The following is a 66,179-nucleotide window of genomic DNA, read 5'->3' as shown; positions in this document are numbered from 1 at the left end:
AAGGGCTAACTTCCTTAGAAATGGGTAAAAGAGCTACTTCTGACAAAGATGACCTGTAATCTCTCCCTCTCAGTCAGACTACGGATCCGCATGGCTTCTGATCCCCTCCCCGGCCACATAAAGAATACTCATCTCCATTGTTCATTACGGTTGTATGCCATCACTTCTCACCATGCATCTGTTTGCTGCTTAGAATGCCAAACAAGGTGTTGATTAATAGTAACAACTGCATTTCCCCAACCGTGGCACTCCGTTCAGTCATGGGCAGGTTCACAGAACAGAGGGGCCCGCAGACCACACACCCTCCTTCAAAAGTACATCAGCATATTAAAGGCCCCGGGAATCCTGCAAGTGAAGAAACCCACCGACTGGAATCAACCTGGTTTCCAGATTTACTTGACCATGGGCTCATTTTCTGGAGTTCTGGAGTTCTTCTACAGAACTAGGATTCGAGAAAACACACCTTGGAAAATGCAAACTTAAAAAGCTACTATGGCTTGAGCTAACATTTGGAAATTTTTTGGTTTGTGCTTTTAGCTTTTTAATTGCTACTTAACAACAGAGACCCCAACCAATAATTTCCTAAGTATTAACAGTGATACGTAGTACATCCTTATGCTATATTTAGTAACTGTTGTGGAAGCACTGTTATTTCTGCCATGTCGCCCACCCAGCAGCACTCTTAAGCCTTGGCTCTTGTCTGAAGGTTCTTCTCTTGTATTAGTGGGGCTTGGGTCAATCTGAACCCTTGTCAGCTGTCCTCAGGAGCACCAACCATCCTGGAACTATTTTGGGCTGGTGGAATCTGGAGTTGAATCGATGCAACCCGACACCACAGGAAGAGAGGCCCCACTCCTTCAGAAACAGGAGCTGGGCACTGCCAGCTGCCTGGGGCTCCAGGCCCCTGTTCCAAAGGATGACGCCCCTTGCTCTGCAAAACGACAGGATTTTCCACCCAACAGTTTTAAAAGGCCTTGGTATCAACTCTTAATGACCACTTTCATCAATCCAGCTTCATGGCAGGAGGGAAGTCTCATCTCTGCACTCTTGCTTCTGCTGTGACCCTTCTCTCTCCAGCTCCTCAGGCTTTTTCTGTCACCTACTTCCTCACTTGTAAAACTACAAAACCTCTAGTCTCAAGCCACTTCTTCCTTCAAGCAAACATTGCCTTCATAACTCATCAATAATCACTGCCTCCTGACTGGCCATTCCTCTGCTCTGGAGGTCTGGTGTTACCTGACTCTATGCCATTTCACTCCTTACATAATTATCTTAGTTGGCTTTTTAAAGCACGACCATACATAAAACAGCTTTGTATCTACCCAGCACCTGGCTATGAATTGTTCAGTGAATATTTATTTGATGTCAATGTGTCCAGTCACAATTCATTCAAATGATCATGACCATGACACAAGAAGCTCATTATACTTCGCCCAAAGCAACACTCCCAGGCCTTCAGCATTCTACTTACAGCATCACTCATGTTAAAAATTACACAGGGCTTCCCTGGTGGTGCAGTGGTTGAGAGTCCGCCTGCCAATGCAGGGGACGCGGGTTCGTGCCCCGGTCCGGGAAGATCCCACATGCCGCGGAGCGGCTGGGCCCGTGAGCCATGGCTGCTGAGCCTGCGCGTCCGGAGCCTGTGCTCCGTGGTGGGAGAGGCCACAACAATGACAGGCCCGCACACCACAAAAGAAAAGTACACAGCACTTTGCTTTTCAGATTAGTCTCAAAAATAATACTTAAAAGAAGGATTAAAGTCCAAAAGTAAGCTCAGCATGACATGTGAGCAGGTGAAAGGTACTTAATGCCATTAACTTTAAATCGTGGGAATTTAACTCTGATGGGTTACAACATAAGCTAGTACTGTTTAAATCAGGAAATGGGGGGCAAACACAAGCATAATCTTAGTAAATTAAAACTGTCGTGGCCTTACCCTATCTCCTTCATCAGTACGTGGCCTAACCCTATCTCCTTCATCAGTACAAACAGTCCTTTAATAAGAAGAGGCACAATATTCAGGTTACTCAAAAACCAGCAACTCAGCTGTCGACCATCCAGGGATGATGGAAACGGAGTAAACTGGTAAGATGACAGGAGTCTCTGCCAGGGTCATTCATAGTAAAACTTTATTGAACAGAAAACCCAGCAAAGGTTTTCACCTCTGCAAAGCTCCTCTTGGTTTAAAGTAAAGCACGCATTTTAAAAAGCAATTATACATAAGTCTTTCCTAGAAAAGTCCTGCTAAAACATGTCTAGCAATTTCGTTGATTATATAAAGTAGTACACTTAGTGTAATTTAAACATTCCAACAGGAATCAAATCGTACCAGCAGAACCATTTCTGCATCTATGACATCTATGTACAAACACACATGCAGACACACACATCTGGAAAAGTTCCTCAGGCATAGACATGCGACACTAATGCCTTCTACTTACAATGTCTATTAAACTACAACAATATATATTAAAGCTCTTCAGAATAAAGATATGAGAAGCCTTAGGCATTTTTTGTTCATCAATTTGTATCATGGCTTCACGTCTTACTTTCTGCTTTTGCAGAATTGCAAAAGCATGTCATCCTCTTTGTTGATTCTTTTACTAATTCTGTGCTGTTGCCACATCCAGGTAAGGAAATCTAGCCAGAACCAGATGATCCAGTCCACGCCTGCCAAAGCCTCTAGCAGCAAACACCATCAGTTTGCTATGGCTGGGGGACCTTCTGGAAGAAGAGAGGCAAAGAAAGTCTTGAAGACGAGCCAGGCTGTGCTCATAAATGAAGGACTGGTCTGCTCCTCATCCACTACGTCTCTGTCTGGAGGAAGGCGGTTGGGGTCTGCAATTTCAGGATCAGGGTCTTCCTACAGGTAATAAAACACAAGGAGAAAAGAGGACCGTGACAAACACCCAATAATATCAGGAAAGGGCAGAGTGGCTCCCTGGACCCTTGCCCCATAAGCCAAGCCAGGCAGGCAGGACCCCGGGGACGACATCCCCAGCTGGACGGAGCTCCTTCTCCAGCCTCCGTAGCACGACTGTGCTGGAACATTCTCATAGTTTTCAATATTCCTGGCAGCAAGTATCAGATCAAATGAAGTACTGTAACTAGATCTTCAACTATTATTAAACCAGTAATTAAGTTAGCCACTTCATTAAATGTGGATATTTTCCTAATTCTGGCAGTGTCCCGAGTTAAAGAAAACTAAAACTTAAAAAAACGAAAACACAGGATTCTAAAAACAGATTCGAGGGTGACACTTTATATTAAAAAGAATATCCTTTAGGATTATGCATTAAACTGCCTTATAAAAATTCTATTTCTTTTTTTTAATATTTATTTATTTGGCAGTGATGGGTGTTAGTTGCAGCACGCAGGATCTTTGTTGCTGCATGCAGGATATTTTAGTTGCAGCATGTGGGATCTAGTTCCCTGACCGGGGATCGAACCCAGGCCCCCTGTACTGGGAGCCCAGAGTCTTAGCCACTGGAACACCAGGGAAGTCCCTAAAAATTCTATTTCTGTATGTTATTTTCCAGGAAATCTATTCTGTGAGACATGCTTATGTTCCTAATCCTTAATTAGAATAACTCTCCATTAGCAGTTTCCATGGTATAACATATTATTGAGAATGAACACTAAAAATAGTGAGTTTAAAAAAAACATTACATATATATGCCAAAATGCAAATTGCCACATGACCAAAATACCTGATGGATTTTATGACACAATGTTTTAAAAATAGCTAACGCTATAAGAATAAATTTGAAAAAAAATCTTGAAATACTGAGCCTAATAAAATGGTACACCACAAGGTATCTAAAGATTAAGGACTCGAGAGCCCGGTGTTTCACACCGAGATCGCCGGGCTCCAGCAGAAGCTCCATACCTGGAAGTTATTGTTGGGGTCCTGGTTTGCAGCTTCCTGAGGAGGACCATCATTCGGGAAGTTCTGAACTGGCCTCTGTCGAAATGGAAACCACCCGACATGATGCCTTCAAAGGAAGCATATAAAGTCCATCTTAGTGAACATCAGAGTGACATGTACTCAAGAATTTAAGGGTCCTCTCAATGAGATAAGGTCCCCCTTGCTCCCCTCCTCTCATCAGAGCAGACCCTGATTAGAAGCTCGCAGCCAGGCCCATCTACAGAGACATTCCACCACACCAGCCCCTAGACTTTCTCACTGGCCTGTCAGGTTCTTGACAGGCACTATGGAAACTAGGCTTTATTCATTAGCATGTGCCCAGCAACATAAACAGCACCTGACACATAGTATGTGCTCAATAAATACTTCTTCATCTGACCTAAACCTTAAGACACGAAAACCTGAACAGAGGGGGAAGGGGAAATACATACACAGCTGTGACTATATGTAATAACATACTAATAAGACCTAGATTTGGTCACCTACATATATGATTCTAGAGACTATAGAATTTAAAGAATTAACTAAAAGTTGCATCTGAAAAATCCAATTAAACCCAAGTCTTGAAGCAAATATGACAAAGTATAACAATGATTAATACTGGATATGAGTACTTAATGCATTATTCTAAATATTTCTTTTTTAAGATTTTTAAAAACTAAAATAAAAATCCATTTTTCCTATAGAGGAAAAATTTCTTCTGTCAGTTTTCACCACATACAAGGACATATAACTCTAGGCCAGGGTTTCTGAACTTGGGTACTGCTGACACACCGGGCTGGATATTTACTGTGGGGCTGTCCTGGGCACCAGAGGATGTTTAACAGCTACCAACCAGATGCCAGCAGGACCACGCCCCTCGCTGTGACAGTCAAAAACGTCTCCAAACACCACCAAACGTCTCGGGGACGGGGGTAGAGGCAGATGCAAAACTACCCTGGTTGAGAACCACTGCTCTAAGCCATGGAGAAAGCCAAATGCCAGGTCTGTGATGGATCTCTGGCCCTTCAGGACTGTGCCACAGCCATTGCCTGACCTTTATCCTAGAAGGCAGCTGTAGCCTGATAAAAGACAAATATGTTCTTGTTCAACACAAATACAATTTTCCTTTCCATGCCTCAGTATGGCTGTTTTATTGTGGTTCATGAACCTGGCAGGTAACTTAACTAGAGGAAAAGAAGAGAATGTTGTTCCTGTATTAACACAGAATTAGTTGTGTTTTTGGCAATGCGTAACCAAGCCATCAATTCTTTGCATCGAAAACCCTAGAATGACATACTATTTAAATACACCTCCTTAAATATTGACTGAGACTGCTCAAAAAAGAGGAAAATCTGCACTTGGTTTGAGTCACCACATAGTGTAATCTGTAGTAAAGGGAAAAAAGGGAAAGCGAAATCATCTGCTTACAGGTACATAACTACGGTGGCCCCCATGACCATGAGGAATCTGCTCAGAGAAGAGTAGAAGTAGAGGATACTAAGAAAAACGGAAAACGTAGCTGCTGAATAGGTCCAATCCAACCAATCTCGATTTATCTCATCATCTTCTTCCACAATAGGGCCACCCTGTGCATTCATCCGCAAATTCTGATTGGCCCCAGGATTAACCACCACTTGAGGAGCAGCGTTCTGATTGGCGGGCTGGTTTTCAGCTGGAAACTGGTTGTGGATAGGGGCTGGAGCAGGCGCAGAGACCACAGGTATCTCTTGTGCACTTGGCGAGGGGACAAAAGCCCCTGACGCAGCAGTGGCTGCTAAGCTAAAATAAAAATGACAGAGGCAAATACTGTTGAGAGCAAGGCACCATGAAGACTTGTTCTCATAAGTGCGTTTACGCAGGGATCTTTTACTATTAAGAAGGCATACACAAACTTGATTTTTCTTTAACTTAGTGAAGAACTTCTTTACTAATAGTCCTATCTATAAATGTCTTTTCTACTCCTAAGAGAAGGTGCTTGGTAAATTTCATCTGGAATTAAACACCAAGGCCACCATGAAAATATGGTGCAGTAGCAAATTAAGATTTTCATAAAATGCTAAAGATACCACAAATTGAAAAGAAAAAAAGAGGAAATAACATATTCTAAATAAAGTCATCAAACTATGGATCAGTCAGCAAACTATGCATCAATACACAAATCAGTAGTTATCATTTATACTCTATTCCACCCACAGAAAGGACTCTGCAGAGAAGTGATGGAAACACACTCATCCCACCCTTCCTAACTTTATGGGTAAGTTAGGCATTTTTGAGGGATGGGAGTTCCCTCAATTTCTGGGAGCCCTGGCCACACCCAGCACGTGAGGAAAGACTCACTACTGCATGTAGTACTGCCGTGCGTATATCTGCTGGAACCAGGAGAGCTGCAGCCACCCATAGGTTGTGTAGCCTGAGAAACCAGGCCCCAGGCCTTGGAACGCTGGCTGGGCAGCTTCAGGCCTATGAAAGATTTAAAAAAATGCTCTTTTTGAGTTGGTTTAGTATGAATAAATGAAAATTAAGTTTAAATTACAATCAGGAATTCAAAACAAAGAGACCGAAGATTGAGCTTTATGATAGCTACATGTAGATTTCTGGGTGATGCACCTGTGTAACACAGTCACAGAAAGTACTGACAAAGCCCCCCTCCCGTGGTCTGGATCCCGTGGGAAAACAAGAGCCCTCTGTCCAGCACTGGGGTCTCACGGTGTCATCACTATGATGTACAAACAAGCTGGACCTTTTCAGTCGAAGTGGATCCCCACCCTTATTTTAGACTTGCTGAGTCTCACTGAAGGTCTAAACCCCACTATTCATTCTTTAGGGAGCAGCTCTAAAAAGTCACACCTCTCCCAAAGTCTTTTCTGCAGGAAATACTCCTTTCCTCCCAATACCCATTTCTCCCTCACCCCTAGATCCGAACTATACGGGGAGCAGAGTTATGTGTGGCACCACCCATGCACGCTTACTGACCACTTGTGCCTTGTAAGGCCACCGGGCTGTTATCTCACGGGATCCCCAACAACCTTGTGGGGAGGGAGCTCTCCACCCCGCCATTTTACCGAGGGGAGCCCGAGTACAGCTCAGGGAAGACAAAGGATCTGCACGTGGTCACTGAACCTGTAAGCAGTAGGGCTGGAGTTGAGACCTGTTTGACACCAAACTCATGCCTCTATCATCTAGCGCAGCCTGGGGCAGGGTGTGTGTGGGAGTCATCTCTGGTTTTGTGAACTCTACACAGTGAACTTCTTTGGCATCACTTCACAAAATTCAAACTAACAGAACTGCAGAAAGATCAGGAGTTGTTATGTGGTCATCTCTGCTGGTCAACTCCTATCCTTAAACAAACTTATATGCACCAGCTGTCCAATAAATATTTGCTGGACGAAATCAAGTTTTATTATGGTAAAATTCATAGTCAGATATGAGCCTAAATTCTCAAATCGTATAGCCAGAAAAAGGGAAACAGTTTTAAGCGTTTCTATCCAATAATGGATTCAATTATCCACTTTATATGGTAGGTATGGAACTTAACCAAATTCCATACCCAGAGTATTTCTAAAATTGTATTCTAATACAAATAGGTCTTGGTACGACACTGTTTTTGATCATGAACTGACATAATGTCTGGGAATTACTTTTAAATACTTCAGGAAAAAATGGGAAGCAGGAATAGATAAAGCAAGTATGGCAAAACTTTGATCATTATATGGAGGTTCATTATACAGTTCCCTCTACTTTTGTGTATATTTGAAAACCTCCATTAAGAAAAAAAACCAACTCTTCATTCCTCAAACACCTGACTTTATCATCAGATATTAAAAACTACTAGGAAATGATGGGCAGAGGACTCGGGGAGTAACAGAGTTTCAGCTTGTAGTTAATAAACTGTTTTTTCCCATAGGATCTTTCATAGTAAGGTGTTCCAAGAGCTGTGAAATCCGAACATCACAGCATTTAGTCGCTTCTGGCTTCTGCGCTAAAGGAAAGCTCTAATTGCTCCTTTTCTCCTAGCACCACCGACACGTACTTGGCAGAGCATTTCTCAAACAATCCCTTCCCCTTGTGTCACCCACTGTTACGACAGACAAAGCACAACGCCACTCGGCAGAGCAGCTGCACAGCGCTCACAACAGCTGCTTTTCTGCACCAGCACTAATTCCCTACCATGAGGTCAGCGCAATGTGAAGCACACCCACGTAGGAGGAGAAATGCCCAGGTTTTCAGGACATGCATCTCCACTTTTTAGATGTTCCTAAAAGGCTATGTATTAAGAAACGTTAAATACAGAAGAGATCTTTAAAGTGAAGCCCTTATAAAGCAAAATTTTGTCCATTTAAAAATTCTATGACTATATAGTATAAACACAGCTTATTCTTAAGTTGATGCAAATAATGCACATTCATGTTGTACAACCTGCTTCTTTATTACAGCACTCACCTCGAGATATTCTCCCATCCAGAGGGAGAAGGGTTCCGAACAACCTCCCTTTGCCTTAAACCGTCACTTGAGGAATCCCCAGGAGACTGTCCCTGATTAAGACCAGCGGGCTGCTCTATGGATTCAGCAACCTAGATAAGTGTAACATGAACATGAGAACAAAAGGCCTGATGCAACTGTGTGAAATCAAGCTTCAAGGATTCTTTCTCTGTGAATGGCTTATGTCCCCAACCCTGACCTCTGAACTTGACAAAATCAAACAGATGCAATGTTACATGAATATTCTAAAATTTGTTCAACACAGTATCAATACAGATACTAAAAAAAAATCCATATTTTTTCCTAGAGTAGCTATGCTGTAGTTCCACTAAAATCTCCCAATGAAGTTATCATTAGTGAGAAAGCTTCCTGTTAATGCTCTATACATCTTTTTTTTTCTATACATCTTATGGTGTTAAATTTACTAAGAAATTAAATTTGACCAATAAGATTTATAAACACAACCCAGCCAGCAACCTAAAGAATTTCTTACACTATATTCAGATGTTTCAGGATGTACAGTTGTAATGCAAATTTAGAATGTATCACCACATTAGAATATTAATACTGTATATATATATTTAAAATGAATTTATTTATTTTTATGTTTGGCTGCATTGGGTCTTTGTTGCTGCATGCGGGCTTTCTCTAGCTGAGGAAAGCAGGGGCTACTCTTCGTTGCAGTGTGCTGGCTTCTTATTGTCGTGGCTACTCTTGTTGCAGAGCACGGGCTCTAGATGGGAGGGCTTCAGTAGTTGTGGCCCATGGGCTCAGTAGTTGTGGCTCGCGGGCTCTAGAGCGCAGGCTCAGTAGTTGTGGCACATGGGCTTAGTTGCTCTGTGGCATGTGGGATCTTCCCGGACCAGGGATTGAACCCGTGTCCCCTGCATTGGCAGATGGATTCTTAACCACTGTGCCACCAGGGAAGTCCCTTAATACTGTATATTTGAACTAACACTGTGAAATGAAAAATGAGGGATTTTGACCATCTAACATAAGCAAGTCTTAAGAGATCACTTAAGACTGCGGCCTTTTCCTATCCAAACAAATAATCACAATGAAAATTTCCAAAGGAAATATAGTCATTTTTTACTCTTTATAAAAATCAATGTTTCCTTAGAAGAAATTTATTATGTGCTAAATTCATGACTGCCTTTCTAGTTCGGTGATCTGGATACACAGCCACTATAGATCAAATCAAATCCCAGAAAGGAGTGTACTGCAGAACTCCACTTTTCCACTACAACACTAATGGAACAGTCTACTACTATTATAGTGAACTCTCACTTGTACTGATAAGTTTCTTATTCCTGATTCTCACCGGGGAAGAGACAAAATATTATATGATAAAAAGACTTAAGAGTTTTATCCAACTTCCTTTATTTTGACCTTGAGAGTCTGAATGATACGAACTGCTATCATCATGAAAAAGCAGACATACCTTTGCGCTGGCTTCTGGCATTTTGGAAGGACCCTTCACACTGCACACCAGATGCAAAACATGCCGGGTTTCCTGCTGAAAGTAATAAGGAGGTACTTTAGGACCTGAATTCAACCTTGTTAGTGCTCAAAAACATTCAAAAGTTAATATATTTAGTGATACCTTTGGAAGCAAGTCCCTGAGACACTGGTGATCCAACAACAGCTTCCCAGAATAAATTAACCTCTGGTCCTCTGGATGCTTATGGAAAGAAAGAGCAGCACAGATCAGCATTTAGCCCCCTCAAGTTCCCAACACTGAAGAAACTGTTTTATACAAATAATTTAAACGTGTGTTTTTCCCAGCATCATAGGAAAACATTTTTCCAAAGGCTCCATATACAAAACTTTTACTTAGGAAGTACTTAACTTTAAACTGATCTCTAACATGCAAACAAATTTAGGATGGCAAACTACCTCCAGTCCACAAAACCTATGGCAAGCTACCTGACTTCTTAACTCCCAGGGAAATTGCTTTCTGCCACAAAAAGCACAAATCTGGGGCTCCTACAGCAACAAACTTCAAAACTCAAAGTTTGGTCTCAGAGAAAACTCAAAGTCAGCCTTCCCTAAAACCACCTAGCATTGTCCCAAGATAACATGAAGCAATTCTAAACTTAAACCCTCAAAGAGACTTTTTCCAACATACAAATGCAGCTAAAGAGGAGATGGTGTGTGGTAACATTCTACACCACAACCCTATATTTACCATGCTTATTTTAAGGGGGGAAAGTCTAAAATTCACTTGTCCAAGGTCACCTGCTGCTAAAGAGTCAAGATTCCGAACCCTCTACTCCATTCCAGTGATTTTAAAACCACAGTCGTGCCACACACTTTTATACAAATCTCACTTTTAAAATCCATTTTTAATTCCCTTAAAAACTGGACTTAAGGGACTTCCCTGGTGGCACAGTGGTTCAGAATCCACCTGCCAATGCAGGGGACACAGGTTCAAGTCCTGGTCCGGGAAGATCCCACAAGCCGCAGAGCAACTAAGCCCGTGCGCCCCCACTACTGAGCCTGCACTCTAGAGCCTGAGAGCCACAACTACTGAGCCCACGTGCCACAACTACTGAAGCCCGCGTGCCTAGAGCCCGTGGTAGGCAACAAGAGAAGCCACCGCGACGAGAAGCCCACGCACCGCAACGAAGAGTAGCCCCCGCTCGCTGCAACTAGAGAAAGCCTGCGCACAGCAACAAAGACCCAACGCAGCCAAACATAAATAAATAAAATTTAAAACTGGACTTAAATAATGGCTTCAAGTGATACATACCAAAGTCAGTACACCGGAGCTCACCAGCAACTTCTCAATCTACTCTTGCCAAAATAACCAATTATGCAAAATTTGGAACAAAGCTGCTCCTGCCAAGTAGCCCAAGATTATAAAGCAAAAAGCTGTTTAAAACTAACAAAAAATAACTGTACTTATTTATCTGCATAAATCAGGAGTTTTTTTTTTTTTGGACACGGGGCAACTATAACAAACTGCAGAAATATACTGGATGCTGTGTTCATCGTTGTTCTCACTGACTGAACTTCATGTGTAAATGCTATAAACCTGGACTTGTAAACGTTATTGTATAGGTGGGGTCCTGCATTATATTAAAGAGTTTCACACTAGAAAAGGTTTGAAATCCACGGGTGCCCATGATTTGAGGCCTGTTAAAGGCCTGAACCGACACTCTGCGTCTTTATCCAGAGGCCGATTTAAAAATGTATATATTAAGCAAACTACTATTATAAAGTAAGGCTTCTCATATTAGAAAGCAAATGACGCATGTGCTCCAACCAAAATTTTTAAACACAAATATACAGACCTGAGAGACCTTTTATTTACAACTTTGGATCCTCGGACTTAATAGGAGCGATGTTCCTCACCCAAGGAAGCCCTAAAGGAAAGCCCTCCTCCAAAACACTGCCTTTTACCAAATGACGCAACTAGAGGCTACACGTGCTTCGCCAATTTGCGTACCTAATAGCCATTCTTGCAGCAGCACTGCCACCTGTTTCTTGGGAGCAGCTATGGTGAAACTGCAAATAGTGCCAAGGCGAGTGCTAGAGGAATGGGAGCTTATTAAATAAATAAGCACATTTCAAAAGAACGACTCAGAAGGGAAACTCACTACCACGTTCTTGACAATATGAAGCAAAAACAACCTGACCCATAAGCTACAACCTGACACGTTACAACACTTCAGATAAGAAAGAACAATTTCACAATCTTTCCTGTCCTGATGCCCTCTCCTGTTTGATGGAGAATTACAGTTGTGGGCAGTAAAAAACACTGTTGACACTTACATAATATCAGAGTAGAAAGTAAATATAGGAAGGTCCAGCTCATAGCCTCCATCACGTGGTGGGGAGGGAGGGCGGCCCTAAGGGTGATGTTGACAGATAGGTCAACCAAAACAAAGCAAGGAAGTCTCTGTAATTGAGGGACCAGAGTCTTAAAACCCAGACTCCAGGAGATTCCTTCCACCTATTTTCCTTCTAAATCATCTTCTACCGGAAAGTGCCCCGGGCTCCTCCCTACGACTAAGCAAAGGCTGTGGCGTCCAGCTCACAGGGAGGGGAAGCGCCACGTCCTGTTCCTGGGTGTGGGGCCTTAAGTACACGCTGCTTGGGCGCTCACCACGTTTCTCTAGCCACTGGCCGGGCCTTGGCCCCTGCCCTCACCTCTCTGCAACGAGAGGCTACATTCAGAAAACTCACTTCGCAGCACTTACGTTTCCTTATTCCTACCCATCGGATGCAATCCTAACGAGGAACACCCAGTCACTCCGACGTTTTGGGGAAATTGAGGCTTGGAGGATGAAATGACTCACTCAAGGTCAAACTGCTGTTTCAGCGGCTTGGCTAAGGCTGGAAGCCAGATCTAGGGGACTGGGAAGGGGTCTGAAGAGGTATGGCGGGAATGTGACAGCCGTTAGAGTTTGGGGACCTAGGACGCGAGGTGACAAGGGAAGGCGGCCCGTCAGGAAGGCGGGACGATGGCGGCCTAGAACGAGGAAGTGACAGCCTCTGAGCCACGTCAGAGAGCGCCTACGGCGGCAGGGCAGAAAGGGGGAGACCACAGGCCTGGGAGAGGGGACCTGGGGAGCACCAGCGGAAGGCCGGCGAAGCGAGAAGTTACAGGGAAAGGGGAGGAGAACGTGGCATCCCAAGGGGGACGCGAGGAGGGCTGCGAGGATGACAGCCGGGGTTAGGGGAGTGTTGGCAGCTGGAGCCGGAGGCTCCTCTCACCGGGCGCTCGGGGTAGACGCGGCTCAGATGGGCCTTGAGGCGGCTCACGCTCCAGCTGCGGTCGCCGCTCAGCTCCAAGTCGCGGTGGCGCTGGTTGGGGCTCTTCACCAGGAGCGTGACGGGCTCGGGTTCCATGTCGACGGTGCTGTGGGCTCGGCGGCGCTCCCAGATGCCAGGCAGGAAGTGCCGCCGCCGCCACAACCTACACAAAAACGGTTCGCTTCTCTGGAGCGCGCGCGCCCGTCTCGGGGACCTTTTATAGGAACCCCGCGCCCGGACTCTGCGGACAGAACCCTCTGTGGCTGCCACCCATTGGCTGGGGCGGAGAGCACTGCCCTAACGTGGCCCAATCGGCGCCCGGCTCCGTGGGCGGAAGGGCGGGCGGAGCACGTGGGAGCAGGCTGATGCAACCCGCCGCCGTGGCGTCACCCACAGGCGCGGCTGCGGCCCTGGACCCTGGGTTCGGGGGCTGTGCTGGCGTGCGCGCGGCCCACGCGGGGCCCCTCGGCCCTGAGACACTGGCTTGCTCCCCGGCTCGAGTTGCTCACGGCACTTTAGGGAGGGCCGACCCTGCCGACTCTCCGGTTTGGCAGCCTCTGCAAATTGTTTCCTCACAAAGAAGCAGCTCCGCCCTTTTGACACCAGCCGCATTTCCCCTTTCCCTTCCCCGGGTGGCCAGGCCCCCCAGGGGAAGCCTCCCCACCCCCACCCCGGCCTCAGCTCAGAGAACTGCTGGGGGAGCCCCGTTTGCGAGCCCACATGGAAGGGCGCCCCGACAAGCCTTAGAAGGACTAGGAAGAAGGGAGATTCTTCTGGGGTTCAGGATGCAGGAATCCGAGCCAATGTTGCCCCTTCACCTGTGACGTCAGAATTGAACGTTGTACCCCTAACTGTGGGACGTCATCCTAATGAGTGGCAAGCAGGTCACAGTCAAGCTTAAGCTGGGAGACGCTCGAAAAAGGCCTCACTTTATAGGATACTAACACATACTTCCTTGAAATTGGGGCTGAGACACAGAAGGCACGTTTCTCAGTTTTCCTAAAATGTGACCACAGAGGCCTGGCTGAGGTAGACACTCCCTCCCTCTGTAGGAAAAAAAAAGTCTTGAAAAACAAAACTGACATTGTGCTGGCCCGTCCTTGTTCTAATCCTGTTGGGACATCTGTTTTGCCAGGTGTGTCAGGACATTGGCAATTGTACATACAATGTAAACACTATGTAAATAGTTTCCAGAGTGGGGCAAATATAAGGAGGGTAACAGGAGGAACCTGGTGTGGTTGGTGGGTGTAGTACCACAGACTGGGTGGCTTAAAGGACAGAAATGTATTGTCTCACAGCTCTAGAGGCTGGAAGTCTGAGATTGATGCCAAAATATTGGCTCCCTGTACACCGATGCCAAAATGAGATACAGAGACAGAGTCTTGGAGGAGAAAGAAAGGGTGGCTTTATTCTTTGTCAGGCAAAGAGGGAACACAGCAGGCCAGCACCTCAAGAACTGTCCCCCCCCCCCTCCCTGGGGAATAGGGAGAGGTCTCATATTCGGGGCTTGTGGTCAGGGATATTCAATAAGGATCAAGGCGGTAATAGTCTTACATTCTTCTTTCTTCTGCGGAGTTTCTAAAGGGTGGGGTTGCTGACAAGATTAGGGTGTGTGCAGGGTCTCCTAATCTTGAGGAGCTTCTCTGGTCCCTTTAACCTGGCCTCAGGTGGCTTCATGGCTGCTCCCCCCTTGATTAGCAACTGTTCGAATCTGCCCTTTGGAACTCAGGGAAGGTCATGGAGCCTGGAGTCTTGCCTACAAGAAATGCGGGACAAAAAGGCCTCTGTGTCCAGGAGCCCCACAGGGCCCTGCTTGGTTTCAAGATCAAGGTGTCAGGCAGGGTTGGTTCCTTCTGAGGGCTATAGGGGAGAATCTGTTCCATGCTGGCAATCTTTGGCATTCCTTGGTGTGTAGCTGCATCACCCCCATCTCTGCCTTCGTGTTCATAGTGTGCTCCCCCTGTGTGCGTGCCCTCACGTCATTTTCTCTATGCATGCCTGTCTTTGTGTCCCAATTCCCACCCCCCACTTTTTTTTATAAGGACACCAGTCATATTGGATTAGGGTTTTACCCTAATGACCTCAACTTGATCATCTGCAAAGACCCCATTTCCAAATACTGTCACGTACACGTACTAGGGGCTTAGGAATTCATCTTTTTGGAGGACACAGTTCAATCCATAACAATCAGCCTTAATATAACACAGAACACGGGTGGTTTCCTTTTCAGCAGTGTTTGTACTAAGAAGGGAGGTGAAGCGCTTTGGAGATAATTGTCCCCATGCTCAGCTTTCTGTGATTGGTTTTTGTTGGCTGAGAAGGGCTCAGTCCCTTTTCATCCAGGCTGGCTTCATGGGTGTGGCACCTCTGGGGCTCTACTCTCTGTTTAATGCTCTTCTGAAAATTCTTAATAAATTTTGAACAAGAAATCCTGCATTTTCATTTTTCACCAGGTCTCACAAATTATGTAGCTGGTCCTGTTTTTCATACATCAGTATGGAAGAAATGACTGATTACAATCTGATAGTCTTCCAACTAGCTAGAAGCTAACCAGTGGAGCCAGGCCAGATAAAACAAGCAGAAGCCTTAGAGCAGGCAGCCGGGCAGGAGATAACAGCTTCACTGGGTAATTAAGGAGGCCACATAACATGGTTTCCTGTAGCCTGCTGTGACAAGCGTCAGGTCCCCTTAAAACAGCACATCCATTTTCGCTCAGTAGTAAGAAAGTAAAGGGGTGTGCTTTTCCCTAGGGAAAAGGCAATCCAATTTCTGTGATTCCCTCTTGAGTTATCTCTCAACGAGACAACTCCTTGGAAAGGACTTTTGTGATTCTGCCTATAGTACAGAATTGTTCCTCATATACATGGGGGATTGGGTCCAGGACTCCCCCCCGCCACCCCCTCCCCCATAGAAAAATCCTTGGATGCACAAGTCCCTTCTATAAAATGGCGTAGTATTTGCATATAACCAATGCAACATCCTCCCATATACTTTTTGTTTTTTAACTTTTTGGCCGTGCTGCATGGCATGTGCAATCCTAGTTCCCTGACCAGGGATTGAACCTGCGCCCCCTGAAGTGGAAGCGTGGAGTCTTTCTTAACCACTGGACGGCCAGGGAAGTCCCATTCTCCCATCTACTTTAAATCATCTCTAGATTACTTCTATTACTAAATACAATGTAAATGTTATGTAAATAATTGTAAATACAATGTAAACACTATGTAAAGTTTCCAGAGTGGGGCAAATTTAAGTTTTGTTTTTTTGGAACTTTCTGGAATTTTTTTCTTCAGAATATTTTCGGGACAAAAAGGCCTCTGAATACGTGGATGTGGAACCTGTGGATGTAGAGGGCCAACCATATTTATAAAAACATTAAATTCAGGTCAACATGCCAGGAATAGAGAGATAAACACGGAGTGACCCTGTTCTCAGTGATCTTACAAATACAGCGAGCATGATAAGACAGTCAAAAACAGAAATAAAAGACAGCCCAAAAGTCTCATCCATTTCTGAAGGACTTACGATTACACTGCGGAATTACACAGAGGCAGGAGGAGAGGGGGAGACAGAGAAAACTGGCTGGAAGAGATGGAATTCGAGCTGAACTTTGAAGGATGAGAAGGATTTGAATGAAAATAATAATGGCAATTATTGATTATTGATTGATAAGCCCAACAGGGGACCTGTATACACAATTTGTATGGGCAAGTATAGTTCAGTGGTTCAACTGATGGGCCCAGAGCCAGACTGCCTGTTTCTAAGCCAACTTGTGTCACTTATGAGCGTGACCTTAGGCAAGTTACTCAAACTCTCTGTACCTAATTGTCCTCATCTGTAAAATAGGAAGAATAATCGTGTCTTTTTCAGGGGGTTGTTGTGATATTTCAATGATATAGCATCGTTAAAGGTCTTGGGGAAGAGCCAGACACTTAGCAAGTTCTCAATTAATATTAGCCATTAATATTTAGGAAACTGCAAGGAGTCCAGTCCACAGGTTCCCAAGCCTGGCTGTGAAACAGAATCACCTGAGGAACTCTTTTTTTTTTTTTTTTTTTTAAAGTGAAGTCTTACAACACCAAGTATTGACAAAGATACGGAGCAATCAGGACTCTCATACTTGGCTGGTAGGAGTATAAAATTGTACAACTACTGTGGAAATCAGTCTGGCAGTTTTCATAAAGTTAAACATACACCTAACATACAACCCAGCTATTACACTCACAGGGATTTACCCAAAAGAAATTAAAGACTTGTACAAGAATGTTGATGGCAGCTTTATTCGTAGCATCAAACACTGGGAACAGTCGAGGTGTCCATCACCAGGAGACCAGATAAACACTACTGTATATCCATACAATGGAATACTACTCAGTAATAAAAAGAAATGAACTACCATACATGTAGCAACATGGATGAATCTCAAAACCGTGCTGAGTGAAAGAACCAGACAAAAGGAGTACATATTAAATGCTTCCATTCGTATGAAACTCTAGAATAAGCAAAATGAATCTATGGTGACGGAGAACAGATGCATGGTTGCCTGGGGATGGGGTGGCAGAGATGGACTCGGAAGGGGCTGTGCTGAAGTCGGCTGGTGCTGGTTTTCAAGAACCGAATGTGAGCTTGTCTTCCTGACTCTGCTTTCAGTGTCATCACACTGACAACCTGAAATTGGCCATGGTAGGAATATTCACACCACAGAGATCAGGAAACGCAATAAAGCAGAGCCCTTTTCCCCCGGGGAAGCAGTTGTTCACCTCTACTAATACACCACTGGGCATGAAGGAAATTTCTAGGGTAGTGAAAAGTTCTGTCTTGGTAGGGTGTGGGGTAGGCAGGCACAGACATTTTTCAAAATGGATCTAGCTATATACTTAAGATATGTGCATTTCACCACATGGACATTATGCCCGCAACTAAACATGTAAAAACAATAGGATGGGTGTCTGGTCCCATGTCAGGCCTACCAAATGGGACCTGAGGCATCTAAGTCGGTACTGATTCAAGGGCCAGCTTTGGAAACCACTGGTCAAGTGTGGCAGTAAGGACAGAGTTTATTTTAAAATACTAATAATGATGATGTCTGGACTTCTCTGGCAGTCCAGTGGTTAGGACTCCGAGCTCCCAGTGCAGGGGACGTGGGTTTGATCCCTGGTCGGGGAACTGAGATCCCGCATGCCATGCCAAGCAGCCAAAAATAAATAAATAAATAAAATAAAGTAAAATTAAAAGAAATAACAATGATGATGTCAGCAAGAGGTAAGACTGGAAAGAATTCTTGGGACCAGTTCAGGGAAGACTTTGCATGCTCATCCTTGAGAGCTGGCTTTATTTTGCGGGCAATAAGGTTTTTGAGTAGTAGAAGGACGTGATCAGAATCAGTATGGATCCTCATCATTACGAAGGGTTCGAGGGGGAGAGACTTGGGGCCACGAGACCTGAGTGGTTCGTTCAAGAGAAAATGTAGATCAGTGCTAGGATCAAGCAAAAAAGGAAATGTGAAAAAAAAATTGGAAAAAGAAAAAGACATCACAGAAATAAAGCAGGAACGAAGATGGGTTCAGGAACAGAGCTAATGGCTATCGGGGGAGTGCTAACCACGTGCCAGACACACAACTTCAAGAAACTTGCATTTAATCCTCACAGCAACCTTTGAAGTAGAATGCTTTTATTATTGCCATCTCACAGCTGGGGAAACTGAGGCACGGGGAGTTTAAGTAACTCAGCTACAGAGCTAGTAACTATGAAATTTTTTAATTAACTGGTACTGAGGTATAATTTACATATAGTAAAATACATGGATCTTAAATGTACCGTTCAAAGAGTTTTGGTAGGTGTATTCACCTGTGTGAATTCCTATCATTCCAGATACATTCCTATCATTCTAGAGAGTTCCCCAGTGCCCCCTCCCAGCCAACCTGCTCACCCCCCCACCAATCCTGGTCCCAGACATTATTGGTCTGCTTTCTGTCACTCCAGTTTTGTCGGGCCTGTTCTAGAAGTTCATATAAGTGAAACCATACAACATATATTCCTCTGTGCCTCTCAAGAATAGAAAGTCAAGCGGCTCAGGGAAAGAAAGATAGTGAGTTCAAGGAAAATCCATACTCTTTTTTTTTTTTTTTCTTTTTTGGCCGTGCCATGCGACATGTAGGATCTATAGTTCCCCCACCAAGGATAGAACCCATGCCCCCTGCAGTGGAAGTGCAGAGTCTTAATCCCTGGACAGCCAGGGAAGTCTCGGAAAATCCATATTCTTAAATGAGATTTCTGGAAATGTGGAAATGAAAGACTATGGAAATTATAAAACTTGATGGTTAGAAGCACCTCTGTGGTGCTATGTCTCTGCTGTGAACTAATTCATCTTTAAATTCTGAGGGGGGAGAGGGAAGGAGCCGAGACCTGTTTTATTTTGTACTCAGGCTGTGAGGGTCTAAAAGCCTTTGCAGAACCTGAGCAGGCAAAATGTCACTGACACTGCACGTGCTTTATTTCAAGCAATCTGGTGTCTTAGGCCCTGCTGAACTTCTGTACTTTGCTCTTGGAATTCTTGTTTTTACTTGGTTTCTAGAGAGTCTCCCAAATAATTCAAGCTCCAACCAGAAAACTTGCCTTTTATGGTCATTTCTGAAATCCTAATTTGGCCACACACACAAGCCATCTTCTTTAGGCCAGGAAATGGACATCCTGTTCTGTACTCATGAAATCCATCCCATGGTGACCCATGCCCACGCTGAGCCGGAAGCAGCTTTCTTTCCTCACCAGAAGTAGCGTCCACAGTAAATCCTCCCAGACAATGTGGTCAGTGATCAGGAAGTGTTTTTGTTCGATAAAGGAAGGAGGTATCTCGGACTGGGATGCCCAGACTTCGAGTGTGACACCCACTTCCCTGTTACTTTCTGATATCTGTTTCTTAAAAGTGCATGTTACATATATTTTTGTAACCAAAGAGAATGAAAACTGATTTGGCTTTGAGAACCCCAAGTATCTCTTGAATGGGAGACACTGAGGGGTCTGGCCAGTCAAGACTGACCACTGCGGGCACCAGTGGGCCTGGTAGTTAAATTCACGGTGCACTTCTTTTTTTAAAAATAATTTTTTAAAATAGATTTATTTATTTTTATTTATTTATTTTTGGCTGCGTTGGGTCTTCGTTGCTGCTCGCGGGCTTTCTCTTGTTGAGACGAGCGGGGGCTACTCTTCATTGCCGTGCACGTGCTTCTCATTGCGGTGGCTTCTTTTGTTGCGGAGCATGGGCTCTAGGCACGCGGGCTTCAGTAGTTGTGGCTCACGGGCTTAGTTGTTCTGCGGCATGTGGGATCTTCCCGGACCAAGGATCAAACCCATGTCCCCTGTATTGGCAGGCGAATTCTTAACCACTGCGCCACCGGGGAAGTCCATGCATGGTGCACTTCTAAACTCAGCCCTTATAAGGTTTAAAAATGTACCTGGGGTTCATTTCTTGATAAGCTAAACAGTTATCACATGACCCAGCAATTCCATTCCTAGGGTTATATCTAAAGGAATTGAAATCAGGAATTTAAACAATAACTTGTCTATGAATATTCACAGTGGCAACATTCATAATAGCCAAAAGGTAGAAATAACTGAAATGTCCAAGAACTGATGAATGGATAAACAAAATGCGGTCTATCCATGCAATGGAATGTTATTCAGCCATGGAATAATATTGGAAAGGAATGGAAAGGAATGAAGCCATGGAAAGGAATGAAGTACTGATACTTGCTATAACATGGATGAACATTGAAAACATTGTACTAAGTGAAAGAAGGCAGACCCAAAAGGCCACATACTGTATGGTTTTTATTCATATGAAATATCTAGAATAAGCAAATCCATAGAGACATAAAGCAGATTAGTGGTTGCCAGGAGTTAATGGAGGGTGATTGCTTAATGGGTCCATGATTTCCTTTCGGGATGATGGAAATTTTTTGGAGCTAGATAGTGGTGATGGTTGCACAACATTTTGAATGTGCTAATTGTCACTGAATTACACACTTTAAAATAGTTAACATGGTGAATTATATATATATATATACACACATACACACATATATTTGGAGTAGACATTAATTCCTTTTATGTTTTAATTGAAGTATAGTTGATTTACAATGTATATATACCTTGATTTACAAGGTATATAGCAAAATGATTCAGTTATACCTACTATATAAATGTACATATATATGTGTATATATATATTCTTTTTTATCATTTAGTATGATAATCTCCAGGTCCATCTATGTTACTGCAAGTGGCATTATTTCATTCTATTTTATGGCTAAGTAATATTCCATTGTATATGTTCCTTTTTTTTTTAGCCACACTGCACAGCTTGTAGGATCTTAGTTCCCCAACCAGGGATTAAACCCGGGTCCTCAGCAGTGAGAGCGGAGTCCTAACCACTGGACCACCAGGGAGTTCCCCCATTGTATATGTTTGCCACATCTTCTTTATCCATTCATCTGTCGACAGACATTTAGGTTGCTTCCATGTCTTGGCTATTGTAAACAGTGCTATTGATACTACGAGGTGAATTTTATATTATACAGTTGAAAAAATCAGAAGTCCTACTTGGTTCCCTCTTTCCTGTTGAATGCTATCTCACAGCCTTTCCTCCAATGGAGGGAGGAACCCAAATAAAATAACCGCCACCGGACAACAAAAATCCTTCCGATTACCGCAAAGATGACGGGGTAGATGAATGGGTGGTGTCTGCTTGATTCAATAATCTCTCTCACAGAGCACATGCTTGGCTCTTCTCTAGGCTGCAGGCGCAGCCAGCTCCAGGTTTATGACTCTTCTGGCTGCTTGGGTTTGGTTCTAGGGCAAACACCACTCAGGTGAGCCCTGCCCTCCAGGCCTGCATCCTGGGCAGGATCCTGGCTGAACTCTGAGGCCCAGGAAACCTCAAAAGCCCTCACTTTCCCATCACAGGTGCCAGTCCAGCCCTCTTATAAATATTGTGATTGTAGTCCAGCATTTTACTTTAAAAAGAAAAGAAAAAAAACCATACTTATTCATCTTAAGTTTTATAGTACCTTTTCATAAATACAGAATCTTTCCTGTACTCTAAGTAAAATTTTGACTGTGTGTTAGTTTCTTTCTTTTTTCTCTAGCAAAACCCCCAGCTTCCCCAAGCTGGTTTCAGACTAGACCTAGCACTTAGGCAAAGATGCATAAGACTACAGAGATAGCTATAGCAATATAGCAATATTCTTGTCAAAATGGTGGGACTGGGCTTCCCTGGTGGCGCAGTGGTTGAGAGTCTGCCTGCCGATGCAGGGGGCGCGGGTTCATGCCCCGGTCCGGGAAGATCCCACATGCCGCGGAGCAGCTGGGCCTGTGGGCCATGGCCGCTGAGCCTGCGCGTCTGGAGCCTGTGCTCCGCAACGGGAGAGGCCACAACAGTGAGAGGCCCACGTACAGCAAAAAAAAAAAAAAAAAAAATGGTGGGACTTGGTACTTTCCTCCATGAATTTCCTTGCTCAGCCCTCCCATTCAACTCTGGACTTTTCCTTTCCCAGCCCATAACAAACATCTCCACTCATTCCCCTCTTATCTCTGCCTGGTTCCATCAGCTTTCCCTGCCCCAGGCCTACATCAATCACTCAGGTCAGCAAGATTTCACTTGCGGGTCTGGTTCTTTGTAAACAAGCTCTGGCCCCCTCCCCCTGCACCTTGCCCTAATTCCCCAAACCTCCTTATGTTAACCAACCCTACCTTTCTCCAAGACAGGACCCTCGAACATCTCCCGTTGCAGGCAGCCCTGTCTCACCCTCCTCCTCCCCAATGTTGCTTCTAGGCTGGTGTGTATCTTAGCAGCCACTTCTCACCGGAAGGCTTACCTGACTGCAAGTATAATCTCTTGACCTCTAGGGCTCTCTTCCAAGATCACAAGCTTCCCTCCCATCCCTTCCCCATCTTAATAATTCCAGCTTCCAGATCACATTCCCTTTCGTTCAGTTCTACTTACATTTATCTCTGCTCTGCGCTCACTGGCATAATCCATTCTTTTGCCATTCATTCATTCATTCGACAAACATTTATTGAGTTCCTACTCTGTGCTAAGCCCTGTGATGGGTGCTGGGGTGCAAAGATGAGTTGATGTGGTCACAATCAGGGCTGATATGCACTCACGCAGCCATTTCAGCAGTTAAGATATTGAAATACCACCATACCAGCTGGTAAGCATGCCGTGAATACCCTCCAGCTGCCCCGGCCCTGAGACCACCAGGTCTTCCTACTATCCAGTAACTAAAAGTTTCATCCCAACCACCACCTTCATAGAGCTCACAGTCAAATGATAGACACCCTAGATTTTGCTCAAAAATGTTTACCTCCTGGGACTTCCCTGGTGGCGCAGTGGTTAAGAATCCGCCTGCCAATGCAGGGGACACGGGTTGGAGCCCTGGTCTGGGAAGATCCCACATGCCGCGGAGCAACTAAGCCCATGCGCCACAACTACTGAGCCTGCGCTCTAGAGCTTGCGGGGCACAACTACTGAACCCGCGCGGCAACTACTGAAGCCCACGCGCCTACAACCCACGCTCCACAACAAGAGAAGCCACCACAATGAGAAGCCCGTGCACCGCAACGAAGAATAGCCCCTGCTCACCACAACTAGAGAAAGCCTGTGCACAGCAACGAAGACCCGATGCAGCCCAAAATTTAAAAAAATAAAATAAAATAAAGTTTACCTGCTGCGGAATCTCAAACTTTGAAATGCACACATACTGACCACAAACTACCCTGTATTCTTCTCTGTCTCCCTCTCTCCCATTCCCACTGAGCATAATTTTAGTCCTCCTGCTACCAGCCCCTCAAGTCTTCTCAACCCTTGCAGCTCACTTCCGGTGTCTCCATCCATCTTCGAGCTCATGGTCAGCCATTTTCATGTACTTTGGTCATTCTCCTTGAATTCCTCGTGCCTTGGCCTTCCATCCTTCTTGCTTGGCCAGCCCCATCACTGGGGAACATGTCCCTTGCATTCTACACATTTGCTTTCTGACTTGGTGCTCGGGAGACCTGCCAGAGAAAGGCACCAGGGCAGGTGTCCTGAGAATTTTGCACCCTTGGACTAGCAGAGATCAGCTATGCCTTCCCTGCTGCTTGGCAAAGTTTCCGCCACATTTTATTGATTCACCATTACTACCTCTTCATCAATTATTCTCTTCATTGCATCTTAAATCTTTCCCCTCAGACCTATACATACACCCAAGTCTCTCTTTATCACTTCCACCTGTAACAGAGACACGGATTGCTCGATGAATACTCACATGTTCCCCCCAGTTTTCCAGACGCTTGCAGGGAGGTGGTGCCGTGTGACTTCCTTGGCTAATGGACTTTGAGTGGAAGTAACAGGTCACTTCTGAGCTGAAGCATTGGAAAGCCAGGGCATGACCCTCCTACTCTCTTTTCCCTTCCTCAGTGAGTTAGAAGCTACTGGCTGACGTGATAGCCTCCCAAGATGGGAATAGTTTGGATCACTGAGTCCTGAGGTGGAGAAGAGGGCTTACCCAGCACAGGAATATTTGTAGGAGAGAAATCAATCTTTGTCATGTAAGCCACTAACATTTAGTGGGTAATTTATTACTGTAGCAGAGCATACTATGATCCTGACTGATACACCCCCTAAGATAACAACGCTTTCCCTGGAGTCTCCTTTCCCTTGGAGTCTCCTCCAAGTTTCCACCTTATTTTTTCTCCCCTTATTTTCCTTATTTTTCTCTCCATTGCTGGGTTACTGAAGCACAGGTCAATGTGCATGGCTGCTGCTTTCCTTTCCCCTCCAGCAATTATTCCTCAACCTCTGGTACCTGAACCACTACCTTACCAAATTATTCTCTGTAAGGCTCCCAGGGATTCCCAGAACTGCAGTTCAGCAGCGGCTTCACTTCTGCAGTCGGCTGCCATGAGGGTCGACGATTCTATGCTTTTTCGATCTCTTCTCTGGTACCTTCAAAGGCCCTTGGTTACCTGGGTTCTCCTCCTGCCTCACCAATGATCTTTTCTAGGCTGCTTTGCTGGCTGCCTATTCTTCCTCCTACCCCTAAATGTAGCCCTTGCCAAGGTCCAGGCTCCAGCCCTCTCCATTCTCTTTACTTTCTTTCTTGGTGATCTCACCCAAGGTATGACTTCGATTTCCTGTCTTTTAGTGTTGACTCCCAAATCTACGGATGGTCTCTGTTCTTACAGTGTCAGGCTAACAGTGGACACCCTGAGCTCTTCCTGAGCTCCAGGACCACAATTCTGACCACTGGGATGTCTTCATCCTTAAAGTGTCCAAAACCAAACCCACCTAATTGCTCATTTTCTACAGCAGAAAGCCTGTTACCTCACCCTCCATATTACATGGTTTGTTCATTCTTACAGCTGCCCAGGCTCAACTCCTGGGGTCCTGTTCCTCCCACACATACATCCAGGCAATTCCCAGTTCTGGAAGATACTATTCTTCCTCCTCTTTTCCCTGCTCTTCGCCACTCTTAGAGTGTTGAGACTTGCTGACTTGCCTTTGCAATTCCGCACAGCCTCCTCTCTGGGTGCCCTGCCTTTTCCTCCAGCCTCCTTCATCTCCTGTCTGGCCAAGCTTCCTCAGGCTCCCATTGCCCCTTCCCCTTCAGTGGCTCTCCAGCGCCCCTGAGTCTGTCCTGAGCTCCTCAGCCTCTCAGTGGGGGCCTTGCACACTACAACCTTCTCAGTCTTATTCTCCCCGGGTATGCATCCCTCATACACCAGGAAGACTGGTTTATTTCTTGTTCTCCAAACACACCTAGTAAGTTGGTCCTTGCTCAAGGCATCCTGCCACTTGGGTTACCTTCTCCCAATCCCGGCTCCCATCTCTGTCTATAGAATCCTATCAACTGTTCAAACCTATTTTAAATACCATTTTCTCTAGAGAGAGTTTCTTAATTCCCTTGACCTTAGTGTTTGCTCCCTCTTTTGCATCCTTAGAGTGTTTTATTTTGTAACTCTCCTATGAGAAAATGAAAACACTTGTCCTTTCTTGCCACCATCTTTTGTCCGTATGATGTTCTGCTCCTCGGCCTCCCAGCCAGGTGGTTCTTCTTAACGCTCTACCACATGGTATTTTTAGAAATTGAGTTTGTTGTGGCTCCCTTTCAGGAAGGGACGCTCATGTCATGCTTGTGTTTTTAGTCATAAGGTTGACCCTCACTTCAAGTGGCCAATTAACAATGAAGCCGGTGGCTGGGCTTTCCTGGGCCCCGTTTCTGTAAACACTTTTGAAGTGGGCGGTATGTATTTTCTGATACCCTGAGCTATACACATCTACAAGTGAAACCTTGCTGTTTTGCATGTGCTTGGGGGCCTCCCAGCCAGGTGGTTCTTCTGGAACGTTCCAGCTATTCTCTTCCCTGTGAAACCCACCTCTCCCTCCTAGCCACACGAGAGGCTAGGCAGGTGTGTAAAAGGGAATTCAGTCCAAATGGGGCTCTCCATGCTCTAATGAGACCTGGGAGGCGGAGCTCAGAGAGCCTATCTGGTGGAAAACAGGCGCTGCTGTACTTACGTCAAAGCCATGACAAGTCTGGGCAGAAACTGAAAGAGGATGTGAAATCTGGAGGCTGAAATGCCAAGGGGAAAATCAGGAGCTATCTGAGCAGTAGATCCTGGGGGAGATAAATGAGGAGTCCCTTCTGCAGTGGCCGTTGGGGTTGCTGGTGGGGGCTGGGTCCCAGCTCTGATGACCCAGCTCTCTGTGGCTTTCCATGCACAGTGCAAGGGTAGACTACTCACTGATGTGGAGTATCTACTCGTCCAAAAGCAGAGAAAGACACACACACACTGTAGACCAAAATCTCGTACCCTCTCAGGGCCCAATATGCCCAACAATGACTTGGAGGGACTTCAGAGCCTCTGAGCATGCAGTAGGGCAGCAGGAAGTGGTGGGCCAAGTGGGGGGACTGAAGAATGTGTCCTCCCCCCGATGCCTCCCCTCACTTCCACAACTTTGATCAATCACGCGTGGGCCAAACCACAGTCAGCAGCAGGCCAGCTGGCTGGTGACACATGCTTTGGTCCAATTCTCTCATTTCACAGACCGAAGCTCAGAGAGGTTAAGGGGGCATAGCTGAGGTCACAAGCCAGTTTTGGGAGGAGACAGAAACTCAGGTCCAGGTTCCTTGGTGGCCACGCTGTGGCTCTTTCCACTCAATCTCTCTGCCCCTCGGTTTGAGGCAAGATTGAAAATTCTGGGAGACTTTTTAAAAGACTAAAGGGGCTTCCCTGGTGGTCCAGTGATTAAGGCTCTGTGCTCCCACTGCAGCGGTCACGGGTTCGATCCCTGGTTGGGAAACTAAGATCTTGCATGCCGCGCAGCATGGCCACCAAAGAAAAAAAAAGACTGAAGAAAACAGGTTCCCTGTGTGTCTGCAAAGACATGTAAGAGAAGCAGAGGGAAAATAAGTGGCTTCTGTAAATGTCCATGTGGAAATCTGGCAATATGACCTGTAGAACCAGTGGAAGCTCAGCACAAAGTTCAATCCAGGGTTGAAAAAACAACACAGTTTTTTCATAATACTCAGCATAGTTGAAACACAGTGTGTTCCAAAACAAATGAATTCTGTTGACTGAATAAATGTATTTTTATTCGTTTCATTGTTTTTCACCTTACTGTTAACTCAAGGCTTTAAAAAATTTTTTTTAAATTAATTAAATTTATTTTTGGCTGCGTTGGGTCTTTGTTGCTGTGCGTGGGCTTTCTCTAGTTGCGGTAAGCGGGGGCTGCTCTTCATTGTGGTGCATGGGCTTCTCATTGCCGTGGCTTCTTTTGTTGCAGAGCACGGGCTCTAGGCACGCGGGCTTCAGTAGTTGTGACACATGGACTCAGTAGTTGTGGCTCACAGGCTCTAGAGCGCAGGCTCAGTAGTTGTGGCACAGGGGCTTAGTTGCTCTGCGGCATGTGGGATCTTCCCAGACCAGGGCTCGAACCCATGTCCCCTGCATTGGCAGGCGGATTCTTAACCACTGCGCCACCAGGGAAGTCCAAGGCTTTTAAAAATTTATTTATTTATTTTTGCATTGGGTCTTCGTTGCTGTGTGTGCGCTTTTCTCTAATTGTGGAGAGTGGGGGGCTACTCTTCACTGTGGTTCATGGGCTTCTCATTGCAGTGGCTTCTCTTGTTGCGGAGCACGGGCTCTAGGCGCACGGGCTTCAGTAGTTGTGGCACGCAGGCTCAGTAGTTGTAGCTCACAAGCTTAGTTGCTCCGCGGCGTGTGGGATCTTCCCAGATCAGGCATCGAACCCGTGTCCCCCGCATGGGCAGGCGGATTCTTAACCACTGCACCACCAGGGAAGTCCCCAAAGCCTTTGTTTTTTTTAAACAAAGCTATTATCATTGTTCAAAATTTGGTTTCCAACACGGTGACTTTTTTGTTTTTTAATTCCCAAAGGCAAAGCATTCTCTGTTCTTGGATCAGTGACTCCCTGAGGTCAGAAGAGAGAGCACCTGTTTGCCAGGAAATGGTTTTCCATGCGGCTCTAGAAAGGCAAGCATTCCCTGATGGAGCCTTTGCCTTATCTGGAGTTAGAGTTGGTCCAGGTCCACTAAACGGCTCAGAGGCAGCCCCCTCTCCGTCCTTCAGGAGCTCAGCCAGGCGCTCTGGCTCCCTCAGCAAAGGCCTGATGTAATAAAAGGACAGTGGGGCTTATCACAGCCTGGGAACCCAGGGCCTTGGTCTCTGTAGTGGGACGAACACTAAAGTCCTTTGAGTCCCAACCCCAAGAAAGAGACTTTCGCCTTCATGACTAAGTGGGTGCTTCAGTGCACTTGGAGGGGGTCAACCAGACCCAAAGACGCCTGGTTCCTTGGCTACCCCAGTGCAATTGGAAGAAGGCTCAGCCAGTGGAATCCCCCAACAGCTCACCTTTATGCTGCTTGGGTACGTCTGAGCTGAAATGCCCTTTCAGAGAGCCTCACGCACCAGCATTGGACATATCTTAATGTACATTCTGCTCCTGTATCCCAGGTGGTGGTGCAAACACTCTGGGGGGGTTCCATCCACAGTAACCTGAACACACTTACCTGAGCAAGGTTCATCTCCCCCAGGTTCTCTCTCGTCTCTGAGCCCCATCTTACGTTCCCCGCACTGCAGCCCCTCTGCTACTTACTCTGTTTCTATCTCTTACTGGTGGTTCCTCCTCCCTGTCCTTCCCGCCAGCCTTAGGCTGGGTTTGGACCTTTCTGATTCTTTGCCCAATGTTGCCATCTTTACACCCACCTCTCTGCTTCCCCATTCCTGACCCACCAAACCTGCACCCCCAACCAAACCTGAAATTTAACACTCCTGCATGAGACTCCCTAAACCATGCCCCTCCTTTGAAGCTCTTTCCTGACACACCCACCGTCCATACCCCTCCTCCTGGTGTTTTTGTTGGTTCCCTTTCCTTCCCTGTGGGATGAGCTCGGGAAAATGGCAGTGATGCCCACCATGGCCTTTCTCCAACTAGATGAACTCCCTGTTGTATAGAAAAACACAGGGCACAGGGGAAAGTCTAAGCTGTATTTTCCAAATCATGAGTCAGCACCCATTAGTGGATCCCAGACTCATTTTAGTGGATTGCAACCAACATTAAAAGGAGAACAAGAAGTAGAAAGAATAGAAAATACCAAAGTGCATCACTCATAGTAAGGATAAGGATTGTTTTGTGACACTTCAGTTTCACTGTGTTTGTTCCAAACCTCAATGTAAAATAGATTTCTTACTGTGGGTTGCAGTCTGAAAATGTTTGAAAGTCCCGGTCTACCAAAGAACCAACCAAAACACTGAAGACATGCTATTGAAAGCAAAGGAAGTGAGAGGTGGTTAAATAAATTTGCATTGTTATGGAGGCTCAACGAGCCCCTGTATTCCCCCTGTAAGGGCTGTAGGTGGGGTGCCCACTCTCCTGATATTGGAGGGGGGAGGCGTGTTTAGGGGGTGCTCCCAGGAAAGGTCTGTAGAAAAGGCCAAAATTCACACTCAGCACTCTGACTAAAATTTGTATACAAATCAAAGATTGAAATCTTAATTTGTTGTAATCAAGAGCAAAAGAAAACTTAAAAGGAATATGAATCCACCAGAGAGTTTTCTAGACAGCTCCACCTGCTACTTCTCCAGCCCAGAAGAGGACTTGTCTGATGGGAGTGGGGTCCAGCTGAAATTTGGAAATCTACCAGCTTCTTCCATGAGATCATCAGATGCTACCACTTAAAGTGCGTTGGGGCATGTGTCCTGTCCCCGTGGACAGGTGGGCGCCCCCTGCCTCCCGGCTTTGGGCAGGCGCAGCCAAGCCCAGAGTTACTGGCAGTAAAAGGTGAGCACGTTTTCCTGGTTTCCTCGGATCAGGATGACCGGAGGTCTGAGGTCCTGGGACAGCGTCTCCAGCCAGGCCATGTAGAGCGAGCTCGGGCACTTCCCCTTCCTCCCTATGGGCAAGGTGCTGTGGGGCAGGAAGAAGCAGCAGATGGGGAATTACCAAGGGGCCTTCCCCACACGGCCCAGTTCCTGGTTTGCTTTCTGAACAGCGTCTCTGTTTATTGGCCCCTTCAGAGCTCTTTCTTCCCAGCCACCCTAAGAATGACCTGCTGCTCTCCTTGAAAGCATGACCTGAAATGTACCTTCAGCCGCAAAGCATTTCTTTTCTTTTCTTTTTTTGGCCGTGCCCCACAGTTTGTAGCATCTTAGTTCCACGACCAGATATCGAACCTGAGCCCCGGCAGTGAAAGTGCTGAGTCCTAACCACTGGACCGCCAGGGAACTCCCACAACGCATTTCTAAACAAAGCCATGGCCTGCAAGGTCCCCATGATCTGGTCCCCACCAGCCTCCACAACCTCACCTCCCACCACCCGCAACCTCGCTCACACCGCTACAGTCACAGAAGCTTCCTTTCCACTCCTGAAAAAAATGGCAAGCTTGCTCCTGCCCCAGGGCCTTGGCACGTGATGTTCTTTCCACCCAGAAGGCAGTGGCCCCAGCTCTTCACCAGGTTGGCTCCTTTGATTCCCTCAGGTCTTGGCTCAAGGGCACCTCCTCCTCTGATCACCCTCTTCGATAACATCTTCCCATCTCTCTTCATCATGTCACCCTGTTTCATTATCTTCATAGCACTTCACACTCTCAAATCCTATTTTTATTTATTTGCGTGTTGTCTGTCTCCCCCCACTAGATGTATGTCCGCTCACGAGCAGGCTGGGTCTGTCTTATCCGCCTGGGCCTAGAACACAGTCTGACACAGTGAGGCTGTATGCCACTCATCCGACCACTCAGGTCATGCCAGCCTCGCCTCTCCAGCTACACACCTGCCTGTGGCCACAACAAAGTGATATGTTCACGTGTTTCAGCTGAGCGGCCTGGTCCTGCTCCCTGCCCCGTAGGTAAGGCCCTGGGAGCAGGACTCCGTTGTCGCCTGGGGAGGGCCCCTTGTCCGAACTGCAATGCTGCGCAAATAACAACATGCCCTGGGAATGCTCTTCAGCCACATTTTCACGGCTATGTTGGCAAGTGACTTTTCTACCACACTGAGATTCCAAAGACACATGGTGATGCCTGCAGCCGTCCTGCTCTTGGCTCTTGGAGGTGGCAGCATCGCAGCTGCCAGCTGGCGCTACGTGAAGCTGGGGCACCAGCACCTTCCGTGGGACTGCACTTTGTTTTCCCAAAGTACATCCACAGGTACTATTTCATCTGAACCTCAGAACCACCCTGGGGAACAGCTGAGGGAACTGGGCAGCCAGGAGGGTGCTGCGCGACACTGGGCTTCAGAGCCTGGCTCTGGGGTCAGAGAAGCTGTAGGAGTCGTGGCTTTGCCACTCCCTCAGCCACGTGGCTTTGACAAATGGCTCACTGGCCCTGAGCCTCGGTTTTCTCTTCCCCGAAGTGAGAACACACATGCCTCCTTCATGGATGCCTGTAAGCTCTAACAAAAACCCAACTTAGGAAGGGTGCTGCATAACAGTGCTCGCACAGAGTAAGCGCTTCACGGCGTCAGCAGTGCTGTCACCACGCATGACTATTTACCAGCTCGAGATGGCCCGCCAGTGAGTGGCAGAGCTGGGACTTGACCCGAGGTCCTGGGATCTTTCCATCCCAGCGGCCCCTGCTCACTGCAACTCCCACCTCCACTGAGAAGGTGAATTGAGGCCCCTAAACAGCTGTCCCTTATTTAAAATTCCATCCTCAAAGCGTCACTTGCCACAAACACTATCCTCCCTTAAAAAGCAAGGTCCCCAGGATTGGGGAACCCGGTGGGAACAAGGACATTCCATTAAGCCAGTGTCACTTTAGTTAGTAGACTGTGTTTATGTTTGTCTGGTGCCTTTCCAGGGAAAACGGAAGTGGGAATATGGAAAGCAAACTTTCCTGATTTAACAGTTACGCTAAAGGCTGGAAATGCCCTCCCGGAACTTCTACATCATTTTCTGGGACTGAATACAAAAACTTCAAAGACCACGAGGGGACTGGTGGCTGCGTTATCCAGGGCAGGGGACTCCCATAGCTCCTGCTGTGGCCTTTCCCTCCCGGAGCGGACCCTGTGCACCTGTCCATGCTGCTGATTCCCTCGGCAGTCTCCCCCAGTGTCAGCCAATGACACACTCTATTTATGTTCACAGGATGTGTGTGCTGTAAGCTGCTAATCTTTAGAAATAAAGCGGCTCCAGAACAAAGGAGCTTCTTGTTTAGAACTGCATCTCTTAGCCACAAAGAAAGGCAGCCTTGGATCAAACCTAGATGCGGAAATATAACCGTGCTTCAGAATCAGCATCTCAGGCTTCAAAACCCAGTTGCCACTTGACAGCTGTGAGATCCCGGCAGGTGCTGAATTTCTCTGAGACTCAGTTTCCTCATCTCCTAAGTGTGTGCGCTGTGGAGGGGATGGGGGTAAAATAGAACCACTTCATAGAGTTTTGAAAATTAATAAGGCCCAGTGGGTTGGGATTTGGGGATTAGCAGATACAAACTATTATACGTAGAATGGATAAACAACAAGGTCCTACTGTATATAGCACAGGGAGCTATATTCAATATCCTGTGATAGGAAATTCCCTGGCGGTCCAGTGGTTAAGGCTTCGCCTTCCAGCGGAGGGGGTGTGGGTTCGAGCTCTGGTTGGGGAGCTAAGATCCCACACGTCTCATGGCCAAAAAGCAAAACATAAAACAGAAGCAATACTGTAACAAATTCAATAAAGACTTTAAAAATGGTCCACATCAAAAAAAAAAAAACCTTAAAAAAATAGCCTATGATAAACCATAATGGAAAAGAATATGAAAAAGAATGTATATATATATATATATATATATATATGTATAACGTAATCACTTTGCTGTAGAGCAGAAATTAACACAACATCGTAAATCAACTATACTTCAAAATAAATGTTTAAAAATAAAAAAATAAAATAAGGCCCAATGCCTTGAGTGTCATAGAGGCTCAACCGATAAAATGCAATGTCGATTACTATTACTTTGACTACTACTGTTTGGCTTTGAGGAGGGAGCCTTTATAGAAGAAAGAGGGGTCTAGACCCAAAAGTTATGCCAGAAGTAGGCTGTCAGTGTGGTCAAAGTCTGTTGGGCTGGTTACAAGGCGGCTTTACCGGCAGCGCAGGTTAGGCTGAGCTCAAATGCGGGCATTAAGCAGATAAACCGCTGACTATCAGAGGGCAATCGAGCCGGTTCTGCCTCAAAGCTGCTCTAGAATCCAAGCGCGCTGACGTGCTGGAAAATGTGATTTTTGTCATTTCATGGAGGCTTGGGAGGGTTTTTTCATCCTTAGAATTTCTGCAAAATGCAGGCTCCTGGGCCCCACCCCAGGCCCTGATCTGGAAGGAATTGAGGAATTTGCCGTTTTCCACGGTCTCCCGGTGGTTCTGATGAAGGTGACCCTCAGAGCGAACTTTTACGGGCACGTCTCCGGGCTGGAGACTGAGCAGCGCAGCTGCTGTGCCCTCCCAGTGGAGCTGGCTTGACAGCCAGGGCCCCCTTGGGCAACAGCTGCGGCTGCCGCCATGCGCCATGCGGTGGGACGCTGTGTGCAGGCCTCTTCTCTAAGGTGACTGGACTCCTGATTATTTGTATCAGCCAATCCCACAAAGACTGGTGGGTGGGGGATTGGTTTTCCCTATGAGATCCAGGGCATGGAGGAGTGGGAAGGGAGAGGTGCCAGCAGGTAGTCACCTCCTTGGATGAAATTCCTCATCTTACTGCTTGAGAGATGGACTCATTTTAGCAGCGAATAAACTTAGAATCATAGCATGTTAGCGTGAAAAAGAATCTTGGAAATAATTTAGTTTAACTCTTCTCTATAATCAGGGAAACTGAGTCTCAGAGAAGGAGGGTTACCTGTCCAAGGCCACACAGCGTGCCGGCCAATGGCAGAGACAAAACGCAAATCTGTTTTGGAGATGGCACTCAGGAAGAGGTGGTTTGGCACACCCACACCCCCTGGCTGGCACACAACAGGTACCACACCCAGGGAAAGTCGGGGAGCCATTCCAGGATGAAGCCATTGCCACCGTCTTGCCGTCTGACCCAGTCAACGGCCAGGCTAACCTGGCCCTAGAAACATTTTCTGCAAGATGTTAGCCAGAGGCTTGGAGATAAACCCACTTTCCTTATACCACAGTCCCCACATCAAAGGCAACACGAAGCACTTTCTTTGTACAAAAAATGATCTTCCTAAAAGCTCCAGGAAACATGGCTTCATAGAGCCATCTTCGTGGGCAGCCACCTGTGCATTCACAAAGTCCCCCACTGAGAAGGGTCCCAGGCTGGGCTTCATGCTCTGCTATCACTATCTTGACATTCTTAATCACTTTTGAACAAGGAGCCCCACCTTTTCATTGCACGCGGGGCCCTAGAAATCGCGTGCTCCATCTTGATTTCTGGGTACGAACAAACAGGTTCCACAGGCTTCCCTGCTGTCCTGCGGAATCCGGAATCCGCAGGTGGCTCACCCCAGGAAATGTCAGGTACTCCGCTTGGCAAATGCCCACATTGCCTCTTGAGCTGGGCCTTTCCCAGCCATGGTCTGCCACCCTGAGACTCCCTGTGCCACTGTTACCTTCCCCTCATCTTCCACTCAGCCTCAGCCAATACCTGCCCTAGCAAGGCAGCTCCTAACCAGACACAAGCAGCAGCAACGGAAGCTCAAGGAGCTGACAGGCACGGAGACTGGAACAGCCAGGGCTGGGGCCGGGCTCTGCTTCCACTGCCTAGACCTGGCACCAACATCAGTTGGGGGTGGCCGGTGGCCAAGGAGGGCTGGGTGGTTCCCAAACAACTAGGAATCGATTTTCTTCTGGAATGAGCTGGGTCCCCTTTGTCAAGCCAAGTTTGGCAGGAAAAAGCAGTGGATAAGGGAAAAGCGGTGGTGAGGGGAGTCGGTGAGACCCGGGACACTAGGGCCCCAAGACCTCTGCCAGCTGGCGCTCAGGCGAGGGGCATGGGGCAGATGCAGGCCCGGTCACATGCTGAGAACCCACCCGGGCTGTGTTTAAAGGAGCTTGGGGCCCTGCATCCTCACGGGGGAAGGCTTGGGTCCTCAGCCAGTGGCCACCCCTGCAGAGCTGACACATTTGGGCTCGGTGACAGACTTCTCCTTCTGCAGGGCACTACTTACATGATGACCAGAGCGGCATCCTGGGAGTAATCCAGCAGAATCTCGTTCAGCCTCACCTGCCGAAGGGACTGGGCGAGGAAAAGCCACGTGGTCACTTCCCATGTCTGGTGAGTGGTCCCGGCCAAGCCCAGTGGCCTCTTTGAACATCTCAAACCAGGTGTGTGAATTGTTGCCCCTAAATTATTATAGACTCTCCCACCCACAAGAAGGTAAGTGAATGCCAAGCTCACCTCCTGGAGAAGCCCCCTGGGTGTTTCCTTCCTGACTTTATTACCATGACCAGCAGGATCATGGCAGGGAAGAACCCCTCACATGGCTGGGAAAGCTGGGTTCAAATCTCAGCCCTGAGGGTTCCTAGCAGAGAGCCTGAGCAGGTAATTCACCTCCCTGAGCGTCACTGTCCACAGCTGTGCAATGGGTACAACAGTGCCCTCTCCCGGGGAATTTGGGGAGGCCTGAGGGAGATAATCTATGCAAAAGCTCCAGGCCAGGGGAAGCACTTGATCAGGCGGACTTGGAGCAGGGGTGGAGCTGCTCTACCTCTCCCAGAACAGAGTAGGCAAGAGCCTTCTGTGGACACAATGCTTTACTCAGCATTTTCCAAGGATCTGGGCAGCTGTGGGAGGGGCCTCAGGGCTGCTGGGTCAGGGAATTCCCCAAAGCTGGGGTGGGTGCTGGGTTGTGTGGGGCTCCCTCCCACCCCAAGGCCTATCTCCAAATTGTTCAGAAACGACTGACACTCAGGGTCTCATAGTGGACGGACACCCCACGTGAGAGAATGGAAAACCGAGGGGAAGTGAGTTCACATAAATGTCACAAGGTCGGCATTTTGGGTGGAATCATTCTTCGTTGTGGACCTGTCCGGTGGGTTGGAGGATGTTTAGCAGCATCCAGGCCTCTACTCGCTAAATGACAGTAGCAATCCCGTCTGCCCCCCACCGGAGGTGACAGCCAAAAATGTCTCCAGAAGTCACCAGATGTCACACTGCCCCCTCAGAACCACTGACCCAGAGCACACGGGAAGCAGAACTGTGGTCCCCAGGCCCCCAACTGCTCACCCCACCTAAAAATGGCCTTGGCATCCACCACTCTCCTTTAGGCCCTATCAGCGTCCTGAAGATGCTGCCTGGGAAGCGGGGCGGGGTCTACAGCTAAGGGGAGAAGATCAGCCAGCTTTGTTGGCCCACAGGACAAATTGTGCCTTGACCTTCACCACCTGCCTTATGCATCCCTTCCTGCACACATGGAGGAACAGGGGAGGGGAGGGAGAAGGACTCCAGGCAGTCCATTGCCATGGCCAGGGGGCGGTGACTCAAAATGGGCAGGGGGACCAGGCTCCCACGCCAAGGAGGCTCCGAAATCAACCACTGGGTCACCCGTCAGCCCGAGCATGTACGGCTTGAGGACACCTCAGAGGCTTGGGGCAGGGAGAGTAGAATCGAGGGTTGGGGAGGGGGTTAAGGAAGCCCAGGACAGATGGGGCACAGGTGCTGACCCCTGGGAGCCCCTGGACCCCCACCCCACACCAGCAAGGCCCTTCTCTCTCCTGCACCTTGACTCTATTCTTGTTAATCTCCTCATCCGAGATCTTCCAGGGGCAGTCCCGCCTCATCTCCGTGACCGTGGCCTCGTCTTTGAAACCATCATTCAGGCGGAAGGGCGCAATCATGTCCTCAAACCGCTTGGTGCTGGGGACAGAGAGAGCAAGTGAGACCAGGTGAGATGCCCGTTTCCAGGGGAACCAGGTCCTCAGAGGGAGATGGAAGTGGGTGCCACGGGGACATACATTTCAGGCTAAAACCCATTCTGATGCTGCCTTTTACATCAAAGCAGCCTCTGTGTTGAATTCAGCGCTGACGGGTGGGTCTGACTTTCAACAGAACTTCCACAAGTTGTCCACGAAGACCAACCTGTGATCCACTTCCATCCACCTGTCCATCCCCCAGGTATTTACTGAGCACTATTCTGTGCCAGGCTCTGTGCTACACAACAGTGAACAAACCAGACAACATACCCCATCCTCACAGAGCTCACGGTCTGCTGGGCAACAAATAAGCAAATAAATACAGATTGGAAGTATTATGAAGGCACAAACTGAGTACCGGGATGGGGACTAATTGGGCAAGAAGACCTCCCTGGACCCAAGGATGCCTGTCCTTCTGAAACCAGCTATGCATAGGGTAGGGGGTGCTGGAGCAAACAGAACTGAAGGTGCAAAGGCCCTGAGGCAGAAGCACGCTTGGGCTGTTTGAGGAGCAGTGAAGGAGCCCATGAGTCCAGAGCAAGGCAAGTGCAGGGGAGAATGGGATGCCAACCAGTATAAGTCAGGTAAAGGAGAAAGAGCCAGCAAAGGGTACTGAAAGGAGGACCACAGAGGTAGGCGGGAACCAGGAGAGGGTGCCATCTTAGAAGCCAAAAGAAAGACTGTTTCAAGAAGGATCACTGTGTCAAATGCTGCTGAGAGGCAGAGAAAGATGAGGACAGCAGTGGGCTCTGTGGATCTGGTGGTGCGGAGGTCATGGCCGAGGCTAGAGAGAGTGATTTCAGTGGAGCAGTGGGAGGGCAGCCAGACTGGAGTGAGCTGGAGAATGAGGGATGGGGAGGAAGCGGCCACAAAGAGTGTAGCATCACTTTGGAGAAGGTTGGCTGTGCAAGGGAGGAGAGAAATGGTCCAGGAGGTGGAGGCAGATGCAGGGGCAAAGGGGGGCTTAAAGATAATATGTGCTGGATGCGGTCTGCACGCTGGCTTGCGCGATCCTCTCCACTGAGGAAGGTCTTCCCGCATCTCTGTTCACGGCCTTTCTCAAGGCTCTGCTCCTCCACCAGCAGAGACGACCCTATATCCTCCTGTGCATTCTGGCCCCTGTCTGCAGCATTCTGATGGCTCTTGATGTCCTCCCTACACCTAAGCCGGGGTAAACCCTGCAGGGCAGGGCTGCAATTTCCTCATCTCTGCCCCTGCAGCTCAAGCACAGCCCTGAGAGAATGGGAGAGTCAGTATATCCATCACTATTAAATAGTTCCTTTCTTCTCTTCTTGATTTCCTTCCCTCTCCAGGTAAACAAGGGTTAAAGAGGTCAGGACAGACCTTACTTTATTGAGAAGACAGAGTCCTGGAAAACCTCACGTAGACAGATTGAGATAAAGCAATCCTATTGTAAATGTCTTCTTTTAAGAATATAAAATTGAACCATTAGGAGAGTAAATCATCCCTTCTGGCCCCACAATTGAGCCCTGATACAAATTCACACAGGAGTTTGCTTAAAGTCCGCCCACTTGCCATTGCATGGGCAGGCAGGGGGAGTGGTCCCTCAGACCATTCAACATCTTCCCCCCTCCAAGTGCCAGTGGGTTAATATAACATCAGGGGCCGCAGCCGCCATGTTTCTGCCTCAGGGCCTTTGCACCTTCCGTTCTGTTTGCTCCAGCATCCCTCAGCCCCGTGGAGGGGACGTGCCTCTGCCATGGCCCCTGCAGAAGGAGCTACCCTTTAGCATATGATTCTGCCATTCCTGGCCACAGCCAACTGGACCAAAGGTAGCCAAGAAATAGGCCTTCCAGTGGCCTTTACCTTAGCTTGGCAGGAAGGGGTGAGCTGGGCCAGTCACGGTCCCTTTTTTAGGCACTTAAATTAAGCAACACCCAGAGAAGGAAGGAGGCAGCTTGTAGCGGATTGGGACTGCAGGGAAAGTTCGAGACGCAGGAAGAGCTCGGAAGCTACAAGCAGGCAGAAGCCACAAATCTGAAGAAAACCAGTGTAGGTAAAATCAGCCTTTTGTGAATAGCAAGCAGCCTGGGTTCCTGAAGTGTGAAGCTGGAGACTCCCTCAGCCCCCAGGTCTGTGGGGTAGGTGGGGGGGTCCCTGGCAGATGAAACACCGGCTTCTGCTCGAGGGGCAGGATAGCCATGATTTGTACCAGTAAGAGCTTCAAAAACACTTGGTGTGTGATAAAGCATAAATGTGAACATTCTTTGGCCTCCCGCCCAGGTGTGTTTCTGGCAAAGACCACAGCTCTGATATGCAAAGGACCAGCAGGCAGGGGGAAGAGACACAAACAGAAATTAACGGCTGCACACTCGACCCTTCCTCTTTCTTTCCATGAGCCCAGTCTAGGTGGGGGCAGGAAGGACCATGTCCTTGCCCTTGGTTCACCAGAGAGAAAGGGCTGACCCTTCTGCCTGGAACCCCCAGCACAGAAAACTCACTGCTCAGCCTGCGGCTTCTGGTTGATGTCGGGAAGGATGTGAACTTCGTGGAATCCTAGCCGGAACTTGCTCAGCAGAGAAATGATCCTGGGAGATGGAGATTTTTTTTTTTTTTAATGTATTCATTCATTCAATGAGTTTTTATTGAGCTCCTGTGGAGGATATAGCAGCAAGCAAAACAAACCCTGCCCTCGGGGAGTTTACATTCTAACCTGGGAGGAGGGCAGACAATAAATAAATATTGATAAAGCAGGTCAGGTGATGATGAGTGACATGGGAAAGGAATTGTCCTAAGTATCTGGTGGCCACCTCTGGACTAGGGCGCCTCACATTTTAATGTCTGAGCACCTGCTGGGGATTGTGTTACAGGGCAGATTCTGACCCAGCTGGTCTGGGCTGGGACCTGAGATTCTGCATTTCTCACCAGCTCCCAGGTTATGTGAGGCCTGCTGGTTCACCGGCCACACTTTGAGAAGGAAGGGTCTAAGGGACGGGAGGCGAACTGCAGGAAACTCCTCAGGTGGCTGAGGAAACAGATAACACACATGAACTGAGTACAGAACCAGGAGCAGCAAGCCAGATGGCCCTGACTTTGCATCCACAGGGAGGAGACGCCAACTGTGGTTTGCGGCAGTCAGGGAAGGCTTCACAGAGGAGCTGGTGATCTGGCTGGATGGTGAGTGGTGGGTAAGACTTATAGGCCAAAGAGGGTGTCCGCACTGGAATCACCCAAGGAGCCTTCCAAACAGTACCCGTGCCTCGGCCCCAGCCCGCCCATTGCATCAGAATCCCGGGGCAGGACACGTGTTGGTGATGCCCCAGGACTAGGTGGTGGGGAGTGAGCACCCCAGGAGGGGAGTCCAAATGACCAAAGACATGAGGGTGCAGGGCATGGTGTGGAGCACGCTAGGGGACCAAAAGGAGATAAGCCCGACAGAGCAGGCTGGGGCCCAGCTGTGAAGCCACTGCTGGTCCCTGAACTTGGGAGTGAACTTAGGAATGCAGAGCTGTGGGCAAACATCTTGGTGTGCAGTGCTGGTTGGCAGGCCTGGGCAGGGCCTGGGTGGAGGCAGTCATGAGGAAGGCAGAGGACGTGGCCTGGTCAAGAGTCAGCTGGGGGGCAGAGGAGATTTCACACCCTTTGCTTGAAAGACATCCTGTGACCCCACAGTGTTGCAGCCTTGAACTAAACTAAACCTGCTGAACCCAGCTTTCAGTTGGAGCTGGAACAGGAAGCCGAGAGGGCAAAGCAGCCTTCGAGGTGTGTTTATCTTTTGGAGAGCACAGGGAAGTGGATGCTACGTCTCCCAGGCAGTGCTCTCCTCTGCATTGCTGAGAAGGGCCCTCTGGTAGAGAAATTCTCAGTGGGGGGTGAGGACAACGAGATGGGATTGCTGGTCACCCTTAACTCACGCAGTGGGTGATTCGTGGTGGGGATGTGGTCCTGGCACAGGACTAAAGTGGCACAAGCCACGGGGTCCTGACCCTGGGGCGTCATGGCGGGCACTAAAGGCTGGACAGGGTTTTCTCTCTGGTTAATTAACTGCATGATTTGAGGCAAGCCACCCACCCCGTCCTTCCCAGCCCGGCTGCACCCTCCAGCAGTCCTCCATCCTACAACCTTAGACCTCACTTGACCTTGCTCTAAAGAAGCAGGTGCCCAAATCTAGGCACATATGTGCCACCTGCCCACTTCCTGCCACCTCCACACCTGTGTACCTGCCTACTATTTACTTCCTTCTCAGCTTAAGTCAACTCACATTCTTACTTAGATACATCCTGAAAGGAAATTGTCCTCACAATTTAAACAGAAAACCAGCATCTCTTGCCAGAAAGATATGACCAATAAAGCCAGTAAACCAATGTCACTAAATTCTGGTGGATCCCATTTCCTGCCAAGCACTCCAGCCAGGCCTGCTTCCTCTTGTTTAGACAGAGAATCAGCCACAGAATTGGAGAATTAAGTCACTTCTCACCAAGAGATTCTTCAGGATTTTCTGCCCCTTATCCTGGCCACTGAAGTCACCTCTGGTCTCACCACGGGCAGCATACTCAAGCTTGGGGGGACATTGCCCTGAAAGATTCTAAGCTCCGCCTCATTTCTGAGGAGGAGGGGCCTTCTCCATCCTTCATTTCACACAAATCTCCTTGAGGTTTGTGGGTTTAAAATTTAACAGCTCTCCCTGTCATGGCCGGGACTAGGGCATGTGCATCTTATTAAAGGGGGACAGGACACCAAAACCACCTCTGAAATGGAGAGAAACCTGCTCCTGCCCAGAGCTTCCTCACCACAGCTGTGACCTGAGAGGGGCAAGCCCCCGGGGGCAGTGGAGTGGGGGAGGCAGGCTGGGGCAGTGCTGGGGTGACATCTACCGCTCCCGCGCGACCCACACAGTGCCCCCCACTTACGCCTTTCTCTCCTGGTCCAGCCTGTTGATCTGGCCCCCCACGAACACGCGGGTCCTGCATTTATTCCATCTCTTCTTGCGGCGGAGGAGATAGGGGATGAGGAGGGTGAGGCCTGGCAAGGAGGGTCTCGTGAGTCAAGAGGAAAATGCTCTCAGGATCCAGCCCTCTCTGAGTTCCCGCCCCGCTCTGCCACTAGCAAACCGCTTCCCCTCTCTGGACCTCAGTGTACCCACCTCTGTAATGAGTGTGCCAGACTAAACCAGGGGTGAAACGCGGGGCTCTGTGGGCTGGGGTTTATGTGGCCTGCACGATGCTTTTAAACAAGTGAGCTGGCATTTAACAATTGGGATATTTCACACGTAAATCTAGATCGCCGTCACTTATCACTGTGTAATCCACAAATGACTTCACTACTCTGTGTCTCAGTTTCTTCTTGGTAAAGGGGGTTAATAATCGTTCCTACCTGGGGATTGCGCTAGGTTAACCCGTGCAAGCACTTAGTGTCAAGCATACAGTCAGTGCTCATTCAATACTATCTATCACATCCTGTATACAACAGGATATATCTTACTGGAACAGACATTTTCTCTGTATCTAGGACTCAATCAGGGTGGGAACAATAAAGCTGAGAATGACATGCTTTAAGAAAAATGGGAGAGAGTGTTTTTCTTTGGGAAGTGAAGGATATCCCTACAGCTTTCCTGTGCACCAGGCCATCTCTCCCATTTATGTCATGTGCCTGTGACCCCAAGGGCCTGTCCAGTCTGAAGGTTCCACCTCATGTTGACCTCAGCTGCTCCCCTAAGTCTCCCATTTTAAAGTTGAAAAGCATGGGGCCAAGAGAGGGGCCCAGCCAGGCTCCTGTGAGCCCAGGGGCCCCTATTTCCCTTTGCTGGGCTCCAAGGTCCCACCAGAAGCCTTGTCGAGAGTGACCAGGAGGGGCATGCTGAGAGAGTAAGTTATAGAGGGGAGACGGCTCGGGGGGATCCGGCGTCCTGGGGGCGCTGACCTCCATCGTCGAATAGCCAGTAGATGTCGATGGTCTTCTTTCCCTGCTCCGACTGGAAGATGGTGCTGGCCTGCTCTTCCTGCACCAGGCCCTCGGGTTCCACTGCAGGAGCAGAGGGGCAGGTCACGTGGGAGCAGAGCCCATCCAAATACCCGAGTGTGTCTGAAAACAGAGCGAGCTGCCCTGGGAGGTGGGCTTGCCGTCACTGGGGCTGTGCACGTGGTGGCCGGAAGCCCCTGCTGCAGGCATGCACTGGGGGACTGGCCCGGAACACCGCCAATGGGCCCTCCTGATGCCGAGACTCCAGGAGCAGGGACCCGGGATGGGCAGGGCTGGGATGCGCCCCTCCCCTGCTCCCAGCTTCTCTCTCCTGGGATTCTGGTTGGCACTGGGGGGGTTGGGGTCATTCTCTTAACAACTCCACTGTGCCCCTCACAGATGCACACAGGATGCCCCCAGCTCCTGCACTGCAGGTTCCCCTGCCTGCCAGAGAATCGCTGCCCCTCCCGGTTGGAGCCTGGCCAGGGGGGCCTCAGAGGGGTTGGGACTTGGGCTCCAGAGCTCACTGGGTAGGGGTCCCATGATGCCTGGACACTGAATTCTCCAGCAGGGCTGGCAGTCTTTATCCTGCTCCCCGCCCCACCCCCCGACTCCCTGTTGCTTAATCCCAGGGGTCTCAGGCACCACTGTCACAAGCAAAAACCTCCTGCCCTTGCCCAAGTTCCCCGGTGGCCTGTCACTAGCTGTTCCCAGGGTGAGAGCGCCCTGAGCCTCTGAGTGGGTGGGACTGACCCGTGCCGGAGACAGACAGCCTGGCTCCACTGGCTCTGGCTTCCTTGCCATCCTCTGCTGGGTCAAACACGGGGTTAACTGCAAAAAAGGGGGAGCTCTGTTCCCAGGCTCTCCTGCCTGGGGCTCTTCCGGGCTCCCCCTTACCCTGGGAAGAAGGTCCTGACTCTCAGCTTCCACAGATCTGGCCTCTGCCTCCTTTCATGCTTCGGCCCCACCCGGCTTCCTTCTGCTGCTCAGACAGGCTACGCTCCTTCCCACCAGGCCTCAGTGGTGAGTGGCGTGGTGAGTGGTCCCTGGGCCGGGAGCCCTCTTTCCCCAGCCCTCCCCTTCTAGCCACAAGCCCCCTCCTCAGAGAGGCCCTCCTGCCCTCATGCCCTGTGTTGGCCTCCTCAGGACGCCTCCTCAGGACACCTCCTCAGGACGCTGTCGCTGCCTGAAGTGAGTCCTGTGTCCGTGTGTTTCCCGCCTGAATGTCAGCTCCTCAAGGGCAGACTTTGTTTTGCTCCCTGCTGCACGCCCAGCACCTAGAGCAGCCTCGGTCAGGAGTGTGGCCACTGCTCTGTAAATTCTGGTTGCATAAATATTCAGTAAACTACTGCTGGGTGCCAGGCATGCCCTCGGTGACCTGGATGAACAAGACTCAGGCCAGCGTGGGGCGTTCACACCTCCTGGTTCCCTCAGCACTGCCTCCCCGTTTGTCTTCATATGCGTTCCTTCTTTCACACCTCTAAAAATTACTCATTCAGATCTGCCTGTTTACATGTGACTTTACATGTAACACACATCCCTACTCAGTGCCCCAATCCTGGTTTTGGAGACCAAAACACCCAGTTTTCATGGCCTTTCTGGGTGTGTTTTCATACTCTGTTGTCTTTACGTGACCCTCTCTCACCCCTGTTCTCTTTCTTCCTGGCTATTAGATCCTCTTTATCCCACTGGTTACAAAAGTTCTTATCGTGATTCGGGGACCTCTGGGGTCCAGTTCTGGTTCTGGCCCCAGCTGGAAGTAAGACCCTGAGCTCGTCACATCCCCTTTCTGGACCTCAGTTTCTCCATTTAGAAACCTGATGATCTACATCAAAAGCTGACTTTCTAGGAGTCTGTGACTTTTTTTTTACTAATTTCCCCGTCTTCCCTGTACCACTTAAAAAAAGTGTTCTAGAACTTTCTGATATCCTGCTCTGATTTTGATGAGGTGTCAAGAAAGTGGGGTGTGTACTCACTGTACGCCTGCATCACCTTCGAGACGTTGAGCCCCTCACGCATCCTCATGACACACACACTGTAGTTGAAATCAAAAGCGTCGCTGGAAAGAGAGGAGGTGGGGTCAGCCTCCCCTTGGCCCCAGCCCCCAGCAGGCCAGGTGTCTAGAGCTGACCCTGCCTCCCCCCATACCCTTCCTCCTCTCTGGGCCTCAGTCTCCCCATCTGTATAATGTGCAGGCAGGACTGGAAAGGCCCCCAGGACCTCACTAGCTCTACCATCTGTGGCACTATGGATCCTACAGACCCTGTACTTGGGGAAAACTGAGTCAGACCAGTCTTAGGGCCAGGCCCTGTCCTCCTGATACATGCAGCTACTCCTCACAACTCTGCCAGCAGAGGTGGGGATGGGAATTACTCTCTCCATTTGACAGATGCAAAACCTGAGTTTTAGGGAGTAACTTGCCCATGACACACACTAAGGAAGTGGCCAACTGGGATTAGAATTAAATAGCTGAGGCTGGAAACCCTGAGGACAGGTATACACACAAGAATGGCCTCGCTCATGAAGACATCAATAGGTTGTCTATATAAATGTCTACAAGGCTCCTACCTCACAAGTATATTTACTGCCTGGTTGACACAGTGCCCAAGAGCCCAGCACTAGGGCTAATCTAATAGGCTAAGCACTGCCCTCTCTGGACTCCTTTAATTACACATCACTGGGACAGGGGCCTTTCAGGCCCCAGCAATTTGGAGTTTCGGCATGTTGAAGCTGGGGGTTCCTGAAAAGCAGGTATACACCGCCTCCTGTTGTAATTTTGTTAGAGGCAGTGAGATGCACTGCTCAGAGTCATACAGCTGGTTCACAGCAGACCTGGAAGCAGGGCCCAGGTCCCCAACACTCAGCCTCGTGTTCTTTAAATGCTCCTACACACTGCCTCTCTGTACCGCGTCAATGCAGAAAACAACTCAGGTAGGCATTTTCTGGACCTTGCACAGCAAGAGCTGAAGGAGAAAGAGTTTGGAATTAACCCTAAAATCCCTAGGGAGTTTAAACCCCTGGTTCAATCTCCCAAGCTTGTCGCCTCCTCGGAGGCCTGGTTTCAGAGGTACCACCTCACAGCTTGAGAGCTGGCCATCTGCAGGTCTTCTGCAGCCTCCAGGTGGACACAAGATTTTCACCTAAAAACCCACATTTTCATCTTCTCTGAAAAACTAGATCTAGTAACACGGGGCCCACATTTCTGCCTGGGCACGATTAGCTGGAGCCAAATAGCAGCTGTTCTCTCCAGTTTGCCACAATCCCCACTGCTCCCTAATGCCCACTCTGGGCCCACTTCACTGTGTTACCTGCCTATTTCTGCTGATCTTGGTGTCTATGACTCACAGGTCAGAGTGGGGAACCCTCAGACTGTCTTTTTCTTCCTCAGCTTCGAACGAGTGGACTCAGCTTCTTACAGCACCCACTGTTTGCCCCTCTACTTCCCAAGGCCCAGGAAACTCCGAAGGCCCAAATTGAGAGACCACAGGCTCTGCCTCCCTCATGCCCTCACTCACTGCAGGATGCCGATGTAGTCTTCCACTGTGGCCGGGTGAGCCGACTGCCAGTTCTTCTTGAACCCGACCACCAGAATGTTGGGCTTCATCCTCCCGAGACCTGCAGCCTGCCGTGGCGGGGGTGGGAGGGGATGAGGTGAGGAACCAGGCCACAGGCCCCATGGGGCTCTGTTCTGTGACTAGGGTGGGGCTCCATCTCAGCCCCAGCTGTCCTCTCTGCCATGTCATGGGGGCTTAGGAAACACATCTGCCAGTTCAGGGTCCTGTCTGCCTGGACACACCCACGAGAAAGGTGAAGCTACAGCCAGAGCTATTCCCCTGCGGCCTCTCCAAGCCGGGGCCAGCGGCTGGACTGTCCCATAAGTTCTGGATTATCCTAGCTCCAGCTTCTCTAGTAAATTATTTCTTATAACAAGGGACTTGAATTTGGATGTCAAGCTTGGAGTATTCCTGGGTCGTCTAATCCTTACATCTTTTATATTTCTCTTTTTTTTCATGTTAAAATTTTTTTTTACTTTTTGAGGTGAAACTTACATAACAGAAAATCAACCATTTAAAAGTGTATAATTCAGTGGCGCTTAGTATACTTAAAATATTGTGCAATCATAACTCCTACCTACTCTCCAAATATTTTTATAATCCCAAAAGGAGACCGCGTATGCTCTTTTTTCTAACTTTGAGAAATACTGAAAAGGATTCCCCTATGTTGACTCAGAATTAACAACTGTTATTTTATTTATGCATCCCATTACAAATGAAAAAACTGAACAGTAAAATGAATTGCCCGGTGGAATGTTCTAGAACTTGATCTGACCGGTGGTTTCACAGCACTGAGCAGTGTCTGCATATGTAAACATTTATCAAACTATACACTATTTCAGTTTGCTGTGTATAAATTATATCTCAAAAAAACCAAAATCACAAAATGTGTCATCAGCTCCCACAGGCCTCCAAAGCAGTTTCCCCGGGCCCTGGGCACTTTGAGAAAGTGTCCTGAATCAGCACATCTGGAAAGGCAAGAAAGGCGGGACTCCTGTTGCAGCAAAAGGGGCTTCAACTAGCCCTTCACGGCATCCCGCCTTCCAAGTCATCACACCAACTAAGTCCTGTGAGGGAGCCCCGGGCCCACGCACCTGCATGAGAATCTGGACACCGCTGCGGAGGTCCTCAGCGATGACGTCGGAGTAGAAGGCCTTGATCTTCCTCTTGTTCAGCCACTTGGTGTGCCCGTTGGCGATGAGCCGGAGCTCAGGCATCCTCTGTTTGCGGGGTCCCTGTGGGTGACAGGGGCAGGTGACATCAGGGGTGGCCTTCACCCTCTGGCCTGGGACTCAGCCCCTCTCCTGCCCTGGAGGCTGTCCCCTGAGCTCATTGCTGGTTCTCCTTTATGGAATTAGGGGAGGAAAAGCAGAGGAGGAGGGAGGGGGAGGGGTGGAAGGAAGATGGAAGGAGCCGGTGAGAGGCAGGACAGTGTGGGCAAGCCAGGGAGAGGGATGGGGGAGGGAGAGAACCTGTCCTGGGCACCACAGCCCCTCCTGCTGCCCCCGGGGGTGGACCTGGTGCCCAGGGGCTCCTCCAGGAGTACAGCCCCGCCCCCCTGCAGGGGGCACTCACAATGAGCACGTGGCCGCAGACCATCAAGCTGAGATTCCGGGTGAAGGTGCCCACAAAGTCCACCAGGGCCGGGCGGAAGTTGGGGGGCCCCGTGAGCACCAGGCACTGGGGGCTGAGGAGGGGAAGGGAAAAGGGTGTGAGCCGTCAGGACAGAGCTGGGGGTCTGGAGGTGCCCCTGGAGTTCCAAGGGTGGTGGTTGAATCTGTGGATGTGGAACCACGGATACTGAGGGCTAACTATGCTAGGCTTTTTATATAAGGGACTGGGGGTGGGGGTGGGGAGGTGGGGCTGGAACCAATTCCCCGCAGATACTGAGGGACGACTGTATTGCCCTTTGCATTTGTATTGCCCAGAGCATATTCCGCTGTAGAAACTTAGGTACAGAGAAGTCACTAGACTTGCTTGGTCCCCACTGGGCAGCGTCAGCCCTGGTCTCCTGACTGCTGAGCAGTGCTCCTCCACCCTGTTTCCTCTCTGCCAGGGGGCCATGCCCACCATGAGTCTGCCGGTCAGGTGACAGGCCTTGGCCTGGAGCATCCCGGAGCAGGGTCACGGCCAGCCCTGCCTCCCAGGCATCCGCAAGGCTGCACTCACCGATAGTTCTTGATGTGGTCCTCCACCTCGTTGAGACCCACCGAGTAGCTCAGGGCCAGGTTGTAGGAGCCAGCCTGTACCGAGGAGCCCCAGTTCACCTCTGAGGGGCGTGTGCAAGGTTAGAAGTCATGGGAGAAACCAGACATACATATGTTGACCTTCAGGAACCGAGCACCGTGGGAGCAGGTAGACAGCCTGTAGATCTGTTCCTAACGTTTGCACATGCAATATGGCTACACGTTTAAACATTATGCATCAAGCTAACGACTCTACAAGACATTCTCCTCCCTTGACGAAAAGATCTTCACAATGACCTGGAAGGCCGGGTTCTACTTTAGAGCGCTAGGCTTTCCCGGCATTCTGCATCCCACCCCCAGATTGCTGTCACCCTGGGATCCTTGCCTGCATGCGTGTACACATCCCCGCCCACACGTCCAGGCTTGGGCTGGCTGCCCTTCAGTCAGGCAGCCCTCGGTCTGGTGTGCACACCAGTGGGTCGGCCACTCTCAGGAGGATGGACCTGGGCAGGCAATGTCAGGTCCTGCGTGTCCGGGGGTGGGGGGTGGTCTAGTAGTAGAGGTGTGGGCTCTGAGTGGGCACACTCCCGGGGGCTCCTCAACCCGTGGGAAGGGATGAGGCTGGAGCACCAGAGGGGGGGCCCTTGAGAGCACAGCGCCTGAGGCAGGCCCTCTGGCTGAGCTGACAGGCAGGACGGCTTGGCAGCCTCAGGGCGAGAAGGGACGCGTGACCCTCTGGGCAGCCTGCGACTGCACACCTGGCTTCTTGTAGATCACATAGAGCAGGAGGAAGAGGACCACACCGATGGCGATGAGGGCCGCCCACCAGGTGAGAAGGAACATGATGACCACGGAGATGATCGCCCCAAACAGTGCCGCCCACTTGCTGTAGTATCGGAATGAGGGTCTCCACCCTGGGTGGGGGGCACAGGGCAGGACGTACGCTCAGTACTCTGGAGCCTCCTCCTGGGCCAGCATAGCTGGGCAGGGCCTGGGTGGCAATGCCCGCAGTGCCCAGGGCTGGGGTCCCAGTCTGTGCCCGCCCCCCCCACCCTGCTTCCTGGAGCTGGGCTTGGAGGCTCTGGTAGGGCCACACACCTGCCTTGGCTGTCATCCTGCCATGTGAACAGGCTACACCAAGGGGGAGGAGCTTCCTGGAGCTGGGCTTGGAGGCTCTGGTAGGGCCACACACCTGCCTTGGCTGTCATCCTGCCATGTGAACAGGCTACACCAAGGGGGAGGTGTCCAGCTCTGGCTAAATATGGCCACAGGACATCCAATGTCACAGCAGTGCTGGTTTCCGGGGCTCACACAGAGCCGAGGGGGTGAGATGGAGGGGAAGGACATGACTCTGCCTAGCCCCGCACCTGCAGGCCATGCCAGGGCCGCCACTAGTGACAGCCGCTCCACGGCACAACTCCAGGGCACCATGGTCCATGGTCTAGGGAAAAGGTGGCCCCAGGACCAGCCCATCGGCAATTTGGGGCTAAGTAGAAAAAGACTTCCTTGAGACTCTTTACTGCCATCTGCCAGAAAATTTTCATAATAAACATAAAAATCTATAACATCTATGAGTGGCACCCCCTGGAGTTGGGCAACGTGCAACCTGCTGCCACCCCGTCTGTGACTGACGATTCTGTTCCCTCTCTGGGGAGTCAGACTCCTGACTCCCTTAAAACTGGTGTAGGAAGGCACTAGTAAAGTCTCTGCATACTGTAAACAGTGCATGAATCCATGTATAGTGTACATTGTAAGTGCTTGATAAAGGATAGCTGTTATTACTGTTATTATATGAATGGTCCCTTTAATTGATTTCAATTTGAGAGGTGACCTTGGTCTGCCCACCTGCATCCATGCCTTCCACTCCCCGCTCCATACCCCAGCCCCAGGTGCCTCCCCGCATGAAGGGGGAGGGTCTTGCTTACCGGGTGAGTTGGTGATGGAGGCGTGGAAGCAGCTGAAGTTGATGAGGGCATAGGAGCACAGGAAGAAGTTGGAGATGATGGGGGCGATGGTGTTGAGCTCAGCTTCAGGGACCCAAGGGAGAGAGGAAACAGTCTACTGGGCAACTCCACCAAGGAGTCCTTGGTACCCTCCCTCTCAGGATAAGGGGACCCCAAATGGGCCACCGAGGCTCAGTGAGTCTCAACTTTCTCATCTGTGAAATGGGTTCATCATTTTGTGAATCTCAAAGTCCAGCGTTTTGTAAACTGTAAACTGCCGGCTCTAAAGAGGATGGAGAGCAGTGTGAGGGTAGATCCCATCAGGCTACGAGATGGCCAAGAACAGTGGCTATCACACCTCTTTGTGTGACCACAAATTACAGTAAGAAATACATTTTACAGTGTGACCCAAGACACATGTTCTCTATTTTCTGAAACCTTGAGACTGTATCTCAGTTCCACCCACAATGGAAACCCACTCAAGAACCGGCTCCTTCCCTTCCCTGTCTCATGAGCCCCTGCCCTGCTGCAACCCCTGGCATCCCTAGACACACTTTTGCATGTGAATCCTTGTCTCAGGGTCTGCTTCTGTGGATCCCAAAACAAGACAAACAACTCTTATGTGCCAGGCCTTCTGAACATGAGTCCATTGAATTAGCACAAGAGCCTTGCCCCAGAGCATTTGAGATCGTGATCCTCCATCTGAGGTACAGTCAGAACCACCCAGATAAAACGACATCAAACCCGAGGCAGGGGTGGACGGCAGGGTGAGCAGAAAACATCAGGAACATCTGGGAATGCCAGGCCTGACTAGGTGTTTCCATTCCCTGCTTGTGGCCCTGCTGCCTCTTCATCTGGTACAGGATCCAGGAGTATCTAGTATCCAGAAAGGTTCCCTTGAGTGGAAGTGGCTAGACCATTGGGTTATGTCTCATGGCTTGGTGATGCCAGCCTAAGTATCAGAGCAGGGATTCAGCTGTGGCAGGAAGGTGCCCCCCAGGCTGGGGAGGTTCACCAACAGCTGATCCTGACCCCATTCCTGCATAGGGACCAGGGACCAGGGGTCATTGTGCCAAGGCACAGCGATTGCCCTTGCTTGGTAGGGCCACCTCTCTCCTAGCAAGTTCTGCCTCGTTGGCTAAGTAAATCAGGAAGTACTGGGGAGTGTGCACACATGAGTGTGTGCGTATATGAATGCATGTGTATGTGTGTGTGTGTGTTTGTGTGATATACACACATGGTCTCTTCCTGCCCATCTGTGACACACCCTCTATGCATTATTACTCCCATTTTTCAGATGAGGAAACCGAGGCTCTAGGAGGTGATTTTTTCCAAGGTCACACAATTGGCATATGGCAAAGCCAGGATAGAAAGTCAATCTAATTAACTGATTAACTGGAATCTTTCTCCTAAGGCATCCCCTACCTTGGAGCCCAAGAGATCCAGCAGCTCAAGATCTGAGAAATGAGGTTGGTCTAGGTTCTATACCTACAGAGACAGTGATCCAGCTGTTTGTACCAGCTCCCGAGGAGGAATCAGTCAGCTTGTCCTGTGCTCCCAATGTGCTCCTGGGGGCTAGTTCAGACCTGGGGAGGGAGGTCCCAGCTGCCAGCACACAGGAATGCAGAGCCAGGGGAAGCATGTCGGGCCCTGTCCCCATGGCCCTCACGGCTGGCCGGGAGAGGTGGCTGCCCTGCGTACCCTGTGGCCACTCACCAATGATGATGAAGGCCACAGCAATGGCATAGGCCAGCAGGTAGCCACGCACTGGCTCATTGTTCTTGCCATAGCCTTTGCCGAAGAAGCCGATCAGCGGGTACAGCTGGTCTATGCACAGGCACTGTGGGCACAGGACGATGGGCTTACCCCGTGGCCGGGACCTGCCCCATCCCCTCCCCTGTGGCCACCTGGACCCCAGGCCCTGCTTGCTCTCTCCGTGACCTCAGCAGGGCACTTCCTGACCTGGGTCCCGGCTTCTGTCTCTTGAAAGGGGACTGATCTCCTGCCCTCCCCACCTCACCACGAAGACTGAAAGGGCAAAAGGGGCTGATCACATCAGAGGGAAACTGGGAGGGGGGGTTGCAAATGGGGTGCCAGGCTGCACAGAGGGAGTGAGGGGTGGGAAAGGCAGCTGCTCTTCAAAGCTTGGCACAGGAAGGGGCTGCTTCCTGCAAGCGTTTGCTTTACTAGCTCCTTTTCCTTCAGTCTAGACACCAGGTCATATGACTCCTCCAGGCCTTTGTGGCAGTCACCTGGGGCCCCCTGCACCTGGCCTCCTAGACACTCCTGCCCCCTTCCACAGCCTCACCTGGAAAACTTTGGCGGCAGAGACGAGACAGGCCAGGGCTGAGGAGAGGGTGGCCCCAAAGATGCCGGCCGTGATCAGGGGTGCGAAGCCCGACACCATGCTCATGGTCTGCAGGGACATGGGGTTCAGGTCCCCATGGCGAGGGGTGGGGCCCAGAGCCCCCCACCCAGGGCACCCCAGTCCCCGCTGCAGGCAGGGGCTGAGTCTGGGAGCTGCCACCTGAGTCTGCAACCTTCACTGGGGACCCAGTGCCCACCAGGGCAAGAACTGGGCCCAGGCCCCTACCTGAAGCTCTTTTCCCAGGCCTGGGGCCAGCCCCCCAAACCTTGTCTACCCCAGCCCAGTCCAGCCTCCACCCGGCCCTCCCTGCCTCTGGCAGGGCCGCGCGTACCTGGTAGTGGTTGATGAGGCCATAGCGGCAGCTGTGCTGCTGGGAGCACTCGGTAAAGTTCCAGCCGTAGCCACAGGCCAGCCCCTCGCAGGCGCCTGAGCCGGGGGTCACCGTGTCATTCAGGATCCCGGAGGCATCTCGAACCACACAGGAGCCTGAGGAGGAAGGAGGGCGTGGGGAGGCCTCCTTTCCCTCCTCTCCCCTCCCCTCCCCACCCTGAAAACACCAGACGCTTCTGCAGAGGGCGACATGCTGCTGATGGGCCAGCTCTTCCTTTACTTTATGATAATGATGATGATGATGGCGACAATGACTTTAGCTACCATGCAGGAGCACCTCCGATGCGCCAGGCCCTGTGTTAAGGACTTTAAACACTCTGGGGAAACAGGTATTACGACTACTTTTATTGTCATTGCCATTCTACAGAGACACAGGGAGCTTAAGTGACCTGAGGTCACAGGGGCCTCCTTAAAGTGGAGAACCGGATCTCAGGCCCTAAGTGGCTATGACCTGGGCCACGTCCCTTGGCCACCTGCGAGCAGCTCACCCCACGACGTGGCTATTGGGAACAAGAGCATGTGTGAGGATCTCAGTGAGAGGCGAGTGTCAGCAGTCCAGGCCTGGTCCACAGCCCTCCTCTACCATTCAGGCTCTGTGACCTTGGGCAGGTCGCTTAACCTCGCTAAGCCCTTGTTTTCTCCTCCGTCAAGTGGCAGAAATGATAGTGCCCAGATTAAATGCAATAAGGCATGTAAAGGGCTGGGCACGTGGTGATAAGTCAGTTGCTAGAGTCATCTTCCTCCTCCTCCTCCTCATTGTTCTGACCATTATTCCTGGAGTTGGAACATGACTTTTCCTATAGGATTTTCATACCATGGAATCTGTAACCTGAGGTTTGAAGGGACCAGAGGAGCCTGGGGTGATCCCCCATCTCCACCACAAACTACCCCCCAAGGTGCCCCCCAAAATAAAGTTCGAGGCTCCACTTCCTGGGGGTGCCATGTCCTCCCAGCCCAGCCATCCTTGTTAGAGAGCCAGGCGGCACCCTGTGACCCCTCCAGGGTCTGGGTCGGCAGCTTACCAATGGTGGCTGAGATAGCTAGGTAGGAAATGGTGGTCCAGAAAATGGCCATGAGCGTTCCCTTGGGGATGGCTACAGCAGGGTCCTGGAGGAGGGAGGGAGAGAGGGCATCAGGCAGCCCCTGGGCCTCCTCCCAGGCCCTGTCCTTGTCAGGCTGAGGGTGGGGCAGCAAACACTGACCTTGACCCACCAGAACCCCCTTCCCCGGGGCACTGAGAGGAAGGCACCTCGAGATTGAGGACCCACAGAGGGGGACAGGACAGAACCAAGGGGACGGCTGAGACCACATTCAGGGCCCTGGGAGCCCAAGGCAGAGAGAGGAACTCCAAGCAGCCCCAGGCCTGGTCTCCGAGGACACCTGGCTGACGCTTGCTCTGGGGGCTGTGAAGGGTGGGGTGAGGTGGAGGGCTCCCGAGTCAGCCTGCCTGAGGCAAATCCAGGTGATCACTGGGCAGCGTGCATGTCCTCCCATGCTCAGCCCCTCCAGCCTCACAGGGATGCTGGTGAAACCAATTAATCCTTGTCAAGCTCCTAGACCAGGGCCCAGCTCACCAGCTGGGCTCACTGCATGCAGTCACTATCATGCACCAGTTGATTTGTCTGGTTCCACAGCAATCAATATATAGACAAGCCCCAAACTCTCTCCTTCCTCTTCGAGAAAGAACTCTGCTGGTGCTTTCCTGGCAGTAGTAGCAGACCTTCACATCCACGTCATGTGTTTCATTCTTCCAGGCACTTTCTCAAACATAGCTTCCTGAGAAGCGGCTAGTGGCGAAACTGAGGCCAGGGAGCTGTGAGCAAGGCCCAGCTCACTGAGCACCAGCAACTTGGTCCTGACCACGCCGAGGTCTACAGCCTCAGGCCACCCCGGGGGTGCTGATCCTGGGTGGAGTAACGCAGGCTGGGATTTTTATGGCAAGTTTCCCATCCAGGCACAGACCTTAGCTTGGAGGCGAAGGTCACGTCAGCCATAAGAAGTAAATTCGTAAACCTGCCAGCCTTTTCTGGGCCGTTCTGCTCACCGCTCAGCTGGCAGGAAGAATCACAGGTGACAGAGCTTGGAGGGACTATGACGCTGTTCAAATTCACTGGCAAGTCCAAGCAAAGCTGGCCATGATCCAGCTCTCTGCCTCAGACACTCGGAGCCCTGTGCTGGAACCCATGGTCAATCTGTGATGACCAGGCCCTGAACCTGCCCTTAAGGAGCCCTGGCCCAAGTGGAGGAGGTACAGGTGGGATCCTGCCAACACAGGGCAGATGGTGCCCGCCACAGAGAGGATCACAGTGCGCTGGGAGACAAGGTAGGGGAGACACTGCCAGGAATGCTGGAAGGCCTCAGGGTGGAGGGGACAATTTACGTGGCTCTGAAGGCACTGGGGTGGGAAGAAGGGCGCGGCGGGTCAGAGAGAAGTGGGAGCAGAGCTGGAGGGAGGCTGGAGGCTCTGGAGCACCCTGGGCTGCTGAGGTCTCTGCTCTGGGGGCCCTGCAACTATGGGCCAGCCAGCCCTGCCCTGAGTCCCTGGTCCCAAGGCCAACAGACCAGGTCAACCTCCCAGCTCACCTATGGTGGGTAGAATAGTGTCCCCCAAAATTCACATTTATCCAGAACCTCAGAATATGACCTTATTTGGGAATAGCATCTTTGCAAATGTAATTAGCTAAGATGAGGTCATACTGGATTAGGTGGGCCCTAAATCCAATGACTGGTGTCCTTGGAGAGGAGAGGACACACAGAGACACACAGAGGAAAGAAGGCCACGTGAAGACAGAGGTAGAGATTGGAGGGATGAAGCTACAAGCCAAGGAATGGTCAGGATTGTTGGAAACTACCAGAAGCTGGAAGAGGCAAGGAAGGATTCTTCCCTAGAGCCTTCAGAGGGAGCATGGTTCTACTGACACCTTTTTTTGGACTTCTGGCTTCTAGAACTGTGTGAGAATAAATTTCCATTGTCTTCAGCCACCAAGTTTGTGGTAACGTGTTACAGCAGCCACAGGAAATGAATACACCAGGCTTCCATCCTACCCTCATGTCTTGGCATGAAGTCTCAGGGCCCAACTCACAAATCAGGCATATCTGGGTCCACATCTTGCTTATCTCTTCCTGGCTGTGTGCCTTGGAACAAACCCTTTAACCTCTCCGAGCCTCAGTGTCTCTCCCCCGCTATCTGTGAAATAAGAAAGTAGCCTGGCATGTAGCCAGCGCCTGTAAACATAAGCGGTTAGGGGTGGGGACTGTATTGCGACACAACCTGGGACAACACCAGCCTGGCACAGATCCCACGGCAGTCACTAGGAAGTCCCTTGTCTCTGAGCACCCATTCCCCGCATCAGCAAATTGAGTTAATAATGCTTTTCTTGGCCTTAGCACAGGGTGGTTGTGAAGATTAAACCAACATGAGATCATGGTCACGAGACTGCTCTGTAAGCACTAAAAAAGGGTTGGGGGACGTAAAGGATTAATAGTAGCAATGACAACTTTGTCATCACCCCTTTAGGTCTCGACTCACATGTCACCTTCTCAGGAGTCTCTGGTCACCTTGTGTAAATTCACACCATGCTTCTGCACCCCTGACCCAGGGATTGCCTCCCCACTTCTCTGCTTGATTTTTCTCCCCATCGCTCAACCACCGTCAGGCAAACTACAGATTTTACTTATTTATTTGTTGATTGTCTCTCTCACTAGCATGTCAGCTCCATGAGGGCAGGAATTTGTGTCTCTTTTGTTTACTGCTGCATCCACAAGACACTGGCCTCAAAGCAGGTGCTCAAAAAACATTGGTTGAATGATGGAGTTGTTGTGATAAAGTTGAGGTCTCTTTGTTTTAGAAACTTGAATTCCAGATCCTCTGACACCTGTGTGTGGGACCCTGGGCAAGCCCCTAACCCTCTCTAAGCTTGGTTTGCTCGTCTGTAACATGGGAGTGATGATGGTAGAAGCTTACAGCTGTCCCACAGATATTATTTTTAAAGAAGGAGGCACCGTGCTGGCCACATGGTAAAAATGACATTGACCTTGACAACCAGCCTTTAGCACTTCCTCTGGGCTGGGCACTGTTGTAAGCACTTTATGTAAATTAGCACGTTGAATCCTTGCTCCCTGCCCTGGGAAGCCAGGGCTGTGTGAGTCCCAGTTTACAGCAGGGGAAGCTGAGGTCCAGAGAGGTTTTTAAGGGACTTACATAAAGTCCCCATGAACGGGAGCTGCTCTTCGCTGAGGACTTACTGTCCCACTGGATGGGCAAGGGGCCAAATCTAGGAGAAAAGTGTCCCTTTAGGGCTTGAGGGCATTTAAGACAGAAGAAGGTGCCTGCCCCTGCCCCCAGCTCTGAGACAGCTGCCTGAACCTGATGCCTGCACACTGGGCCGGTTGGTAACCTAAGAAGCTTGATAAAGCATCTAGATAAATCCCCAGGCTATGATGATCTATAACGGGGCTGGGAGGGGAACCAGGCCACCTGAGCACAAGCCCGAGCTCTGCAGAGAACTCGGGGCAGGAAGACCAGGCCCCTGCTGGCTGCTCCCCAGAGAAGGGAGAGGAGCCGGGCAAACACAGCCTCCCTCTGATTTCCAGGTCCTGCTAGAGCCACGCTGCAATTTGAGATTGCCTCCAGTGCACAATTCTTAATTCATTTAAGAAAATGCATCAAGGAGCACCTTTCGAGCGGGACTGAGATGGAGGGTGAAGGTCCCCAGCACAAAGCCAGGCTTCTCACTGTTCATCCCCACTTGTGTACCAGCTCCTTTGATAACCTCCCTCTGGCAAAGATTCCGCTGGCTTTCTCGTCTCTCAGAGCCCAGCTTCAGCCCCACCTTCAGCCATAAGTTTTGCTGGAGCCCCTGCCACCTCAGTCTGCACTTCTCCCCCACTTGTGCGCATTGTACTTCTGCTCTAACACTTCCCATTTGCCACATCCCACCACTGTTCACTCAACACACAGGCACCAAGCACCTAGGACGCGTCAGACCCTGAGCTGGGAATAGGGACAGAGAGGTAGGCCCCAGTTCTCCAGATGTGGCGGGGCAGAGACATAAGTGGCCTGACATCACTAAATTAGAGGAACCAAAACTGACAAAAGGGCTGGGAGAGGTGTAAGGATGGAGGCTTTAATTTGCAGGAGGAACAGAACTTTACAAGGTAAAGAAATGAGGATAGCGAGTCCCAGGTAGAGAGCACAGAAGAGGCAAAGGTGTGGAGGGAGGGACAGGGCAACAGGGGCAAAGCAGTAGATCCTCAGGGCTGGGGCAGGGGTCATGGGAACAGCAACAGTTCCCATGGGGCTGGGGCCTCACATGCCGTGCCAAGGAGCCTGCCCGCATCAAGACGATGGAGAGCCCTGGGAGGATGTGCCTGATCCCGTCTGAGTTTTGGAAGGTCAAGCTGGTTCAGTTTTCCCCTTAGGCTGGGAGTCCCAGGATCGAGGGAGGAGACTAGCCCATTTGGGGGTGGCCCTCAAGGCCTAGAGTGCAGTGGTGCCAATCAACAGCCTCAGAATGGAGTGGGATGAATGGGATGGATTTGGGTTGGCTTGGATTGCGTCGCACAGAAGTTTAGAAGCTCTGGCCCTGGGGTCTCAGGGCTCCGCTCAGTGCCCAGTGGGACATCCTGGTAGGATAGGGCCAGGAGGCAGGAGGGCTGGGCGTCTTGCTCACCTTGAGGTCCCCGGAGATGTTGGCTCCCGCCAGGATGCCCGTGGCCGAAGGGAAGAAGATGGAAAACATCCCGAAGAAGCTGCCGTCCACGCCCCGCCAGTCAGGCACCAAGTTCTGGGCAAAAATGTCCGCTGGAAAAACAAGGCCTGAGTCAGGGCCTCCTGGAAGGCCTGGGCACCCTCTCTGGGCCCAGCCGGGCAGGCAGGAGGTTCCCATGGCAGCTCCTGGCTGTGGGGGTTGGGGGTGCCAGCCTCCCCATGTAACCAAGCAGGACCCTACGGGGCCTTCCCAGAATTGACCCCCACCCATGTCCTCTGCCTGCCTTTTGTCTGTAGATAAACTTTAGTCAAAGAATACATTTAATCAGAGAAGTGAGAACATGCAGGAAGAAAACAGTCAAGCAAGACAAAATAATAGTAGCTTAACCATTAAACAAAGTCAAGGACTTTTAGTTCCTCCTCAAGGGCTATAGATAATATTCTGGGCCAGATCCTTTGAGCTGTTTTGCAGCTACTGAAACCCCCACCAGGTGGGAGAAGTTAACTGCGTGCTGCCCACAAGCACGTAGACCCCAGACCAGCTGGAACCAGAAGGCTGATGTTGACTCCCGATTACCTCACCACCAGCCAATCAGAAGAATGTCCACCAGCTGATCACACACCCCACACCCCCCTCCCTCACTCTATCTTTATAAACCTTTCCCTGAAAGCTTTCAGGGAGTTTGGGTCTTTTAAGCACTTGCTGCCCTGGACTCCTTGCTTGACCCTGAAATAAACGCTGCACTTTCCTTCACCACAGCCCAGTGTCAGTAGATGGGCTTTACTGCGCACGGGTAAGCGGACCCACGTTTGGTTCGGTAACACCGGTGCCCACATAATGGGCCAGACTGGTGGGCAGACTGTCCCTGTCCCCAGAGCCACGGGCAGTGGCCCCAACCCGCACATACCCCGGTAGCTGAAGAAGCCTTTGGAGGCCTTGTCCTCAGAGGGGGGGATCAGTGTCCCAACCAGGTAGTTGGCAAAAGAGACCATGATGACGAGGAAGAAGAGCACCTGGGCCTGGGAGGAAGGGAACCTGGAGGTCAGACGGTCTGGCTCCGCCTGTTCAGGGAGCCCCAGCAGAGAAGAGCTTGCCCCAGGTCCCTTACTCTCCCATTCATTCATTCATTCACTCATTCAACACCCATTACTCCACAGGCTCTGTTCTAGGAGCTGGCGACATAGCAAGGCTCCTGTCTTGCTGATAAATAAGGAGGATGAATCTAGAGTAAGAACAGGGGGTGTCCCGGGGACTGGGTTGAGGCTACTTTAGCAGGGTGGCCTGAGAAGGTGTCTTCAAGGGTCCTAAAGGAGGAGGATAATGGAGCAGCAGAATGATGGGGGCATAAGCTTGGTGCATTCAAGGAACAGTGGGGAGGTGGTGGAGCTGGAGGTCAGAGCCAGGGGGCGAGAGGCGGGGCGGCCGGGGCCTGGGCTGTGCTGGTCAAGGCTGCCGGCTGTGGCCCAACATCTCTTCCCTTATTTCATGCTGAACCTCTGACTCGGGGCTTGGGATAGGTTCAGATGAAGACCACGTTTCCCCAGCCCCCCTTACAGTGAGGTGTGGCCATGGACCATGTTCCGGCCAACGGGAAGTGAGCAGAAGGAATATGTACAACTTCCAGGCTGGGACAGAAAAGGAAAGGGGAAGGGGATTCTCTCCTTTCCACCCTCTTTCCCCTTCCTGCTGACTGAGCTGTGGACATGGAGGTGGGGGCTGTCATGGGCCAGGTGGATGAGGGTCACACCCCAGGGGTAGAGAGGCCACAGGATGGAAGGTGCCTGAATACCTGGTCCCCAGGGGCCACACACACACACACCTGGACTGTTCCATGAGAGAGAAATGAACGATTCTGGCTTAAGGCCCCCTTCCTTAGGGTCTGTGTCACAGCAGCAGAACTTAAAGCTCATCTGACACAAACAAGAGGCAGAACCAAGACTGGGACCAGGTCCCGCGATTCCTGCTTCCGCACTCGACCGTGCCCACATCCCTCCCTAACATCCTGTCCTCACCTTGGACTCCCACTCCATGCCAGCCAGGGAGATGGCCAGCAGCACAGTGACGGTGACCACGCCAATGATGCGGATGTCGTTGGTGGGGTCCACGATGGGCGAGCCGTACTCCTGGGGGAGGTGACAGGCTAGGCCGCGTGCTGCCTCTGAACAGCCCACCCCACCCCCCAGGCTCCTCCACCGTGATTTACCTCATTTATGGTTGCCCTCTCATAGGAAAACACAAACTCAAACTCCTCCCCTGCCCACAAGTCCTCCAAAGCAGCTACTACTGCATGGGTCTGGACAATTTGGCCCTAAAGGCAACACGCAATCCTGAAGGAGACTTCTGGGGATGGTCTTTATTTGAAGAGATCATCAGAGTCACCCACAATGATCAGACTGTGGCTTTGGTCCCTAAAGGCCAAATTGGGTAGAGGGGCAGGAAGGCCAGGCCCAGCAGGTGTGGAGGAGAATGTGGCAGGCGGCCGGGGCTCTGTCTGCCCGGGGTCCAGCCCCTACCTCACCTGGAGCAAGTCCTGCACGGTCTCTGCGAAGCCCACAGTGTGCATGGCCACACCCACAGCATTGGCGAAGGCAAAGATGAGGCCGATGGAGCCCCCTAGCTCTGGGCCAAGACTCCGGGAGATGAGGAAGTAGGTGCCACCTATTGGGGACAGAGCCAGGAGCCATGAAACCAGAGGAGTCACCTGGCTGGGGTGGACTTGGGGCAGGCAGAGCTGAGGCTGGGAGGGGGTGAGCATGGGGCCCAGGGGGCTCATGGAGCAGGAGACAACCAAGGCCATCCCGTCCCATGGGTGTGGAGAGCCTGCCCGAAGCCTACATCTGGAATCAACAGGGGCAGCCTGGGGCGTCCCCGTCTGGGTGGGGGTGGAGGGTAGGGAGTGGTTCAGAGACCCGTTCCCGGGGTGAATACTCGGGGACCTACACGAGGAGGACCTTGGGGCTGGGGTGGGGCCCACCTGACTTGACCTTGCCGTTGGTGGAGATGGCCGAGATGGAGAGGCCCGTGATGGAGGTCACCATGACCGAGAGCAGGATGATGATCCAGGTCAGGACTGTGGGGGTGGGTGGGGAGGTGATCGCCCCAAAACTCGGTCAGGGCATTTCTCAGAAGGAGCCATTTGAGGAACCTGAATCAGCCAACTGATTCACCACATGACTTAAGTCACTTTCCTTCTCTGAGCCTCACTTTTCTCATCTGAAAAATGGGTCTCTGTCTACCTCCTGGTATATTCTAAATAGCCAGGGAGCTGATAAGCCAACATGTAAAGAATCATTACGTATGGAAGGGTAGGTATCCTCTCTTAATAATAAAAAATAAAGTAATAGTTACCACTTGATGAGCACCTCTGGGTGCCAAACCCTGTGCTGTTTTATGTGCATCAGAGGAATCCCACAATAGATCTGTGAGGTGGGGACAGTTATTGCCCCCATTTAACTGATGAGGAAACCAAAGCTCAGAGAGGTTAAAAACTTGTCCAAGGTCACACAGCATGGTACAGAGCTAGCAGCTGGTCTGTCCACAGTGTGAGTTCCTAACCCAGATGCTCTGCAGAAGAAATTTGGCTCCAAGAGGTTAAGTGACTTACTGAGGGCAAACTGAGCCAGGGAGAGCCCCCAGGCCTGCTGACTCCACGTCCAGTGCTCCTTGGCCACACTGCCCTGACCTCTGTAACCTGTGGGCTCTGTAACCCAAGTTCAAGATTGCTCCCGTGGAGCCTGGGAGGACCAGGACCCGGGCGCACCTTCCCCCTGCCCCCCAGAGGCAGCACTCACCAATGCCTGCCTGGGCGGTAATCCAGGGGAGCCGCAGATAGAGGATCACACCCCAGATATTGAGCATGCAACGGATCTGGGAGGAGAGGGGGGTCAGAGGCCACCTGGGGGGGGCTGAGTACCCCAAGGTCAAGCACATAAGTCCCTGTCCCCAGTCTTGGCATGGCATCGGGCACCTAGGGGACACCTGGGTTCTTTCCTTGCTTCACCCACTTTAGTGGGTGCCCACTTCAGTGCCTCTCTGGTTCTGTGGGGCAGGGAGGGGAGGGGTACCCAGAGACCCACCTGTCCCTCCCACCACTCTCCTACCCTCCTTCCATCGAGGCCTGAGGATGGGCAGCAAACATTATCACCCCTCACCCTGCTCTAAGCCCAAGGTCCTGTGTCTGCCAGCCCCATTCATGGCCCAGTGGCCAGCTGTTGGCCCAGAGCCTGGCATTCAGGGGGAACTCAGCAAATGCTAGCTGAGCCAATGCCCTACATACAAGCAGAAATCAGGGCTCAGGTGGCTTTGACTTCAGCTTCCGAATTTAAAGCAAAGCCAGACGCCACAGCTGAGGCTGGAATCCCATGTGGGAGGGGCTGGTGTGGTCTTTGGCCCCAGCCACGTCTTGGGGTGGGGGACATGTGGCATTTACAAGCCCAGGGGGATTTCTTTTTTCTTTCTCTTTTCTTTTCTTTTTTTTTTTAAGCCTTTAAAATTTTTTTGAATGTAATTTATTTTAAAAAATTGAGGTATAGTTGATTTACAATATTATATTAGCTTCAGGCATATAACATAGTGATTCAAAATTTTAGGCCTGGGAAATTTCTAAGGCCCTCCATATGCTCTGAGGTACTGAATGGGCCCACACCAGGCTCTGGCCACCACAGTGAGGGAGGGAGACCCAGACTCCGGATTACGGGCCTCTGGAGCTAGAGGGCGTTTGACTGTTCAGATGGAGAAAGAGGCACAGCCAAGCAGGCAGTTGGCAGAGTTAAGGTCAGAACCCAGGCTTCCTGCCTCCCAGAGCGGGAAGCTTTCTCCTAGATCTCATGCGATCCCCTCTGTAAAGTGCCATAATGTCTTCCAAAGCCAAGTACATTAGATTGTTTGCTATCTTGGGGTCTAAAACAGCAAACATTCTCCTTCCCATCGTGGAGAATGAGAAAACAATGTTGTGGATTTGTGTTTAGTACTGCCCTCTGGGGGCTCTTTGGGGAAACACAGTTTCTCTCAATAACTCCAAGGTGGGCATTCATCCAAGCGCTTTACATGTATTAATTCATTGAATGCTCATCATTTCATAGAGGATGAAAGTGAGGCATAGACAGGTTAAGTAACTTGTCTAAGGTCACATGATGACTGAGCAGACAAACAGAGATCTTCCCCAGGGTTAGGTCTCAGTCTGGGAGGTAAACGGAGGTCAGGAAGTACAAAAGCAGAGAAAATTTGAGGTCACTAGGCAGATGGGGAAACTGAGGCCCGGGCTGACTACTAAGGCCCGAGAGTCCAAGCTGAGCCTGAATGGAGCTCTGTCACCCTACCCCTATCCCTGAACATCCCATCCACGCCCCACTCACCATCACCCCCTTGACCCAGCCAAAGCGCACAGGCTCCTCAGGGTTCTTCTCGCCGTTGGTACCTGCCTCATCCTCCACCAGCCCATCGGTCATCTCATGGCTGGGCCGGCTGTCAAAGGCCAGGGCATGCAGGTGGCTGCCTTCCTGCTGGGAGCGCAGAGACCGTGGGTCAGGCAGGCAGGGGTCATGACAATCCAGCTCCCCCGCCTCCCCACCCTCCACCGTCCAGCCTCCCAAGTAGCAAACCAGCAAGCCCCGTCTCTGCTGCAGACCTTTCTTACCCTCCTCTCCCCATCTCCTTTAGGTGAGTGTAAACTCTGTAAACTTCCACTGACCGGGAGCTCATTACCTCTCTGGGCAACCCTAGATTGCTTGACTGGGTTGCCAATGACTGGGCAATGAATATTACATGTGCCCAGAGCTTTACAGCTCCCATACCCGCATTCCATGTGGGCCTCTCAACCCATGAGGAAGACACCTGTTTGTCTCCATGACACAGATGACAGAGCCAAGGCTCAGAGAGGTTAGGTAACTGGTCAAGGTCACACAGCAGGAAGGGCCACTCCTCTGGGACGGTGTTTACCTTGAGGAAGGAGTGCAGGTCGGCCAGAGTGGGCCGGACCTTTCGGGGCTCGCCGGGCAGGGTGCTGTTGGCATAGTGCTCGTAGGCAGGCACCACATCGATAGTGTTGTAGCCAAAGGTGCGCATGTAGAAGGTGCTGCCGTGGGTCAGGTGGCTGGGGTGGCTGCTGTCATAGGCGGCCGGTGGGGGGGGCTCATCACCCCCCAGCAACGTGCTGATGGTGAAGCGCCCACTGCACAGAGCAGGGTCCCTGGGCATCTCCGACACCGGCAGCTCTGCCATTGTGGCTCTGGGTGTCAGGGGAGGGGACCGGGGCCGGCGGGGACACGCAGGGTGGCTTTATAGGCTGGGGCCACAGCAGGGAGGAGGCGGAGAGGTTGGCCCAAACCGCCCACAGCTGGCAAGCAAGGTCCCTGGACAGGGTGGGAGGCAGAGCACGTGCCTGATGCTGTCCTACCCACCATCTGATCTTGGAGATAGCAACATGGCCTCGGACTGGGAGCCGGGGCTGGGTCAGCAGAGAAGGGGTGCATGCCCAGCCCCTGGGTCCTAGAGAGGCTCTTCTGAGTTTGGGGGCAGTGGACATCAGCAGCCGGACCCTAGGAAGGAGTGTTCACCAAGCTGATCCTTAGG

At 50.3% G+C, this 66,179-nt stretch overlaps 2 protein-coding genes across 5 annotated transcripts; both read right to left on the bottom strand.

Moving 5' to 3' along the window:
- Nucleotides 1–2,602: 2,602 nt before the first annotated feature.
- Nucleotides 2,603–13,623, bottom strand: HERPUD1 (homocysteine inducible ER protein with ubiquitin like domain 1). Its single transcript, XM_065898503.1, has 8 exons — nt 13,112–13,623; nt 9,993–10,070; nt 9,831–9,905; nt 8,351–8,481; nt 6,248–6,370; nt 5,339–5,689; nt 3,890–3,995; nt 2,603–2,863 (listed from the first exon to the last, which is right to left on the bottom strand). The coding sequence occupies exons 1-8, from the start codon at nt 13,244–13,246 to the stop codon at nt 2,699–2,701; spliced, it is 1,164 nt and encodes a 387-aa protein (XP_065754575.1). The 5' UTR covers nt 13,247–13,623; the 3' UTR covers nt 2,603–2,698.
- A 16,570-nt stretch (nt 13,624–30,193) lies between these two features.
- On the bottom strand, nt 30,194–65,828 carry SLC12A3 (solute carrier family 12 member 3). Of its 4 annotated transcripts, none has more exons than XM_065899290.1 (27): nt 65,547–65,828; nt 64,964–65,110; nt 63,401–63,476; nt 62,584–62,679; nt 62,128–62,267; nt 61,622–61,732; nt 60,517–60,628; nt 59,571–59,701; nt 54,921–55,005; nt 53,840–53,994; nt 53,449–53,556; nt 52,857–52,980; nt 51,123–51,224; nt 49,956–50,111; nt 49,181–49,280; nt 48,587–48,698; nt 48,106–48,246; nt 46,973–47,079; nt 45,434–45,516; nt 44,241–44,288; nt 44,122–44,124; nt 43,419–43,520; nt 42,410–42,521; nt 40,001–40,087; nt 37,347–37,482; nt 35,795–35,862; nt 30,473–30,614 (listed from the first exon to the last, which is right to left on the bottom strand). In XM_065899290.1, exons 1-27 carry the CDS (start codon nt 65,826–65,828, stop codon nt 30,473–30,475), a joined length of 3,066 nt encoding a protein of 1,021 aa, XP_065755362.1. The 4 variants fall into 4 exon arrangements, with proteins under 4 accessions (XP_065755360.1, XP_065755362.1, XP_065755363.1 ...); XM_065899291.1 differs by having other exon boundaries at nt 64,964–65,107; XM_065899288.1 differs by lacking the exon at nt 44,122–44,124 and having other exon boundaries at nt 30,194–30,614; nt 44,211–44,288.
- Nucleotides 65,829–66,179: the final 351 nt, after the last annotated feature.

The sequence above is a fragment of the Phocoena phocoena genome, chromosome 20 (genome assembly GCF_963924675.1).
Source record: "Phocoena phocoena chromosome 20, mPhoPho1.1, whole genome shotgun sequence".
Lineage (NCBI taxonomy): Eukaryota > Metazoa > Chordata > Mammalia > Artiodactyla > Phocoenidae > Phocoena > Phocoena phocoena.
Note: the sequence above shows the minus strand (reverse complement) of the source record. Positions and strands in the feature narration are given on the sequence as shown.

Excerpts from the sequence above, each read along its gene's own strand:
- SLC12A3 (XM_065899288.1), bottom strand. The coding sequence starts at position 65,828 with ATGGCAGAGCTGCCGGTGTCGGAGATGCCCAGGGACCCTGCTCTGTGC. Across the intron at positions 62,268-62,583 it reads CAACGGCAAGGTCAAGTCAG|GTGGCACCTACTTCCTCATC; the intron begins GTGGGCCCCACC and ends TGTCCCCAATAG. Across the intron at positions 60,629-61,621 it reads GCATGGAGTGGGAGTCCAAG|GCCCAGGTGCTCTTCTTCCT; the intron begins GTGAGGACAGGA and ends CCTTCCTCCCAG.
- HERPUD1 (XM_065898503.1), bottom strand. The coding sequence starts at position 13,246 with ATGGAACCCGAGCCCGTCACGCTCCTGGTGAAGAGCCCCAACCAGCGC. Across the intron at positions 9,906-9,992 it reads TCAGGGACTTGCTTCCAAAG|CAGGAAACCCGGCATGTTTT; the intron begins GTATCACTAAAT and ends TATTACTTTCAG. Across the intron at positions 2,864-3,889 it reads ACCCCAACAATAACTTCCAG|GAAGACCCTGATCCTGAAAT; the intron begins GTATGGAGCTTC and ends TATTACCTGTAG.